At 38.7% G+C, this 72,089-nt stretch overlaps 3 protein-coding genes and 1 long non-coding RNA gene across 4 annotated transcripts in view; 3 read left to right on the top strand and 1 right to left on the bottom strand.

The window, feature by feature from the left end:
- The window catches only part of LOC135113332 (uncharacterized), an 83,158-nt gene extending 76,797 nt beyond the window's left edge, over positions 1-6,361 (bottom strand). Inside the window, exon 1 of the long non-coding RNA XR_010274898.1 lies at positions 4,252-6,361. This is a non-coding gene — a long non-coding RNA (uncharacterized LOC135113332). The remainder of the gene's footprint in view (positions 1-4,251) is intronic.
- Positions 6,362-12,055: 5,694 nt separating this feature from the next.
- Positions 12,056-23,268, top strand: LOC135096662 (malonyl-CoA decarboxylase, mitochondrial-like). The gene is made up of 11 exons (XM_063998396.1): positions 12,056-12,268; positions 12,927-13,173; positions 14,335-14,469; positions 14,892-15,047; positions 15,624-15,779; positions 16,162-16,360; positions 17,678-17,769; positions 18,006-18,150; positions 18,668-18,889; positions 20,878-20,983; positions 21,683-23,268. The coding sequence occupies exons 1-11, from the start codon at positions 12,135-12,137 to the stop codon at positions 21,885-21,887; spliced, it is 1,797 nt and encodes a 598-aa protein (XP_063854466.1). The 5' UTR covers positions 12,056-12,134; the 3' UTR covers positions 21,888-23,268.
- A 223-nt stretch (positions 23,269-23,491) lies between these two features.
- Positions 23,492-40,807, top strand: LOC135096621 (eukaryotic translation initiation factor 3 subunit A-like). Its single transcript, XM_063998287.1, has 19 exons — positions 23,492-23,667; positions 28,556-28,752; positions 29,600-29,773; positions 30,288-30,413; positions 30,801-30,941; positions 31,287-31,539; positions 31,833-32,013; positions 32,116-32,261; positions 32,594-32,769; positions 34,141-34,326; positions 34,889-35,050; positions 35,473-35,658; positions 36,419-36,595; positions 36,919-37,157; positions 37,326-37,510; positions 37,625-37,864; positions 38,334-38,712; positions 39,150-39,548; positions 39,751-40,807. Exons 1-19 carry the CDS (start codon positions 23,619-23,621, stop codon positions 39,929-39,931), a joined length of 3,777 nt encoding a protein of 1,258 aa, XP_063854357.1. The 5' UTR covers positions 23,492-23,618; the 3' UTR covers positions 39,932-40,807.
- Positions 40,808-53,092: 12,285 nt separating this feature from the next.
- LOC135096568 (ras-related protein Rab-7a) lies at positions 53,093-69,326 on the top strand. The gene is made up of 6 exons (XM_063998176.1): positions 53,093-53,273; positions 57,096-57,276; positions 60,454-60,672; positions 64,517-64,561; positions 64,917-65,104; positions 66,616-69,326. The coding sequence occupies exons 2-5, from the start codon at positions 57,097-57,099 to the stop codon at positions 65,088-65,090; spliced, it is 618 nt and encodes a 205-aa protein (XP_063854246.1). The 5' UTR covers positions 53,093-53,273; position 57,096; the 3' UTR covers positions 65,091-65,104; positions 66,616-69,326.
- The last annotated feature ends 2,763 nt before the right edge of the window (positions 69,327-72,089 follow it).

Below are 72,089 nucleotides of genomic sequence, written 5' to 3'. Positions count from 1 at the left end.
CTAACTACTCATTATTCAACCGCCTTCATCAACGCACCATCCTCACTCTCAACATCCGGTGCCTCAATGCATATAAATTTGGCTGTCTGTTTGCCAATCTGTTTGTTTGCCTGGAGTCAGTCAGTCAGTTTCTCTCTCTCTCTCTCTCTCTCTCTCTCTCTCTCTCTCTCTCTCTCTCTCTCTCTCTCTCTCTGGGGACTTCATTTCATCTATTTTCATTATTTCCTATCAAATTTCCCTCGGGTTTTACTTCTTTAAACCAGGTAAAGTAATAATTTCCATCTGTTGTCTATACGGCTTATACCGGAAGGAGTGGGGGGTGGGGAGAAAGCCTTCTGCTTTGCTGTCCTTTTCTTCTAATATTAGCTGTCTAGTAATCTAGATCAGGTCACCTTAAGGACCGTTAAGGTTGTTGTGGCCTGTGTATGTATATAACCCTATGTAACTCTCTCTCTCTCTCTCTCTCTCTCTCTCTCTCTCTCTCTCTCTCTCTCTCTCTCCCTCTCTCTTCGCGGAAATTCCTCCAGAGTGAGTTTAGACCTTGTGACGACCTCTAACTAGTACAGAATCAAAGGAAATAATTGGTTCCACAAAAAAATAATCCGTGCGTGTTACATAAGAGAGAAAAATGCAAGAACACAGAGGGAGGAATATAGAGACGAGGGAGGTGTGCCGTGCTGTCAGTCTGGTCGTTAGTTAGGAAACATTCCCTGAGTGGCACATTTTGCGGTAAAGAAGCAGCTGCGCATTCTTAAAATAGCTAGCTCTAAACCCGCACTAACAACGTAAAGGGGGAAAAAAGTCTAAAGAAAAGACAATATACAAAATAAATAAATGGGAATTGCACTCTCGTATGTAAACACTCCGTGGTGCGCCGCTGGTATGGAAAGGCAACTCTAGCATACCTTAAGAAAAGCAAAACAAGAACAAAAAAAGAGCAGCGCATTTTGCAAACAGTACAGGGAACATTCTTAGGAGGGCATCACAAACTATAATCCCACCCTCTCTCTCTCTCTCTCTCTCTCTCTCTCTCTCTCTCTCTCTCTCTCTCTCTCTCTCTCTCTCTCTCTCTCTCTCTCTCTCTCTCTTCATACTTTTTTTTGGTATGAGAACGCGTTGCTCGCAAGTCAAATACATCATATACCGAGTGTACCCCAGTGTGCAGTAATTATGATCCTAATCTTAAGTTTTTAACCAATCCATCGTCCCCTTGTCTTGATCCATGGCCTGTTATTTACTGTTATTTATCAAGCCATGTCTTCCTCTTCTCACTGGTGACATCTCGCGAGTCTATCCAAGCACATTAAACCTCGGCCCTCCTCTAAAGAAGCCTCGTCTATCTTACCATCAAGAGTGAGATTTAATGAATACCAGATGAATCACGCCTCGTAAAATGCTAAAGCAACAATTATTAGCTGGTTAGTCACTTGGGAGCAGCGCCTCGATTCTCGTTCAAGTGGCAACTCATTCACACTGACATCGTACGGTACTGGCTTGATTGTCGAACGTGGAGTTGTGATTTGAGTTTTGTTAATGGCTAGTCTCTCTCTCTCTCTCTCTCTCTCTCTCTCTCTCTCTCTCTCTCTGGTGGGTATTACGATACATTCATTATTTTTCGTTTTTGTTTTTAGTTTCAACGAAAAGAAAACTCATAAAACCATCTTCATCATCTCGTTTACACACACACACACACACACACACACACACACACACACCAGCCACGTGAACGAGTTAAGGAGAGATAACGATATGAAAAAAAAAAAAAAAAACATATTTACACGCGTCCAAACTTGAGCTTGTATGAATATTAGGCATGTGCTTACGTAACTCAAGGCCTGCGCACACACACACACACACACACACACACACACACACACACACACACAAGAGTAACATAACTTTACTCAATAATACAACTACGTACATACTTATAACTTTCACCTATCCAAACTTCCTAGCCTTTTCTTATCAACATTTGAACTAACTTATGATATCCCATTCCGTCTATTACACACATCCTTACCACCTAATCCTTCCACATTCACAGTATATTTATCCTACTATCCGTCCTTCCCTCCTACATTTTCTCCTCTTCAACATCCTTCTCTTGTCCTACTTTCCCTCGTCTCTGACTTCATCATCTCTTCCTCCACACTTTCATCCTTATCTAGCCTTCCCGTCCCCGCCTCGCCCCGTCGCCCCGTCTTGCACTGCACCGCCCCGCCCCGTATCCGCCCTTCCAGTTATGTCTCTGTCCCACTGCCTCTCCCTCGACCAGTCAAATATTTGTATTCGCTGTTAATGTTGATAATAGATTGATAGCTGCTTGCTCTTTGGCCTTTCCTGTTGAGAGAGAGAGAGAGAGAGAGAGAGAGAGAGAGAGAATGTTACACTACACCACACCCTGATTTGTAAACGAAAAGTTTTATTAACATTCTCCCATTATTCGAGGCTTCATATATTTAGTCGAAGCTTTGAAACTGCAAAAGACCACTTGACCAATACAAGACGGTTCCTCCATCTGACACCCACACATGGGGAGTCTTTCACAGGTCGAGCCAAAGCTTCGGTCAAGGATTCATTCGTCACAGGTTCACTCAAGGCCACGACACAGACACCAACACTACTGCCTAACAACTCGTATTTTCAGCTTAATTTACTCTTATTTTTGTCCTTTTACGAATATCTTTAACTTCAACAATGAATCTTTGTCTCTGTGTTATCTTTATGTCGTCTATATTTAAATCAAGGTTCCCCAGTCGCGTTTCAGTTCACTGTTCACTCTTGAATTCAGCAACTAGTGACATCCCGCAGAGCACAATTTTATCGTTGTTATCTCGCTTGTACTCGATGCCCCGTTACTTTATCAAATGAAATCCGCACAGCACATGGCTCGTTTTTTTTTTTTGTGTGTGTGTGTGTGTGTGTGTGTGTGTGTGTGTTATAACAGACAATTCCCTCACCTGCATTTACTTAACTCCTGTAAGACTTAGCACGTGCAACACAAAACAATCTTGTAACACAGCAATTATATACACGTGCAAAACTTAGCTTACAACATGACACAGTATTGCAACACCACACACACACACACACACACGTGCAAAACCTAACTTGCAACACAACAACATTTTGCAATACAACAAATACACAAGCATGCAAAACTTGTACTGCATCATAACACAGTCTCGTAATACACAGTATCCACTCACACACGTGCAAAACTTGACTTGCAACACAACACAGCATAGCACCATCATGCAATGCAACAGTCACATATTTGCAATACTTAGCTTGCGACACAGCACAATCTTGCAACACAACACACACACACACACACACACACACACACACGTAAAAGCCAACTTGTAACAGAATACAATCTCAGTCTCTCCAGGATTCCAAAATGAAGGAAGGGCAACGTTGCAATCTTGTTCTTTTCGCTGTTCATTTATTTCTACGATCAATTAAGGGCAACGCTGTATTCTTGATTCAACGGCTCACTTATTTCCAGGCCAATTAAACTTATCATATTGTATAACTTGATTACACCTAAATACTTCATTCCTCTATACATATAATACGCTTGAGATCTATTCGAGGCTAAGAGTATGATAATATGGCTTTCTTTTGTGTGTGTGTGTGTATGTGCGCACCTGTTTACATGGCGCAGACGGATTATGAGCAGCAAAACTACCAATGATGCAATGTAAACAGAACCGTTATGAAATAAACTAAGAGAAATGGAAATGAGTTAATGTACTACTCGTATTTAAAGCATCTTCGGTAAAAGCATTTTGAGCTACAACGGTAACAAGATCACCAGTGAGACGCAAACACAAGTGGGCACGCTGCTTCACCCAAGGTCATCACGGTTCTCTGATGACCCAGACTCTATTCCCGAGAGTTTTCCCAAGGACGCCTCCACGTAGGCACCCTTCCCACCCAGAACAATTCATAAACTTCACATCAGCAGCATACAAGAAACGACACAATCTATTTGACACTTTCAGCACCGCAGCGTCAGTTTCATCTTATTTTGCATATCATTTTAGGGCTTGTATTTTTATATAGTCTAGGACGATATTTTTTTTCCTTTTTGTGAGAAGTTTGCAAATCATCTCTAGTTATCTATCCAATACAGTCATATTCATGTTTGCTCTATTTTCACCAACAATGGTTAATTTCAGGAAGTTCTGAAGTTTGGTGTAGTATACTGAACAGACTAAGGTTGATAATGGAGATACTTACCTTCCTTCCTGGTGGGTCTCTGTGGCAGTGGTGGTGGTGGTGATGGTGGTGGTAAGAGACAGGCAGTCAGTCAACATACCGCACTCCCTTCCGCTGTATTCAAATGTATTCCTTCAATCCCTAGTCTTCTGATCGCTAAGAATCTACAAATTGCCATATTCCGTAATTAACCTATCAGAAGATCAGAGAACCTAGGACTGAGAGGAAAATGCAAAATACAGTGGGAGCGAGTGCAGGTTACTTGACTTCATGACTAATAGCAACAGGACCAAGGAAGCTTTAAACAAAATCACTCTAGCTTCCTTGGTCAGGTCTTGGGCTGCGGGGTCACGTGAACTGCGGGGAATCGGCTCATCATGCCCTGTCATAGAGGCGTGTCCCACCGGAGATATAAGCCCATATGTGATTCCTAAGCTTGTTCGTCAGTGGCTGTCGAAAAGAAAAAAAAAAAAGAAAAAATTTAAGTACGTACCAAAACCGCCAGTTAACTAATCATAGGTGTGTTCATTGACTAACCAATAAGACCTCACCCTGAAATCTGATGGCCGTAAATGGTGAGGGAGTAATAGCGTAACGTGCAGAGGAAAGGGAACCACAACCGCAAGAACAGTATATGAAAAAAAAAGAAAAAAAAATGGTGAAGTAACAGAAAATGACATCATGCGAAAAAGGATAAACAAATAATAACCATAATAACAATGAAGGAACATAAATGGAGGTTGAATAATAGAATAACAACACGCTCAACACATCAACCTGAGCATAATCGCAAGAATAATAAAGGAAAGAAAACAGAGACAGGCTGAGTATGTGGGGAGGAAGGACTTGATTATAATGAAATGAATATGTATGTATGAACGTAAGTATATATGTATCTATGTATGTATGTATAACTATGGTAAGCAGCAAAGGCCCGCAGACCGTCTCCCTATAAACTATACTCCATCTAGATCTCGAGCCTACCTTATTTGAAACTTCCAATAAAGAGAACAATCGCTGTGGGCCAGGGAAGGGAGGAATGGGGTGTGCACGGCCTGCCTTGCCCTGCCCTGCCCCGCGTAGTGTTACCTGAGACAAAGCTACACACACCTGATCCTGACGCGCCGTAACCTTTCACCGAACTTGATCAGGAGGAGGCGCAGGAAGAGGAGAACGAAGAGGAGGACAACGACGACGATGCCAAAAACGAAGACAAGGATAACAGGAACGAGGACGAGGAAAACATATCTACATAAAGAACGAACGAACAGCAGAAGATGAACGAGCAGGGAAGTATCATCAATATTATGACTCGCATACTAAGCTGTACATTTCAATAATAGTTCATAAATCTAGTTTGAACATGAAACTTTGATCAAGTGCTGTGGTTTGTTTATGGCGTGTGGCCTGTGGCGGTGAAGCTCCCAGTTTGATCCATCTGTGAAATCACGGCCAATGGCAGGCCTCACTATCTTCAAATCTCATAAAACTAGTGTTTACTCAGCCTCATCCATCGCCTTTAGCCCTCATTCTCTAGGAGTCTAGGGACAACTGGAGAAAGTTCTTGTACACGCTGCTCTCTTGTCTTCCAAACCATTCTCCTCTCTGCCTTATCTTCCCCTTGCCCAGCAATCGCATACATCCTTCAAGTGCTAAAACTGCGCTATTAACCTTCGTGCATCGTGCTGTTGTTGCTGTTGGGATTTGATGGAGGCCGTCAACAGTCCTCTGCTTTATTGTTGTCGAACACGGGGTGCCATAAGATACATTTCTTGCAACATGTCAAATATGCTGTTGTAGGACATGATATGGAGAGAACAAAAATGCCAGTCTGATAAGCACCAGAGGAGTGGTAGGGCGAAAGTAAGAGGAGCTTTTCGATAAATTTTCAGAATTACGCTCGCATCATTCGAGTGGGCAAAACTATCATAGCCTTCATTCTTATGTACGTCATTACCGTCGCTGTTTATTCACTCTTACCTAACTCAACTTAACCTGACTACCACACACCTGTTCTGTATTTTAGAGGACTGCACGAAGTTGAAAAAAAATAGATCTTTGTAAATTTATACAAAGTGCCGATCCAACACGGTTCACATAAAGCGTTTGTCTCTCACAGCACTCACTACAGTCCAATCCACAACTACTTTAAAGGCACAGATTTTACTAGCTATGCCCACAATTGTAGAATAAAGGAAATGAAAGTGGTACGCCAATCACTACTGAATACATGGCAGCTCTTCCTTCTGTTCTGTATTGCGATATCTGGGCGCGAGATGGCACCACTGATTAATATTCATTTTCATGGCATGCTCTCTCTCTCTCTCTCTCTCTCTCTCTCTCTCTCTCTCTCTCTCTCTTGGCTCAGTGTTGTGTATCGTCCATTTTAAGAGCAATATAAAACTAACTTGTATTAATAAAATAATGATAACATATTTATAATCATACTCCAGATACATCATATTTTTGCATTATATTGACGTATTAAAGTTATCGATATTTATGCTACACTTCATACTGCCTTTGCGCCGTCACTGTATGAGAAGCAAGGGATAGAGAGATTGACACTCTATGCTCCTTGATGGGAAGTGACAGTAGGGTGGGATGCGTCCGTCTTCACACATACGCAGGTCTCTCTCTCTCTCTCTCTCTCTCTCTCTCTCTCTCTCTCTCTCTCTCTCTCTCTCTCTCTCTCTCTCTCTCTCTCTCTCCCAAGGCTCCAGTCGTTTCTTTCAGTGAAGAGTTACCACGTTCCTTAAGGGTACACACACACACATACACACACACACACGTATACACAACAAACACTTCCCCTGCTCGCGGCGGCATCACTTATCTCATTCCACCAAGTGCGCCGCGGTGGCAACTGTCGACTTGGCTTTGACATGTTGATGAAGTGATGAGCCTGTACCATTGTGCTGATGACTTAATGGCGCATGTCTCGGCCCCTTCCTAGCCCCATCAAAACACCCTTCAAACCCCTCACGGCTGGTTGGTTAACTGGCTGCTGGCGGCGTGGCTCATTGCAGGGGAGAAGGAAGAGAGAGGGATAGGAGAGGAAGGGGAGGTTGGCTGAATTAAAGTGGGGTGCTGGATTGAAGTTGTGCGTAGGGAGTAAGATTATTCGAGCTGCGTTGTGGTGTGAGTGTGTGGTGTGTTGTGGTGTGGTGTGGTGTGATGCAGCGTGGTGTGATGTAGTGCGGTGTGACAGGGTGTAGAGTGAAGTAGTGTGGTGCGGTGTGGTGTTGTGTGGTGTGGTGTAGCGTGGTGTGGTGCGGGTGAATGGTGTATATATATGTACTGTCTGGAGTCGTGAATTATCATGGATCTTCAATCATTAATACATTGCACCATTTACAGTAATTCCTTCCTACGAGAACCATCATCTCTCTCTCTCTCTCTCTCTCTCTCTCTCTCTCTCTCTCTGAAGACGAGTTTAATGAGTGTTATTAGAGTGGTGGTGGTGATGGGAGAGGGGGGGGGTGTAGCATTCAGGCAGGCAGGTCCCTCATACACGGAATCACACTCCTTAGACCGTCACAGCGTAATCTACTATGCCATTATGCAGCTATGTCCCTTGCCCTGTGATCTTCCCTTGGCCTGGCTATCGCTCCTGAGTCAAAGAGAAGCGAAAGAGCAATACACCCATTCCACCTCCCCCTCCTCCTCATCATCATCCTCATCCTTACCACCGCCACCACCTCTCCTCCACTACTAATAACACTCATTAACATCGTCTTCATCGACCAAAAGTAGACATTTCCCGCTGATAAGCTTCCACAGACTATTAAGGCGGAGAAAGGGATGCTTCACAGTCCTGGTGGTGTGTGCTCTCCCGCCAAGGTCGTCTCATCTCCTTCACGAGCCCTCTGACCCTGTTGCATAACCCTTCCCTCGTTCATCACTCCCGAGCAGTCGTTTACCTTCGCCTGCATTAACTGTGACTTCGAGGAAAACAGTACGTTGAAGGTCGTGTTACACATTCTTCACAACTCGTAACAGGAGGAGGAAGATAAAACTTGACAGTAACCAAACAAACTGAAACCTCTATCGTGTTTTGAATCTTGAGCAGGAATGTTGGACTTCTGATATCTACTTCTTCTTTTCTTCTTTTTTTTTCCCCCGCCATGCGCGCTGAGGCGAAAGTGGTTGTTGCTTGGTCAGTTGAAAACGCCCCACTCAGAGCTCATCACGCGCCCAATTTACCTTTTTTTTTTTTTTTTTATGGCAGAAACCGCAAACTCCTTTAGTGAATGAGTCTCGTTGTATGTGATTAAATCCTACAGCCATTCATGTGGCCCAGCACTGAGGAACGTGAGGCTCAGTGACACCCCAGTCAGGCGCATGAACTTCCCGGAAAGGAAGTCGCTCGTGAGGTGACTACACGACCACCATGACTACTTCTCGTATGTGGGTCATGCGCCGCCATCCTCTTATACGGGCATATCACTACTGTCCTGATGACCCCTCCGGCCTGACTTCCTTTTTCGCACGCTATGAGACAGACTTTCCCCGTGTGCCATGTGAAGTGTGACTCAAGCTGAATCCCGAATCACCGTTTTTATGCGTATTATCCAAGGCCATGGTGACCCGACACATACACGCCTTGTTTCTTATCCGTAACCCATCTTGGTGATGTCACTGGTACTGTCTTTAAATGAGCCGCAAAGAATGTAATGAAGATGACACATTACCTCCAATAACCCCAGAAGATGTGCGGATGCTTCCAAGAGATTGTGTGAAATTCGGAGAGCTCTTCATATTTCTCGTTGCCAACATTTGTTTAAAATAAGAGAAAAGATACATCCTGCACTCTCGTTCTCAGCAAGAGAACATACAGTCACTCGTCTCTGTTTCTTTATTTGCACCTTCTGGCGGCTAAACCACATTGGGATGCCACGCATAGCTGAGCTGAGGACACTCCTACTGATGACCCTCAATCTCAATGGCCAGGAACGGTAAGAAGGTGATGGGGCCAAGCAGTGGCGCTGTGCTACAAGGGAATCTTGACTAACACAACATCTCTCTAAACATTCGTTTGTTGTTTGATTCATACCTCCATACGTTATCCAAAACTTCGGGATTAATTAACAGATATTGAGAGAAGACATGTATGAATAAGTGAAAAGTCAATAGATTTATCCCTCAATTGACAAGCGATAGTTGTCTGTGAGGATGATAAAAACCCGCAGTCTAGAATCATTTTGCAAATTTCTGCTCAGAATTAATGTTCCCTGTTCCATAATTTCGCAGAGACTTCTCTACAAGATCCTGTGATGAGTATGTGAAACCCAATGCCAAATATACGACATTGGTCCAGTTCTTCCATGTCAGTCACACTCTTAGTTGTGGCGATTAGATTGAAGGATAGATTTAAGATGGATTTGTGTTCGGGTCACCATTCTGCCTGTAACACAGACCACCAAAGAAAGCCAGAGAGTGGACTCATTTGTGTGAACAAGAGTCGGAAATGTCACCACGGGCATGTGGGCCATTCTTATCATGATCGCATTATGGTGGTATGTACTTTTTATTTTTTTTAAGAGGTTTTGCATAGGTGGCACCTCCTGGTATTCATTGGCAGCACTGGTGACTGCCTCGACGACTTGATCCGATACCATCTGTTCGCTGCCTCTGGCTGTGGCTTGCTGGCGCCTTCTTGCGTGTACCGTACAGTACCCAGCCAGCAAGGCCACGGCCACCGCCGCGAAACTCTGCGGTGAATAACATCCGTTCATCACTTTGGTTTTAGGTAGTTTATCGTAACTTTGATTCTAAATAAACCTTAACTTTGAACATACATGATATGTAAGTTTCGTTACTGTACGTGACACGGATTCATTATAGAGGATAACTATGAAGTTAATTAGTTTTTTTTTTTTCTGCTGTGTAAGATGGGCACAGGCCAAGGGCAACTACAAAAAAGGCCCACTTGAGTGCCAGTCCCCCAAGAAAAGTCAATAACAATTATCGAATATTGGACAATAAATGTCTTGAAACCTCCCCATTCAAAGAGTTCAAATCAATGGAAGGAGGAAATACAGAAGCAAGCAGGGAATTCCAGAGATGAATAACTGACAATACTGGTTAACTCTTACATTAGAGAGATAGACAAAATAGGGGTGAGAGAGAGTAGATTGTCTTGTGCAACGAGGCCGCGGGAGGAGGGGACCATGCAGTTAGCAAGATCAGATAGCGTGAAAATAGCGGTAGAAGATAGTAAAATGGGTAATATTGCGACGATAAGAGAGAAGCTGAAGACAGTCACTTATTGGTATGAATATTGTGTCATTCACGCACGGTCGTCTGTTGATCACTTAGCCAGTCGTTTCCCCACGGAAAGAGCTCAGAGCTCTTAATGACCAATCTTTTGGGTAGGACTCAGTAAGATCACTCACACACCACACACCAGGGCAGCGAGGTCAGCTAACATCCCGTACCTACTTGCTACAGGGGGAACAGGAGTTACATATACTCATCAAGAGGCTCGCCCATTTACCTCGCCGCGCCTGCGACTCGAACCCGGACCTTCTCGGTTGAGCCGAAGGTGCTGATCACTACACTAAGCGGTGTGTGATTCACTTACGGTCGTCTGCTGGTCACTCAGCCAGCCGTTACCCTACGGAAAGAGCTAAGAGCTCATAGTGACCAATCTTTGGGTAGGACTGAGACCACTTACACATCACACACCGGGACAGCGAGGTCACAGCCTCTCAGGTTACATCCTGTACCTACTCGCTCCTAGGTAAACAGGGGCTACACATTAAGAAGCTCGCCCATTTGCCTCACCGCGCCCGGGATTCGAACCCGCCGGGCCTTCTTGGATGTGAGCCTAGCGTGCTGCGCGCGCGCGCGCGTCTGTATATGTGTGTGTGTGTGTGTGTGTGCGTGTGTGTGTGTAATCAGATTGTAATAAGAGTATGACAGAACTTTGTCAAATATAATAATATTATTATAGAAATTACTAATGTGTTTTGTATTGTACGTACGCACGTTAGGATAAAAATAGCAACATGTAGAGTTTCGGGTCTTTTGAATGTCGTAGAGACATTGACAGAGCTACATGTTTGTTTTTGTAAATTAGTTTATTTACAAGTGGTGGGCGAAACTGAAGAGCAACATGCATTTTGTGTGTCCTACAAAATACGTTCGCTGTGACAAAAAAAAAATTGAGTAACATTTATCAGTAGTGTTCTTACCTTCTTTATTGCCACCGAATATATGAAATAGATCATCCGTCTTTTTCTTTCACGTGACAAATAATATACCTTGCCACATGTCCACTTCCTATCACGTGTCAGGCCAATAATATGTAAATATGCAGACGACGCGTCTATTGGCCGCTGGCGCCATCTGTTGGAGAACTAAAGAATTTGTTTTCACTTTTTCTTCTCCTTCTTCTTCTTCTTCTTTCGACAGTGGTTGCATCACCATTACCACATATTGCCTCTCTAGCATATATATGTGTTGGGTGTCGCCATTTGACGAAAGCTCCAAACACTGACACTGCTGATCACATGAATCTCTTCAGGATATTATGTGTTGTTTTCAATAATTCATAAATTTTCTTTACATTTTTATTCATGTTCTATTGGTGATAATGTTTATGACATTAAAGTTTGCACCACATGTTCTACACAAAACTAAAAGAGAATTGGAATACGTAAAACTTCGGCTATTTTTAAAAGCCAACTCATATTTTATAGTCCTTACAGTAGCATTATACTTCTACCAGTATATTAGGAGCATCTACAAAAATTATAGATCTACAAAAAAACATAGAATATTTATATTGTTATTACTGGCTACAAATATTCGTAATTGTACGTTGTGTCGAAAAAGTATTAGCGAGCAAGTAATGGAGGAGGGGACACTACACAATTTGTAACACCCCGTGGGCTAGCATGTATAGATGTAAATATAAAACACAAAAAGCCCTTTTGCCACTCGTTCAGCTGATCGAGTGTGGTGCGAGGGAGCTACAGGCAACAAGCAAGGCAGGGATGACATCCACTCCCCCTGGGACACCTGGCCACAGGTGGGATATGAATGGGTCCAGGGCAGCGCCGTGTCCCTGTCTACTTATGCTTAGGCGTCTGTAGAAAGTACGAAAAAAGTTAAAATTTCAGTCTGCAGCTTATCTTAATCATGCAGCATTAGACATTGCGTTCAAGAATTAGAGACAATAGTCTAATATACCACCGTTTTGTTTCACTAATTAACATCATAGGTGAGTGTTAGTAATATTTCAAGACAGGATTTCTTCCAGATAATGGATAATATTAACATTAGCATTTCATCTGAGGGCTAAGTTAGGTTAAGATTGCTTCAATTCATTGATTTCGCAGCATATTATTTCACTGAGTAGATTATGATTTGAATAGACATCATATTTTACTGAAAGAAATTTGTATGCTAAGGTTATTTCAATAGTCCCCTAATTATTTACTTTTGATTACCACTATTGTAAGAAAATAGAAGAGTTAACATAACTCCACTGGAACAATGGTAATCACTTAAGCTGTACTGACAGAATGTTGTGTGCATCACTCACCTAACACTAAGAATGAATGTCTAGTGTCTAGAGAGTGGGCTGACAGTTGCTGCCTCAGAGCATAAAAAGAAATGGTGTTTCTGTAATTTTCAGTTATGAAACACAAAGTAGAATCTTTGACAGAGTTCCTATTCTTTTGCAGGTCAGGCAGCAATAGGAAAGTGACTTCACCCATTCCTATTGTGAGGAGTACAGGTGCACTTTCCCCTCTTTCTTTGGGCTCCTTCAGCTTCTCAAGCAGCAGGCCCTTCACCCCATCACCCATGCCTTCACCACCATCCTCCCCACCAGCTCCAAGCTCTCCCTCAGGCCTCATTCAGGCTGCCAAAGATGCATTGATGGATGCAGTATCAAAGAGAGACTCTAAGACAAGCTACCTTGCTATTGATGTGAGTCTTTGTTTTACAATTAAAGTGTTTCTCTACATGTTTGTTACTTTTGTTTCATAGAAATTGAAATAACATTTAGTTTTTTTTTCAAAGTATATATATATATATATATATATATATATATATATATATATATATATATATATATATATATATATATATATATATATATATATATATATATATATATATATATATATATATATAACTATTCTTTTCCTTTATCATGTACATTATTTCACTGGTGTCAATCATCACTTAAATCATAATCATCCTAATTATTCTCTGTTTTCACCGTAAGACAAAGGCCTTTTCAAGCTCCACTCATCCATCAGCTGCCCTCTTTTCAGCAACACTTCTTATCTCACCTTTCCATCAAGCTCTCTCTCTCTCTCTCTTTCTCTTTCTCTCTCTCTCTCTCTCTCTCTCTCTCTCTCTCTCTCTCTCTCTCTCTCTCTCTCTCTCTCTCTCTCTCTCTCTCTCTCTCTCTCTCTCTCTCTCTCTCTCTCTCTCTCTCTCTCTCTCTCTCTCTCTCTCTCTCTCTCTCTCTCTCTCTCTCTCTCTCTCTCTCTGCCCTGACTACTTTAACTATCCATAGGTTACAACACTGCTGTGCTAGTTGTCTCTACTATTTGTTCAACACAGAAAATTACCGGCATTTTTTCTTTCTCTCTCTCTCTTCATTTGTGGCAAAGATGCCAGCCTTCAGTATGTTTCCTAATCCATGATGCACTTTTATCTTTCCCTATTATGCTAAACATTCTCTTCATTTCCCCAGACAGAGAACTAGCTGAAGAGATAAGAAGTTTTGCTGAAATGTCTTGGAATTGACAGACAGCAAAGATTAATGGAGGATGTTTAGGGAAAACTTTTTCCTGGTGTTCATTGATTAAGTAATTGAATTAAGGCAGTGCAACAAGGTCACACAGCATTTGCTCAGGTTAATAGAGAGTGCTGTCTCTCATGCCAAGAAACTGCCATGATTCAGGATCAAACACAGCTTTTCAGCCACAAGCTGAGTAGTGCACCGCAGAGCCACTCGTCATCTTTGGAATCACAGAGGCTCATGATGATGATGATGATGATGATGATGATGAATGGCTATATAAGAAACTTTAAGACAAATCAGCTACTAATGCAGAACATTTTTTTGCTTTTCAGGAGGACATGCGAGATATGTGTTATTATTACACTCATCTTGGTACTGATGAACGTTCTGAATTTTTGATGTACATGGCCACAGCATTGTCCACAGACCATCATGTGGTGGAGGAGCTCATTCAACAGAAACCAAAGTTGAGTGGACAGCAATGCCTCATGTGAGGAAGCTAAAGAACATAACATACAGGAATGACTTGAGTTTTAAATTTATTTGAGTCATATATCAACCTGTTTGACAGCCAATTTCTTCCCACCTCCTTTTTGTATCTATTTCTATCATATGAGCTCATAGTTTTTGCAATTAATGCAGTAAACTTATTTATATTAATTTTTCCTGCCCATTAATAATCCAAAAGAAATGAGAGATATTCTGTAGGAGAGTCCATGATGGCTTGGTCAACATAGTGTTGTGATATGTGGTATGGAATTTGATGTAAGAGTGAACAATGCCAGTGATCTGTAAAAATTTGCATGTTAATTTCTTATTAGCAATGGTAAGATATATGCTCTAAATCCAGTCAGACTGCATATTAAATTAATTTTCCTTGGTTTTACAGGTTGGGGATAATGATGGGGCCAATGGAGCCCAGCTGCTGCGGTGGGAAGACCGTCTGCGCCAGTCCCTGCAGCCACCCCACCACTGGGTCTTTTCTCAGATATCCCGCCTCTCAGGGGGTGTCAAGTTCTTGGTGGATATGCGTCAAGATTTACTCGTAAGTTGTTTGGTCTCTGCATAATGTTTGTATCCCTAATTTTTCCACCTAGGATTTGATAAAATCCTGATTTATCAAAGTAAATGGGATAGAGGAAACTTTTATGCTGAGATCTACCCACTAGTCAGTCAGTCAGTCAGTCAGTCATTTCCCAGATACTATACATACCTCTGAAGTTTTTGTTTCAGGTCTTAAAATGAATAAATCTCAAAGGTTTATTAATAGTAAGTTGAGAGGAAGAATTGTAGAGGGATTTTTTTCAGAGCTTACACAAGATCATTCTATTAATTTTCTTGCAAGCTATTTAATTAGTCCTTAATTAGATTAATTTTGTATTAGTCATTACTCCTTCAATATAATTCACAACAGTTTCCAAGAAGCACACTTCCATGGCTTTTCATTACAGTTCAAACAAGAAAGTAGAATTCTGTAGAATCCTTAGGCCTACTCCTCTAATACATGAAAAAAAAAAAACAACAATGAGCAAAAAATTAGAATATTAGAGCTTCCTGTCATAGGACTAACCCCATCACTCAGTAAGATACAGTTGCCTTGAAGATTGTTTTTATTTTTCAGGCAACTTTGTACACCAAGGCTTCAGACCCAACAGCCTCTGTTGTCCTGAAAACTCTAGACACAGTTCTGCGAGAGTTGTTGTCCCTGTGGTTTACTGTTGGTCTTTTAGAAGTTCAGCGTATTACATGGGAGTCACCTTGTAATATACTGCAGAAGGTCAGTTACCATACTTTCCTTTTCTCTCTATTCTCACACATTACAGTAGTTTTTCATCATTTTGCCCATTTCTATCATCAAACAATTTTCATGTGAAGACTATAACTGGGTGCTTCAAAGAAATGCTGAGAGATTATCATGAAGACAAGGGTTGAACTCCTGATTAGGAGAACAAAGCAGACTACCTTAGATGTTGAGACTTTAGCAATCATCAGGTTCCAAGATAATTTCTAGGATCTTTCAGATGCTATTTTAAGAGAAAAGTATATCATAAGAGTTACTAAGATGAACAAACATATCAGAGAATGTTATTACTAAAGCAAAACCCTCAACAGACAGTAGCAGCCATACCAAGAAGACATTCATTAAACTTCTCCCATAGATCTCAGAATATGAAGCCGTTCATCCAGTCCGCAACTGGACAGATCTCAAACGAAGAGTTGGCCTCTACCGCCGTTGCTTTACCTTCACCCACTCCTGCATGCCCAAGGAGCCCCTAGTTGTGCTGCACATCTTTCTTACCAATGAAATCTCAAATTCAATGGCCAAGATCCTCCAGAGTTCAAGAGCATCATCAACTGGTGAGCTTCAGTATGGTGTTCTAGAATAAATTGTTAGCTGCGTGTGAAGGTGGATATGCAGGACAGAATTTAGCTCCTTAACAAGAATTAGTAATAGGAGGAATTTCAAAGTGTCAGCTTCCCTTCATATTCACATGATGCAACATATTCACAGTGCAGCACAACATATTTACATGATACACCATATTCTTCAAAGAGTGAGAGGATTTTCCTTTGCAAATGAAAGATAGATGACTTCAGATTATAGGTACTTTATAATAGTAATTTTGACTATTAAGGATGGGGAAACTTAGATGGGAAAGTCTGGTAAAGAGAGCATGGTGTTTGATACATAACTTTGCTGTGAAAGATGATGTGATTGGTGGACATGAGATAAAGCATACCAATAAAGTGATGAAAACAAATAGTTTATATTGCTTTAGGAAAGATATCTTGAAGTGGATGTTTGAGAGTTCATAGCTAAATTCTGCATGAAGCTTTTAAGGTAAAAACTAGAAATCTGAGAACTTCCAACAGACAAATTGTTCATAACTTTACCTATTGGTGAACTGTGAACTGGAAGTTGTGAGCATGAGATGAATACCCTGTATAAAATGGAAGGACAGGGTATTGAAATATTTCAGGAAGAGGAGAAATTATAATGTAAGAATAGAGTATATGAACTGGAGCAAATAGAAATTTCTCAATGGTTAGGGAGTTCCAGGAAATACACATTAGAATAAATTTGAATAGATTAATTTATAATAAAAAAACATTGTTTATGTAATGAAAAATGCATTGTAACATATCAGAGCTATGAGATCAAAAGAGAAATGCAAGGTTATTATTCAACACAAAGTATCCCTATACTTTCACATTAGAATTCTTAATATTCTCCTGAAATACTACTTCATTTATAACAAGCAAGAGCTTAATTGAACTTTGTTAAGACATGAAATAGAGATACAGGAAATGTAAATTATCTCTGTATCTATATGGAAAGAATACTTGTACTATGAAGATGAAACTTGTTTTGATGCATTGACTATATAAAAGATGCACAGGTAAACCATTATTTATTTATTTTATTTATTTATTTATTTATTTTTATTTTTTTATTTTTTTATGAACACAATCTGCTGACATGCATGCATCTTTGTGTATGAGTGTATAACAAGCTTTTTTTTAAAGCTAACTTTCAATCAACCAATGTTTTCTGCTCTGCAAATACTTGCAACTTGGCTATTATGTATGTGGTTTGTTTACTTTTAATTCTGTAATGATTCTTTAAAGGATTGTATGAATAACAATAACTTTTCATCCCCTAATTTTCAATAGAAAAGGATAACAAGAAGAAGGATCATGAGGACCCAGCTTACATCAACACTGCAATATTCTATTCCATAACATCAACTCAGAAAGGACTCCAGGTAAAAATCAATGTGATGTGTGTGCCAGGTAGTGTTAGCACAGCACAGTAAGGCAATGTCCTCTTTACCCATCTTATTTTTAGTTGTTATCCTTCAGGAAAAAAAAAAAAAAGATAAAATGAAACTGTTGCAGCGTGTTTCATTTCTTATACTCAACTCAACTTACGAGTACATTTACACAATTGGGTTTTTATAATGTAACTTGTGATATAATAATGACTCCAATTCACTTTCAGGGCATTGAACTTGGAAATTACCTGATCAAGCGTGTCGTCCATGAACTCAAAGCAGAATTTCCAAACATGACTCAGTTTTCCAGCCTGTCACCAATACCTGGCTATGTCAAGTGGCTGAATGGCATGATGGCTCAGGCTCAGAGAGGTAGACTACTTTTTTTTTTACTATTATTATTTGCAAAGCAGTACAAGGTAGACTTTTTTTTATAATCATCTTCATATCTCTTTGATCTTTTAGCACCCAATGGAATGCAAACCCTCTTTCCAATACATTCCTTACTTTTTTGTGATTTTTATTAAACTTTATTCCCTAATTTTCTGGCAAAATTTTCTTTCTGTAGAATTGCTGTTGTTTGGTTTAGCACAAAGTTATTTCTCATAAACATGCCACAGTGGGTGCATTGCTACTGCAGATTACTTATTACATAATGGAGAAAACCATCTGGAGTACAATTCTGATATTTCCAAGTGTTGCTTGCCTTTTACATTATCAATCCTCAAATATTCTCATTGTAAAATGAGAATGGTTGCAGATTATGATGTCAGCCTTATTAGATTCATCTTCCCAGTGAAAGCATTCGTTTGGTCATAAAATGTCATTACAAAATCATTTACCAATTCTAAAAAAAATCTGAGACAGGGCTGGTATGTGTCACTTCCAGGAGAAGTTACCATATTTATGAAATCTGAAGAAGAGGAACTAATGCAGTGTTTGGAAGTGAAAACACCCTCATCTATTTATGATCGGCTAAAGAAGCTGTTTACAACTAGTGGCTGGGTGGAGGAGACAGAGTTGGTGAATGCACTGGAGGCCCCCTTGATGCGGCTCTGTGCATACTACCTTGTAGTAGAAAAAAGACGAGGCTATGCTCTTGATGGCGTAGGTAAGTTCTTGCATGTTTTGTCAAGTAATTCTCTTCATAGTTTTAATATTATAAAGGGATTCTAACCCAGAACCACCCTGTTGTGAGTCAAGCACTATAACAGATCTTTTTATAGATCAGTTTAAGGTTAAGCTTTTAGAGGCTTGGATAGATGTATGTACGACCAAAAAATCTACTAGACATACATGGATTTCATGACTTTAAGGATATATATACTAATTCTGTAATTCACTTTATGAAATTTCATCCTAAGTTTAATTTAATTTTTTTTTTTTTTCTTCTTCCTCCTGTGACTAAGTGAAAATCCCTATGGTAAGGGAGAAGATGCAGTCTCCCCTATCCCATGCATTTAACAAAAAAAAGTGACTGAAAGTTGCAGTGCAAGAGGACTGGGAACTCCATCTTTTGTATTCTTTTTCCTGCAGTGAGGCCTCCATTGAGGGTGTGCTCTGCTTGGTATATAGATAGGCCTAAGCAAATTCAGAGATTGGTGAGATGTTTATAAAGTCATGTATTATCATATGAAATAAAATTTGTTGGGTCACTGCCACATTGTTGGATACTTAATAGTGTAGCAGGCATTAAGCTGAGTCTGAAGACAATCACTGTTTTTCTCATAAGTCTATTAACAAAGGTGTTACTCAGGGTTCTGTCCTGTCATTCACTCTCTTTCCATTATTCATCAATGATCTTCTAAGCCAGGGGTTCTCAATGCAGTTGGGGCACCCCCCTCTTCCTTACATCACTCACCCAACTTCCTCCCCAACTATGCCACCATAGTTAGATAGATAGAATCAGATAAATAGATGGATAGATAGAGGGAGAGCATAACAGCTGCATCTCCTTTGTACTAATAGTCAGTGAGTCTGTGATTTTCTGTGTTTTCCCCTCTCCCATCCTGTGCTTCCCCCCCTCTCCCCAATTTAGAACCACTGTTCTAAGCCAAACATGTTGTCTTATCCACTCCTATGCTGACGACACCACTCTGCTTGTTCCCATATCTTTTCTTAGATATCCAGCCTTTAAGGAATTAAACGACTCACTCAGAAAATGTACAGCAATATCTGATCCTTCTGAAATTTGTGATTGGGGCAGAGCAAACATAGTATTGTTCAGTGCCCCAAAAAATCCAGTTCCTTCATCAGTCATCTTGACACAACTTTCAAACACCTGGTTAGCCCGTTTTTTTCAGTGACACTCAACTGTCCCCTCTTCTACACTGAATATAATCAGTCTTTCCATTACTACTAATAATCTAAACTGGAAACTTCACATCTCATCCAAAATTAAAACAGCTTCCATGAAGTTAACTAACTGTTCTGAGTTGTCTCTGCCAGTTTGTCTCATCTTTCCAGCTGCTAACTTTGTACAGGGGCCTTATCCATCCATGTACAAAGTATGCTTCACATATATGGGGAAGGGTCCACTCACACTACTCTTCTGGACAAAATGGAATCAAAATCATTTTGTCTTATCAATTCCTCTCTTCTAACTGACTGTCATCAGCTTCTATCTCATTGCACAATGTTGTATCTCTTGCTGTTCTCTATTGCTATTTTCACACTAACTACTCTTCTGATCTTGCTAACTACATGCTTCCCCTCCTGTTATCTCCCTACACAAGACTACTTTTCTAACCCTTATTCTGTCCCTCTCTTTAATGCAAGTGTTAACTAATACTACTCTCAAAATTTCATCTCTTTTCTGGTAAATTCAGGTAACCTCCCTGCCTACTTCTGTATTTTCCCCTTCCGATAACTTTAACTCTTTCAAGGGAGATTTTCAAGACTCTTATCTTCCAACTTTGGATAATCCATTTGGCTGTTCTTTTTTGTGACTGGTATCTCACTTGGCCTTTTTTACTTTCTTTCTTTTTACTTGCTTTTTTTTTTTTTTTTTCACTTCTTACATAAAAGAATAATTTTTAAATGATACATGTACCATTTTACTGTTGTTATGATCACTTTTTTTTTTATGTCCTTTTTTAGCAAACTTTCACCTCAAGAATGGAGCAGTGTTGTGGCGCATCAACTGGCAGGCAGACCAGTCACACCGGGGCTTGGCCAATTCCTGCGGCATCATGGTTAACTATAGGTATGTACTGGAAACAGTCATTTGATGAAAAATAAATAAATAATACTCTATCACAAGTCCATTGGTACAATGGACTTGTAGTAGCATGTGCATAGTATGTCACTAAACTTAAGTTTTGTCAATCTTTAAAATGTGTGTAGGAAAGGTTAGACACACTTGATACATGACATACAACTCAAATATTGATGAAATGGCATCTTGCAGCTCAGCTTTTCATTAAACTTATAATAAAAACAGAGCTAGAGCAGTCAAGAGGTAGCAAGTACACCATTTGGGAAATATGGAAATCTGAATTTGTTTTTGTTATTATTGTTGATACTTTTGCTGTGAAATATACACCTTCAGAAACTAAGAATTTTGTTTACAAGTCCATTGATCCAAAGGTTAACAGTGTATCACTTAACATCACTGTCCAGTCTTATGACAAAAATACAGTAATTTACTACTGTCATATAAATATCTTGTGCAGCACCAAAGCAATGCTCTCTCTCTCTCTCTCTCTCTCTCTCTCTCTCTCTCTCTCTCTCTCTCTCTCTCTCTCTCTCTCTCTCTCTCTGAAATAATTTGATATGATTAATCATCAATTTCCCTATTCAAAATCAATGTATTCCTTCAATCACAACTGTCTCTCATCAATTATAAAAAAAATAATAACTACATTCATTTAAAAGTCAAACTTACTTTTTTCTTACTTTCCAGGTACTTTCTTGATGAATGTGAGAGCAATAGCCGCACCTATTTGGAGAGCCAGGAGATCATTTTATCAGACTCAGTGAAGTTTCTAGTCAACACAGCTCTTTCAAAGGTTGTGAAGAAGGGTTCAGAGTCCTCATCTGTTCCTCTGCCACACCCTCGGAGTCCCACGCCTCCTCTCATCACAGTCACCCCAGACTCTAAAATATAAGATTATACTGTATCAGAAATATTCTTATTTTATGAACTCAGAGGGCTTAAGCCTTGTATCAATTCAGTACTATGTTAGTAATTTGTGGAGAATAAAGCACAAGCCAAGCAGAGCAATTTTTTCAATAGAGAAAAGTAAATGTTCATGGAAAGGAAACTATTTAATCTTTTGAACTCTAGAATATGAAATTTGCAAGGGAAAGTGTTGTCTGCATACTGTTGTTACATACCAGCAAAGTTAAAAATAGAAAAATTATGTCTGTCTTTGCACTTTGCTTACCATACCCAACATATCAAATATTTTTGCCATAATCTAGTCAGTATCAAGCAGCATTGTAAAGTTGATCCAGGCTTAAGAATTTAATTTGTCTGTACATGTGCATGCCCAGTTTTTCATCTACTGTTCTTATCTTTCCCTCTGTACCCAAAGCACAAATTTTGATCACTGTAAAATATTGTCAGTAGATGCACTTAGAATTCTTAACTTAAATAAACCTAAGGCAGATTAATAGTAATAAACAGATTAAGCAGAGAAATTATATTGTGCAATACAGAGCAATCAGGTAAATTATTCTGCAAATATGAATCTTAAACAATGATAGAAGAATTTTATTCATAGATTGTGTAGCCTGTTAACAAGCTGAAGATGTAACTGATAAAACAGTAACTGTTACGTCATATCTTGAAGCACCATGATGAAGATTAATAATTGGCATATGCACTTATATTTCTGAAGTTATTACATAATGTCCAATTAATGTGAAGGAGTGTTATATAACCATTATTAATCTTTTGTCTTAAGTGTTTGAAAATATCAAGAATAATGGCAATAACAGTGTGAGTTAAGAATGATGTGTAATCTGATGACAGGAATCATGAAGGTGCATTTTCTGTACGTATATATATATATATATATATATATATATATATATATATATATATATATATATATATATATATATATATATATATATATATATATATATATATATATAACCATTTGTAACTGAAGATTTATGTACATACATTGTTTTGTTATACATTTTCATAGATATATTAACGAAATCTATGATCAATATATGATGTAATAAAGTGTGTGAAGCAAATGTTCTCTTGAAGATTACATCACAAGTCGAAATTGTGCATATGAAACATTGAACTGGTGTTTACCTACCAATGCTTTCATACTTTTACAGAATCAAGTTAAGCTTGTAACAGTAGAGTCATATCTAGTGGTCTCAAACTATAAGATGCGATACGCACCATAACTTCTTGGCTTCCCGCCATTCGTCCAGGAAGCAAGGATCAAGACTATTTCAATGGAAATTATATAATTATTGCAAGTAACTTTTATCAATAAAATTATGGGAAATATAATCAAAGACATCTTCTTAAGGGCATCCTTAGGTTCCTCCGAGCTAATTTGATTTCACAAACTGAAGAACAAGAAGGAAAAATCAGTCACGCAAAAGAAGACATATAAAGTTAATTGTACATAAAATGGTCTAATGACATTTATAGATAATATAAAAAACATAGATATAGAACAATGCTTTAAGTAAATATATGTAACTTTCATCTTTTACATTGATGACAACTCATGACGTCACTTCCTTTCCCGGGGACGTGAGAGGCACCGTGTGGCCGGCGCAGGCAGAGGCCACATATTTCACGCCCACTGCCTTCTCTGGTTAACTTTACTTTGTACGGGTGATGCAGTAGAAGAGCCAAGATGTCGCGATCGTACCAAAGGCCGGAGAATGCCCTTAAGCGGGCCAGCGGTGAGTGGAGAGCAGTGTTGGGTGGAAGGAGCCATGTTTACGTCTGGCCAGCTGGGGACACGAGGAGGTGGTGGTCATGGCTGGGATTATTTGGGCTGATGCTGGCCGTACACCACCCAGATGACCCTTTGTGAACGTAAAATAGTTTGCACACAATTTTTGTTTGTGTTAATTACCTTCCTTCGGATAGTGGTAGAGGGAAGAATGGGGTCAATATGCAGGCGCTCTCAACAAAAGCAAATTTGATGCGTCTTACATTCACATGCCGTAGCTGAGGAATTGGTTATGTTTTGGCAATAATTTCAATAAGGTGCAACCTCTAACAATCGCATAAATAATTTTTCAGGGATAGGCACACCCCTCACGTCAGACTAACACGAGCATCGCAATTCAACCACCTTATCCATTCTAATGCATGAGGGCATGGTGGTGTTATGCGAAATCTTTGAGGTGCGAGAGCACTAACGAGTTGGCTTTCAGCGTATGTACATCCCAAGATGCAAGCTATTTTGTACATAGAACATGCTTAATTTGGTTTGGTTAGAAACACCATCTTGCAGCCCGTGTGTTCCGTGGGCCTATATAGTCCTAATATAACAATTTAGCCTATGAGATTATTCAGTGACAATTTTAAGGCTTCTGTTGATATGAATAAAAAAGGTTTTAATGATCAAGATATAGTCACTACATAAGGTCGTGGAAAAAAAAAAGAAAAAAAACCTTGAAGCTCAATAATCTCACTGGCCATATGTATTGGTGCTGATGCAATGATGGGCATGCACAGAAGGCCAGCTCACCAGTATTCTTGCTGCTCAAGGATTTCGTACGACAGTGGCAGTCATATAGTCCATGTTGCCTTTATAGCAGACTTCTGATGTCTGGGAATGAAATATAAAATATAAGTAAATTCCACCTTCATTGCTATCACCACCAAAACTGGGTATTGTATACGGGTCGCTATTAACGTCACTGATGTATGCTTTTTGCTTTACCACAACGTACCATATCACAACTGTAAGCTGAGGTTCCTGTGCAAATACAAGATTGTTAAGTGGGGAAGATGAAGTACACCACAATTCCTATATACTTAAGTCTTTGAATCTCCATATAATGGTATTTTTTTTACGACTATTGCACCAGCTCTTTTTGCCAAAAATCTACCCCATCTCTTTCAACAAGTTTAGAGACATGTGGGAATGTGGTTTTGGGTGGGGGCCTTCCCCATGGGCATAACTTAACCTAACCAGGGATCTGCATCCCCTGGGATCCCCTCCCCATGACACTAATGTGACCTATCCAGGTACACCAACCTAACCTTGTACATTTTTCTGTTGATATATAGCAAGGCTGAAAGAAATGTCATGAAGCAGGAACTACATTATGTAGCATATTAAAAGTGTTAGCAAGAACCTCAATATGTGCTGGAAATGGAAGGCGCCTTGACTTTTATTCAATTATTGTGGGCTTCATAAAAGCAGAGTACTCACCAGAAACCTACCCTGTGCTAAATACATTAAGTGTACTGTGTTGTGCTAAAATATACAGATCAGCTTGGAGCACTGATTGTAAACATCAACCACCATAAGTCTCGAAATTGTCATGCAACAATTTCCAAACTGCCACATTGCAGAATCTCTCTCTCTCTCTCTCTCTCTCTCTCTCTCTCTCTCTCTCTCTCTCTCTCTCTCTCTCTCTCTCTCTCTCTCTCTCTCTCTCTCTCTCTCTCTCTCTCTCTCCCAGAATTAAACGTAATCAAACATTTAATGTAATATTAACTAGAGGACGGGGCTGTGTCCCTTTTGGGGGTCTCGCAAAGTTGCATGGAGATTGATAACTTATTTAATGAAAAACTGACAGGACAACATCTGAAACCAATTACCTGCTCTAAAAAGTAGTAGTGGAGCTGCAGTGGACACTTGTTAGTTGACTGAACCAGTTACATAACATTAGTGGTCAGAGGCAGTATAAAGACAGTGAAGTATCTTTGCCTCTATCCACAAATCCATATCATCAGTTGAACATTTATGGAAGTAGTGATGGAATTCCACAGGTCTTTAGTGAATTTATCTTAGAGACAGCTGGACTACCTTGGATAACTCGGCTGTAAATGAGTCCAGTTATGGGGAGCACACAACTGCCTGCCCAGTGTGGCAGTCTTATTTAGGACTAAAATGGTTTATGTCCCCATGATTATCCCACTTAAATTTTATTGTTTGGGCACCTCAGAGACCTGTAGTGGTCACTGGAGAAACCCATTCCACCCTTGTGATGGAGATCCAGAAAGTGGTTACCTATATTGTGAGGTGGTGGGTGGTATGAGAACTGTTGGGCTTCCTGTGGTCGTTAATATTGCCCTATACTCTGTTTGAGAGTCTTAGAGACATATGCTCCTCCTGCAAGGTGGAGACATGTCAGGCTCTGGGTTCATCTCTATTGGGTGAGGGATTCCCAGTCCATGGTGGAAGGTTTGTCTTGAATTTGGAGACTCATAGACATTGTCTTTCACATGCTGATAATCCCCTACTTGATTCCCCACCTATGGGAAATCTCTCTCTCTCTCTCTCTCTCTCTCTCTCTCTCTCTCTCTCTCTCTCTCTCTCTCTCTCTCTCTCTCTCTCTCTCTCTCTCTCTCTCTCTCTCTCTCTCTCTCTCTCTCTCTCTCTCTCTCTCTCATGCACACACACACACACGTGTACAGCATCGACAACAATTTAACAAAAAAAAACAGACAACCCTGGCCTGGCCTGGCCTGCCCTGCCTTGCCCAGCATTGCCTTTCCTTGCTGCACTGTTTTATGCTTGAATTCATTGTGTATATTCTGACATTGCATAATTTGTTCTTTCAGTCAGACTTTACAGTGAAATTAGTAATGCACCTGGAAATAATAGGCAAAACTTATTTTAAGCAATGCAATTTATAGAGAAATTGACATGGCAACAATGCACCTGCCATCCCACCACCAGGCCTGAGGGTGTTGGTCTGTCTGGTGGCAGCATAATCCTTGGGATTATGCTGCTTCCAATCCTCTGCAGTCAAGACTTTTATGTTTGACCTGAAATGGGTCACAGGTGCTGCTAAGTAACTCATTTCATTCTCCTGCTCACACTGAATTTTACAGGACTTCTTCAAGAAATGTACTTCATTTACTTTTGTGCTCCAGTCTTAAAACATTTATTCTAGATAATGAATTGATCACATTCATACTGCTGAAGAATATGTATGATTTGTTATTAAAGAAACAATGGGGCACTGTAGAATGCATACATTCACTGAATTCCCTCACCCAATGAGAGGTAAGAATAGCAATGCCCCACCATGGAGTTTATGTCTCTAGACTCACTGTGGAGCTCATGTCTCTGAACTCACCATGGACCTTATGTCTCTAAATTCACCATGGAGCTCATGTCTCTAGACTCACCATGGAGCTTATGTCTCTAAACTCACCATGGAGCTTATGTCTCTAAATTCACCATGGAGCTTATGTCTCTAAATTCACCATGGAGCTCATGTCTCTAGACTCACCATGGAGCTTATGTCTCTAAACTCACCATGGAGCTTATGTCTCTAAATTCACCATGGAGCTCATGTCTCTAAACTCACCATGGAGCTTATGTCTCTTAAACTCACCATGGAGCTTATGTCTCTAAATTCACCATGGAGCTCATGTCTCTAGACTCACCATGGAGCTTATGTCTCTAAACTCACCATGGAGCTTATGTCTCTAAATTCACCATGGAGCTCATGTCTCTAGACTCACCATGGAGCTTATGTCTCTAAACTCACCATGGAGCTTATGTCTCTAAATTCACCATGGAGCTCATGTCTCTAAACTCACCATTTAGCTCATGTCTCTAAACTTACCATGTAGCTCATATCTCAAAACTTACCATGTAGCTCATGTCTATAAACTTACCATGTAGCTCATGTTTAAACTCACCATGTAGCTCATGTCTCTAGACTCACCATGTAGCTCATGTCTCTAAACTCACCATGCAGCTCATGTCTCTAGACTCACCATGTAGCTCATGTCTCTAAACTCACCATGCAGCTCATGTCTCTAGACTCACCATGCAGCTCATGTCTCTAGACTCACCATGCAGCTCATGTCTCTAGACTCACCATGCAGCTCATGTCTCTAAACTTCTCAAACAAAGTAAAGTATGTTTCCTGGCTGTCCCTTGTGAGGTGGTCACCTGCTGCCCTATAAAACCCTTTCACAGCCATCCCCCTGAGGGATTTCTTAAGAACAGCCATTTAGTTGCATTTTATATTGATAGACTAATCTCTTAATAGCATTATTGACTGCTTTGACTGCAATCAGAATTTGCATAACAAAGCAACTACCTCTCTTTTTCAAATGGTAGGGATGGCCAGCATGTGGGTAGGATCACGGGCACACAGGCAAGCTGAAAACCAGGTTGTGTGAATTTCTCATGTTACGCCTTTGTCCTTTTATAGTTCCTTGCCCCAAGTGTGATAATGGAACAGATATTTAATGAGAAAAAGGCCCCTAACATTTGGAGTAGGAGTTTAAAGGGAAAAAAAATTAAGAACAAAAGATCTTTCAATTCTGAAAAAGAAAGTAGTGAAATTAAATTCTTACGAAAGGTCAATATAATGCCTTGTATTTTAGAACTGTAGTCAAGTAGAAGTTATCATGTTTATGATGGAAGCTTTGAACTAAGTATTCTAGTGATTTCATTGTCCCAAACATACTAAAGCCAGCTTGAAAATTAATTAATATGACCACACAATTAAAAATTGCATTGTAAATATACATTAGTATGAAATCACTCTCTTTTTCTGCTTTACACTTGAAATATTTAAACTACTTGTCTATGGTAATCACTTCCATGTTTACTATAACATTCTTATATACATGTTACAGAGTTCATTGATGTTGGGAAACCCAACAGGGCCCTCGAGGTCCTTTATGAGGTCATCAAGCGTGGCAAAATGCGCAATACCTACTCGGAGAAGTTGCTGGAGCCTATTATGTTCAAGTATTTGGAGCTGTGTGTTGACCTCAAGAAGTCCCACCTGGCCAAGGAGGGATTGTACCAGTATAGGAACATTTTCCAGAGTGTGAGTATTATTTGCCAGTTTTCAAACAAGCGCTTATGATGGATAGATGGATAGAAAAGCTCACAGGTAATGGTAATGTTCTTTAGGTAGAACATGACATTAAATAAGGGAAGCTGCACACACTGACAGCACCACATCGCACTGGCAGCACCACACTGCCGCACTGTTCAATCACACTAGATTTGAAGACAAAACACACACACACACACACAGTTCTTGGCCATGTGGCAGCACTACATCACCACACCACTGTGTCACGCTGGATGTGAGATCAAAACATTCACACTCACACAGTTCTAGACTTTGCAACAATGGCACATCTCTGCATAATGTGACATTGGCCAAAGAGAGGCACTGTGGGAAGCTTGAGTTGCACTGGCAGCTACCATGCATGTGTGGGTATTTAACCAATGTGTGTCTGGTTTAATATCCAGACACGGTTATGTCCAGTTTTTGAACATAGGTATATTGAAGTGATTATTATAAGTTGAATATTATTAACAACAGTTCTTGTGTTCAGTTGACTACTGCTCAACTTGGATCACTCTAGACCCCTTTATCAGTGTACCACCAGCTGTTGCATTCTATGCCTAACATCTCATTTGATGATATGGCAGCATTAGATACTATATGTTTTCTCTCTCTCTCTCTCTCTCTCTCTCTCTCTCTCTCTCTCTCTCTCTCTCTCTCTCTCTCTCTCTCTCTCTCTCTCTCTCTCTCTCTCTCTCTCTCTCTCTCTCAAATGCATTGGCAAATTTGGTAATTACCATGTTCCTGGTGAGTACAAAGTTGATATATGATTTATGATATGTAATTGATACTTACATGAAACCTGTTACTTTCACAGGTGAATGTATCCTCCTTGGAAACTGTGGTGCGGCATTACCTGTCCCTGGCTGATGAGCGGACAGAAGCAGCACGCAAGGAGAGCCATCAGGCTGTGGTGGACATCGATGACTTGGACAATCTGGCTACCCCAGAGGAGATCCTCCTCTCTGCAGTCTCTGGAGAAGATGCCCAGGTAAGTCTTGATAAGGAATTAGTTGAGTGAACAAAGTACCTCAGCAAGTTGAATTTGACCTCCACCACTCCCTCTTTTTTTTCTCCTTTTTAGGCAAGCCAAATTTTATCTACTATGTACGCATGTTACTATTATCATCTTTTTTGTTCTTATTGCAAGCACTTCTTAAACTTGTTTGTACTGCTTAGGTCTATGAACCATGACTTCCATGGGTGTTTCACTTGCATATATCTATTTCATTGATGTTTTGCTTTGCCATATGTATACCAAAATTATCACTTACATTTTTCACTTCATAACATGGCTGGTATTTTTCTCAGTACTTTTCTACTCCAGTAATTTTGTGCTCCATTACTGATGTAGACATTTTCAGTTATGTCGCAAATAGTAAGCAGTAGTATGTTTTGTGACTTGCTTTGATGAGCCTCTCATAATGGGTTTTATTTTATTTGAGTTTACACATGGCAGCTCAATCACCCTAGCATTACTTTACCCCTCCTTTTTATTCCACCAGGACCGAAGTGATCGAACCATCCTGACTCCCTGGGTCAAGTTCCTGTGGGAGAGTTACCGCCAGTGCCTGGAGCTGCTGAGAACCAACTCCCGCGTGGAACGTTTGTATCATGACATTGCCAAGCAGGTGAGTAAATGAGTCTCGTCAAATTGTTTTCTTTATTTGTAGCTAGTTTTTAAGTTTTCTGATTGTGAAAATGGGAGAGAGCACCTATTATATAAATTTATTTATTTATTTATTTATTTATTTATTTTCTAGATGATAGAAATAGAAGAGATTATGTTTTATACTCATCTATTTATATACCAGGCCAACAAACCCACATGAGGTAACCCAAAACAAGACACCACACATTCACACACACATCATTTACACTCTTAGCCCTGTTGGCCTGCAATAGGAATGGAAAGTCTCATGGTCCACCATGCAATATCCCAGGAGTTCAAGTACAGCACATCTGGCCTCATGCATTTCATATAGATAATTCTGATTTTGTGTAATTTTTACTTTCAGGCTTTCAAGTTTTGTGAGAAATACAGCCGCAAGACAGAATTCCGCAAGCTGTGTGATAACCTGCGGACTCACTTATCACACATCCAGAAACAGCAGGGTTCTGCCACTGCAGTCAATCTCAACAATCCAGAGACCCAGCAGGTAATACAAGATTCAAGAGAGTCAAATAGTTTAATTTACAATGGTTCAAAGGTCTAGGAAACCATAGTTCAGCTTGTTTTTATGATTATTATAGCCATATCTTGATAACTATATTCAGAATGTATTATGTGTCATGCATAAGTCCATTCTTGTGATTTCAGTCAACACACTTTCAGCTTTGGTCTCATAAATCTACGATAATTTGTATTCTTTGTGTCATGCCAAGCATCATTTTCTCTATTTCCTGTTGGGCACTGAGGTTATACCAAAAATTTATCCTGTGTAATGCCTCTGATGTCAATATATGTATTTTGTAAATATACTAAACACAGCCTTAATTTCAAGATGAACCTGGAAACCCGGTTGGAGCAGCTGAATTATGCTATCAAGATGGAACTGTGGCAAGAGGCCTACAAGGCTATAGAGGATATTTCAGACCTCATGAACAAGTCCAAGAAGATGCCCAAACCCCATGTCATGGCCTCTTACTACCAGAAACTATCACTGGTCTTCTGGAAGGCTGGCAACATGCTCTTCCATGCAGCTGCACTCTTCAAGCTCTTCCAGCTGCTCAGAGATCAGAAGAAGAATATTACAGGTACTTGGGCTTGAAGTTTGGGAACAATGTGTCTCATTTTAGATAGATTTTTTTTCATTGCCACATTTGAATGGTTTTTTACTCAGTGAACGATGAGTTGACGGATTATTTTGTATTTATTTGGCTCCATCTCTTTCTGCAGGAAAAAAAGAAAACCAAACCAGTGACAAATGACTTATTTTGTATATAGTAACAGTATATCTCTCAGTTTCAGTAGTACTATATGATTTCCTGTGTTTAAACCACTTATTGTTTTATATGTATTTTTATACATGATTTATGTGATTCAACAGCGGAGGAGGTGGGAAAGCGTGCATCCATTGTGCTCATTGCAACACTTGCCATTCCTCTGCCATCTGCTCACCCTGAGTTTGATAGGTTTATTGAAACCGAAAAGTCAGCTCTGGAGAAGATTGATAAACTGGCCACACTCCTTTCTCTGCCTAAGCCACCAACACGAGTCTCTCTTATTCGGTAAGGTTATGTTTTAACAGAATTTTAACTTTTTTTTTAGTACTTTGTGACTGACATGACAAAAAAGGGATGTGCATTTAATTTAACTCATGTCTTCTCCAGCGACTTGATCCGGTTCAACGTTGTGTCAGCAGTACCTCAGGAGTTGCAAAACCTGTACAGGCTGATGGAAGTGGAATTTGATCCCCTCAATTTGTGTGTGAGAATGCAGAACAACATAGAATGGATACAGGAGCATCCAGAGCTTGGTCAGTCTGCTTTTTTAAAGTTGCAAATTATGAGGCTGTAATTTAATGATGTATTTGTTGAATATTATCCCTTTTTGATGTAGTTGTATGTAGATTGAGTTTATACTTTTACTTATGGCTAGAGAACAGATGTCTTCTTAATTCTTAAATGACATGAGAAGTACAGTAGTTGGATTAAGGACAAAGTAACAGAGTGCTAATTTCATGACAGTGTTGTCACCTCTGTAATGTGCTTCTCCGTCTCCTTGTAGGAAAATTTGTTATAGATAGTGATTGTGTTTCTGCACCATATGTCTTCATTGAGGTTGAGGAAATGCATTTGCCATTCACAGGGTTGACCCAGTATGTGCCAGCACTGCAGGAGATGACCATTACACGCCTGGTGAAGCAGGTGGCACAGCTGTACCAGTCCATCACCTTCAAACGCTTACTTGAACTCAGTGTCTTTGTCACCGGCTTCCACCTAGAGCGTATTCTCGTTGACCTAGTGCGCCATAATGACCTACAGGTAACAATACATGAAAAATTAATGTTACAATTGTGAGAAGTTATGCATAACCAATTTTTTCTGATGCTTTGCTTTTCTGACATTTATTTTAGTTTACTTAAAGAAAGGGTATGAGATCAAAGTCAGTTACTATTTGCTGATGGTACAGCTCTGGTGGCTGACTCATAGGGGAAGTTGAATAGACTGGTGGAGGAGGAAGCTGAAAGTGAATGTTGGTAAAAATAAAATAGTATAATGCTCAAGAGGGATAGGCAGTGAAAGGATGGATGTAAGATCGAATGGAAAATGGCTAGTATTTAGAGTCGATAGTTATAGTGGATGGAAGAGGAGGCAGATGAAGGGCAGGGTTAAGAAAGCAGGAAAAGTACTTGGTGGACTGAGATCTTTGAACATAGGACACTGGGTATGTGTAGAGAGAGATTTATGAAGGAATAATGGTGCCCACTGTGCTGTATGGTGCTGAAACATGGAACATAGGAGTAGTAGAGAAGAAATGGTTAAATGTAATAGAAACAAAGTGTTTGAGGAGTATGTGCAGAGTAATATGGAGGAACAGAATAAGAAATGAGGTAAGAGGAAATGGTGTATTGACAGGCAGATAGATGTGTATTAAGATGGTATAGGCATGTGGAGAGAATGGAGGACAAAACTAGTAAAGAGAATAATAAGATGTGTGTGGTGGAAGGCTAAGTGGAAGGCATGCATGGAGTGAATGAACTGTGTGAAGAGAGGGAAGACTGCAGTAAGCAAGAGTGATTGTGTGTGAAAGAGATAAATAGAGAGCTATAGTGGTGAGTGCATGAAAATAATGCAGCCTCATCAACCACAGGGAAGGGGGTATGGGCACACTTGTTTGGGCCCATTGGTTTGTAGATTTTACTTATTTGTTTTGTTTTTATATATTTTTGTTTAATTTATTTATCTTTTTTTCCTGTGAAGTGGCAGATATCTGCTGCTTATATAGTGGAATGCATGCTAACACCACATGTCAGCAAAATAATGAGCCTCAATTTGATGATTGGTGTACAGGACAGACGTGATGGTGGGTCGGGTGAGTGTTGGGTGTTTGTAAGTGAATGTAGGGGTAGGGAGGGGAGAGATTTTCATGATTGTTGCAATATGTGGTGATACTGCACCATGATAGTAGTCTTTGATGGTCACACGGTGACTAAAACCTGTGCAGCAGCTAAAGTGAGCTCACACCTACCCACCATCCAGTGGGTTGTGAGGATTATTATTAATATATTTGTTTTATAGAAAATAAATCAATGAAAATTTGTTCTAGAGCAGTAAAATAATGAAGCTAGTAATTAATTGCTGCCATACAGGCTAAGATTGACCTTTTTACTAACCATCATGTTAATTCCACAGATCCGTGTTGACCACAGAAGTGAATGTGTTCACTTTGGTGCAGACCTGAGCGAATCACAGCGTGAGGATCTTCCTGAGGGACCTATGTTACAGTCCCTGCCCTCAGAGACCATCCGTTGTCAGCTAGTCCAGATGGGCTCAGCACTACAGGCCTGCCTTGACCTCATAGTTCCTGAAAATAGAAAGGTAGGCATTTGATTTTAATTGCTTTTTGTTTTACTTTTTCTGACAGTTTTGTGTACAGATATAAATCTTAAACAATAAGAAGAGTTTGCAATATTTATGGCCAACAGTGTGAAAAAATATGACAATGTGGTTTGAACAGCAAAAGAATGGTGTGGGCAAAATGTTAGTCTGTAATGGAAAAGTTCATCTTTGTGTGTGTGTGTGTGTGTGTGTGTGTCAGTAATCATGAGAACAATGAAAGGGAAATAAAATGAAGATCAGTGATATAGGAAGAAAAATGTGTAGATGTTGGTAAATGAATGAGGATTACCGTTCTTCTAGGTGATGTAATTCTGATTGCAGCAAGGAGTGATATTGTCCTGCAATTTTTTTTTTTTTTTTTTTTTTTTTTTTTTCTTCTCTCTCTCACCTTCATTGTGGAGAATGAAAATGAAAGTAAAGACATTAAAATGATAGAAGAATTAAATTTGGATTATTGGCAATACTACAGTAATTTGTTTTACTTGCTTATAATGTTTCTTGAAGTCATTTGTCACTGGTTTGGTTTTCTTTTTTCCTGCAGAAAGAGATGGAGCCAATGAGAGCACAGACCATCCAGTTCTACCAGCAGACAAAGCAGCGCGAGCACATCAAGATCCTCCAGCGGCAGCACATCATTGAGGAACGGAAAGAAATGTTAGAAAACCAAAACTTGGAACGTGAGGAGTCCATCAGGAGGGCTCAGGTAAAGGATACTTTTACTTCATCACAAGAGAAAGACTGACTTGACCACATTCTTTTTTTGCTTCTTAATTTTGATGTTAAACATATTTTCCAATAACTGCCCTGTAGTATAATGATTTGTGTTCAGCTCAGCTTAGAGGTTTGAAAGTTATAGTTCTCAGTTGCCTTGAGTTGTTTATGTAATAGAGAATTGAGTTGTGACTATGCACACAAGTGTTAGTGAAAAGGCAGAAGTCTTACTCTCTTGTGTTGACCTTAAGCCTTGAGGTGTGACAGGCCAACAGTCCTAACCTCTCGTAAGGATAAGAAATGTTCTTCACACATAAATAGAAATATAATATAAAACAAACTGGGTTTGAAGCTTAAAGCAGTCTTTTTAGATTCAAGAAATTAAATGTAATTATACTGTGGGTTTTTTGGTAGGAGGAGCAGCTGAAAAAGCAAAAGGAGGAGGAACAGCAGCGCCTAGAACGAGAAGCCAGTCGCCGAGAGAAAGCCCGACAAGAGGAACAGCTCAAGCAGATTCAAACCAAACAAATCAAAGACCGGCTTTCACAGATTGCACAAACCTCCTATGGGCAGAAAATGATGGAAAAGTTTGATGAAGAAGTAAGTGTTGTTCAGACCTTTATTGAATATATTTCAGGAGGCAGTTATAATAAAACTACCCTAAAGTCCTTTAATTTAATTTCTTGTTACATTCAAGACTTTCACCAAAATGACAAGTGAAGTGGCCCTCTCCAATTATGTTATGAAACATTCCCATAATTGATTTTAGGTATGAATAATAATAATGCATGTGCAGTAGAAAGTAACATGATTGTGTCTTGGAGTAGGGATACAGCAAGGTATGATATCCCCTTGGTTGTTAAATTTTCATATGCCTGGTTGCATGCTTTACAACTGGGTTGGAAGAATACTACTAGTTTTCCTTGCAGATCAAAATGGGTGACCGAAAGGGATAGGGTAAAGGGAGTGGAAAGTCCTCCTCTGTATCATTACTTTTACCATGAGACAAGATGTGTTGTTTTGACCATCCTATTTTAAGGGGATCCTAACTTGATTATTGATAAATATGTAGTCAAGGGTAGTGATAGCTGCAAATATTATTGCTCTGGTTTCTGATTCTGAGGAGGGAATGAGACAATTAATAGAGGAGTTTGGAGGGAGGTATAATGCAAGGAAATTGAGATTGAATGAATAACAACAGTAATGTAATTAAGTGCCAAGGAGACAGGCTGTTTCACATATTATGTAGTATGATGTTTCTGTGGTTGATGATGTGGCTGTAAAGTGTACAATGAAATAACAGAACTTGCAGAATGAAGTGCCTATTATCTTCAAAATAATATAATTTTAAATTATACAGGAGCTGCTGAATCTTGGAGCAGAGGAGATTCTCCAGAGGCAGGTGGAGGAGCTTGAAAAGGAACGCAAGGAACTCCAGCAGCGACTCAAGGCACAGGAGAAGAAGGTTGACTACTTTGAGAGGGCCAAGAGACTGGTTGAGATACCCCTCTTGAAGAAGATGTTGGAAGAAGAAAAGGTACTTGATGTGTCTATGCTATTGTTGTTTGAGAGAGCACTTAAAATTCAGAGTAAACTGATAAGTTGTACATGATTAATTCTTTCTCAATAAACCATACAGAACCTAAATATGGAACCTACAGCAGTTTTAGTTTTCAGGTTACATCAAATCAAGACCCTATCCTAATTAGAGGAAATGGACTCAAATTGTAATTTTAAAAATTATGAAGTTTGAATTAAGCTTAATTTTTTTAACAAAGGCATAAAAATTTGGTCTGTGTTGTAGTTTTTACATATTAATATATCTTAGCACATCTTCATTTTTTATTATTTGTGCTCCAGGAAAAGGACAAAGATTTTTGGCAATCACAAGAAGAGGAGCGTGTAAAGAAGCTGGTTGAGGAGCACCAGATAAGTTTGGAGCACAGCAGGCGCCTGAAACTCATGCATGCAGACCGAACTGACTTCCTCAATCAGTTGAAGTCATCTCGTCGCTCTGAAATTGAAAAGAAGCTCAATGATTTCAATGCACGTTTGGAGGTGGAGCGTAAGAAGCGACTGGCTGAGAGGAAAGACCAAAGGTACCTAATCTGTCGTTGATAACAGTACTTCTAAACCATTTTCAATCAAAATTTAAATACCATATGCAGCACACATTCATTAAGTTCATCCTTAGAATTTGTGAATTAAATAGATGAAATTTAAAAAATTGGGAAATTAAACCAATGTTCACTTCTTTGCTGTTCCAGGCGGCGTGAACGTCGTGAGACTTACTTCCGTATCAAGGCTGAGGAAGAGCAGCAGAGAAGAGATGAGGAGCTCAAGAAAGCCAGGGAGGAAAAAGAAAGACTGGAGAGAGAGCAGAGGGAAAAGGAGGAACAAGAATACATGGAGAGGAAAGCACAGTTGGACAGGCAGGCAGAGGCACAGAGAGGTGTGTTTAGTATCCAATACTTAGTATTTAAACCTGCATGCAGCTCTTTAATGTGACATATTACTTTCTTCATACATCCTTTAAAACTTCTAAGCCTCCACGGTTAATTTACAGAACGCATGAGAGCCGTAGAGGAGAAGCAGAAGCTGGATGCCACACGCTGGGCCAATGTACCTGCGAATGAGGAACTGAGTTGGCGGTCACGCCCTCGGGATGAGCCGAAGGAGGAAACAGTTCCTGCTCCTAAAGAAGAAGAAGAAGAAGAAGAGGAAGAGGAGGAAGCTGGCGATGAAGGTGACCGAAGCACCAGTCGTGTTGCCAGTGAGCGTTCAGATGTCTGGAGGCCTGGTGGAGGTGAGCATTGAATGAAAAAACTTTGGGTTATGCAAAAATTTTTTCTCAAAAAAACATAGTCTGCTTTCTTCAGTATTTTTAATGGGATATACAGGCAGTTAAGAAGTGTTACACGTAATATGAAGTATTACACTTCAGGCATTTATCCTTTTTTTATTATTATTATTATTATTATTATTATTATTATTATTATTATTATTATTATTATTATTATTATTATTTTCTCTCTCTCTCTCTCTCTCTCTCTCTCTCTCTCTCTCTCTCTCTCTCTCTCTCTCTCTCTCTCTCTCTCTCTCTCTCTCTCTCTCTCTCTCTCTCTCTCTCTCTTTACATTTTAAAGCACTTTATGGGAAAGAAAGCTGTTATTAAGGTGTTGCCTTAAAGAAGTAAATGACCAATTTTTCATAAATTTACTCACTCACACACATTTACAGGAAATTAAAAACTGACTTTTGCTAACCATTCGCAGGGTCATGGCGAGAGAAGGAACGTGAGAAGCTAGATGCCTGGCGAAGGAAGGGAGAAGACGATGTGGAAGAAGAGCCTGTCCGGGAACCCCGTGACCGTGGCAACAGAGACATTAGGAGGGATGAACCAATGCCACCACCCCGGGACCGTGGCAATAGGGACATCAGGCGCGATGAGCCTCCAAGGGATTTCCGACGAGACAGGGACGATCGCATGGGCTTTGGTGGCCGGGACAGGGATGACCGCTTTGGAAGAGATCGGGATGATCGCTTTGGGAGAGATAGAGAGGATCGCTATGGAAGAGACCGTGAGGATCGTGATCGGGACAGTCGTTTTGGTAGCAGGGATGAACGTGGCAACTTTGGAACCAGAGATGACAGGTATGTTATTTCTTATCAACTGTTCAGTTTAGAGCAATATTTGAACAGGATGTTAGATACATTATTGCTTATTAAATGGTTCATAGATTTACAATTATTTAGCATCACTATTGCTGTGGATAAAGTGATCAGTTTAAGATTTAGAATTAATCAAGTGAAAAAAGTTTGAATAGGAATAACCTTTATGTTTGTATGTTGTTTACCTGGAGTGAACACAAAGTGAAGACTAATGCAAACAACTTAGTATGGCATACAACTGGTTTTAGAAACAGTGAGAGAATGACCACAGAACGTTTGATTGTGGAAACTATGGCAATCACTTAAGAGTTAAAGGAAAATTTTGTTATGGATGCTAGTGTGATGATTACCTGTCTTCTTATCCCTGCTTTCCAGTAATTGATATGTTTCTCTACATTTTAATGCCCTCTTTCTTGCAGGGATAGGGATGGTGACTGGCGCCGAGGACCTTCAAGATCTGACAGAGACTTTGGTGGACGTGGTGATCGTGATCGTGACTTTGGTCGAGGAGGGGACAGAGACTTTGGCCGAGGAGACAGAGACCGTGATCGTGACCTTGGTCGAGGAGGGGACAGAGACCGTGACTTTGGCCGAGGAGACCGTGACAGGGACTTTGGCCGAGGAGACAGAGACAGGGACTTTGGTCGAGGAGACAGGGATAGAGACTTTGGTGGGCGGCGTGACATGGGACGAGATGACCGTGACCGCGACCGTGGCTTTGGAGGTCGCCGTATGGACATGGATGATCGCCGTGGTCCAGCACGTTCTGATGAAGGCGGCTCCTGGCGGTCTGCTGGGCCACCACCAGCAAGAGAAAGGTAAGTGCCTGGTCATGTGCTCCTTTCATCAGTATTTTCCTTTATCCATCATCCTTCAAATTTCCAAAGCAAACATTCTTCAGCATCAGTGACTATTTCATATATTATTATGTATTTAATAGAAGATAATGTAAGTCCAGGCACACTTTCATGATGGACTGTGGTATAATCCTTTTCCTAACTGCCTTAACTCCCTATATAGGCCTCGTCCAGATGATCGGGAGAGGCGCCCTCCTCCCCCGGATGAGCGTCGTGATGACAGGCCACGCCAAAATGCCTGGCGTGCCCGGGAGGAACCCAGGAAAGAGGATCCTCCAGAGGAAAGGTCTCGGCATCCTCGGGAGGTGACAGATGAGGATGGCTGGACCACTGTCAGGCGCTGAGCTCACAGTTTACAGTGTTAATTTCAGCTGTAATGGTGATGGGTTCCTCCTGCATTAGGATGGTCTCTGAGCTGTTTTTTTATATTGCCATTGGATGGGAGAAATTGTTATATTCTGATCATTTAATATTAAACTGAAGAGTAAAACCGAAATACTGCGGTGCTACCATTACATAGAAGAATGGATGAGTATCTGACAGGATTATTAGGGATAAGTATTTGCTGCTGAATATTTGTGAACCTGCATAAAGACTAGCCTTCATCATATTTTTATCATATACATTGTATACTTATGATATATTTTCTTTTCTTTTTCCTTCTATGCAACTTTCAAACAATAGACTTATTTTTTGCCTGGTAACTACTGCATTTTTTTTTTTTTTTTTTTTTTTTTTTTTTTTTTTTTTTTTTAGATCATGGGTGTCCTGCAGTTCATATTTCTCCTTAAGTGTGAATCCCATCTCCCTTTAATAATTAAGATGAATTCTTATAAACTTTATGTTGCAGTAGTTGCTAATTCCAGTGGATGTGACAAACTAAAGAGAATACAGGCTTTCCTCAGATCTTTAAGTCTATATTAAGTATCTATATATTTAACTGCATAAACTTGTATAAGCTTTTGTAATGACATTTTTGGGACAGTTGGGGTAATATGTAGATTTCCATCCATGTGTATAAGTAGGACAAATGTGTATCATTGGTTTTCCTTTACTCCACAGTGAGTTTATAAGCAGTATGCTGGACTCGATTTGTGTGAAGGTTCTTGATTTGATGGTTACTGTTGGTTTTCTGCCATAAGTAAATGATAACCTTGCTTTGTACAGCTTGAAAATGTTGTAGCGGTCATTATATTGGTAATAAATGGTAGTGGTCCCAACTTGTCCTTTTTCACTTCCTGTTTGAGGAATGCATACATTTTCCTGAGGTATGTAGACAAATTAATGACACCTGTTCCTAAAATCCCGCTAAGAGAATATCCACAGCAAGAGATTCCATTTGCTTCTGTCCTCTTATATTTCTGTCTTATATGTGCCATTATTTTATCCTCCAATTTTAAAGGGATCGTCCTTCACAATCTATTTTTACTAATTGATTATTTTACACCTAGCATCGTGGTCACAAGAGTCGCAATTTCCCTCATGCCTTTCACCTCGCTCTAGGGACAATTAGATCTTGGAACTTTTTAATCTCTTATTCTAAACATATTTTACCATACTTTACAAGCAGGTATCCTGCTGAGGTCGTCTTCCAAAGTATGTAGTTGACATCTCAAAGTGTGGTATAAAAACCGGAGAGAAAGATAATTGAATTATTGCTTGGAGAATAACGCGAAAATATTGATGCATCCTGTATAAGAAAATACCAACATGGGTATTTGGAGAGAGAGAGAGACAGACAATGTGATAATGAGTAATAGATATCGAAACGGGAAATCAATGACCGTTTTGTTTAAAATTTATTTTAAACTTTGTCGTTTTAATCTCACGGAAGGAATATTTGGCATTCTTTTGTATCCTTAAGTCATTCTCCTCTGTACTGACTAACAGACCTATTGTATATACCTTCTCTAATATGGAGACCAACAGCATAGCCAGAATGAGGTCTGACCAGTGCCATATATGGCTTTAATTATGAGCGGAGCAAAGTTATGTTCAGGTGAGCAAGCAGCCCTGCCCGAGTGTACGCTATCAAGAGCAGAACAACGTGGTCGATCCCTAGGAAATTCAATCATAATGATAATACAGCTCTTCCAGTTTTGTGTGATTTACATTTCATCACTTTTATTGGATGTAGTGAATGGATGACACGCAAAAAAAAAAAAAAAAAAAAAAAAAAAGTGGCTGTCTCACGTATGGTTTCTCACTATTAAAATAGATTCTGTTGAAACATGGCTATTCCTCAAAACTTTTCTCGAATCAACGTTCTGTACGTTACTCATATCAAATTATAATACATTTAACTCTACGTCTAATAGCATGTGCCCCGTATGTGTTCATAAAGATAAATGGTAATGCAGTCTTATTTCTTACCTCTATACCATTGGTTTACAGACTTTTTTTTTTTTTTAATGGTACTTCCAATTTATGTAACCCTTTATGTGGCACTCCACCTCATATCAATTAAGTTTTGAATTACTTTAATTAATGAACAAGAAAAATATCCATACTCAGGTCAAAATCAACATAGGTACCTGTATTACATGTCCAAATACACAAACACAGAATTCATACCAACTAGTAGACTAGCTTAGAGGATCTAGAGGGAAAACTGCTAAACTAGCAACACTGAAAATAAATTCAACACATCAGCTGATGAAAATATAAGAATGAGTATCACAGTGATAATTAGTTATAAACAGACTTCTGCACACGCTATTTTACAAATGTACGCTAAAATGATCTAGCCAAGATAAAACTCATGATAATCATGTGGCACCCTTCGGAACTGTCAGTGGCACCCCAGCAGGGTAGGGTGCCTTGGCACACAGTTTGAGAAGCACTGCAGTCTATACATTGTTTTCTCTGATGGAGATTTGAGGTATCTGTGATTCTTATTTATTTACTTATTTATCTATTTCTCTTGTTTTATTTTACTTTACTTTATCTGTTTATTTATTTGTTTTATTTTATATTATATTATTGATTTTATTTTATCTTTTCTGTCCTCTAATATTATCAGAGCATTTTTTTATTGCGTATCTATTATGTGAATTTCCTCAACCCACGCTAAATACTTAATTTGGATTTTTTATACAAATTGAACTACCCTTGCCATTTTCCTGTCCGTCTGTTCGTCTTATCTAAGTCTGCCTATCCAAGTCTGTCTAGTGGAAGTTATTTAGATTTTCTATTGTGTTATCACGATCCTGGTGGTTTAACAATAACATGTATTCTCCACCATCAGTTAGAGAAAATACATGAGAATTCGAATTATCATCTCTCTGATCTTTGAAAATTGTCTAGACGAGAGAATAAAGCATTGCAGGATACGGGCCTGCTGGGCGAGTGGTGGAGAGATACGGGACCCGTGAGCCACAGCAGTGTCATGAAGGGGATGGGACTCTAGACGGGGAAACTGCATTATGTTGGACCATTGGGAAGTTTTTTTTTTTTTTTTTCATCTCTTATTACTTAAAGGTTGTTATAATCTTTCGCGAGGAGAAAAAGTTAATTCCAAGGACAGGAAGTGGAGGGAGTAAAAGTAACTTAGCAACTTTTAACTGGGTATTGATGTCAGCTGTGGTATGCTGGCGGTTGGTATGGGGCAGGTACATACATCCTTTGTCGATGAGTGGGATACAGGATGGCTGTATGAACCTTACTTCAGGAACAAGTACTGCAATTGTTGTGAGAGAGAGGACGGTACGTGGAAGATATACACATAGAGCTGCTAACTTGGGTTGGGAATTTAATGACCTTGGCTATCCTGGGGGGAGCGCAATTTTATTATGGATGTGTGATAAGGAGTGGGATGTTGTCAACTTGTCATCATCGTTCTTCAGTATCATGTAGCACCATGTCCTTACTTCACACACACACACACACACACACTTGATTGTGCGTGTAAAATACTATTACTGGATATGATGTCATGGGAAATAACCGTGTGGTCTGTTTAGAGGAAGTCCGGTGGTTGTGTTGTGGTGTAAGATGTAGACTTGCTAAAGCGTTTTTTTTTTTCTTTTCTTTCTTTTTTTTCTTTTTTTTTTTTGCGGATGAGTCGTAGAACAGGAAATGCTGTATAAGAACTTTTTTTTCTTTTTTTTAACGAGGGACTTCTGATAAATGAAGAATCAACACACATTCATGTCATGCAGCTCAGTAACGCGCATTATTTGAAAACTAATATAGTATAAAATAATTACTCCTAGCCAGATTATGTGTTAATTACTGGTATGCGTTGATGCTGTGAACTTGCTTCCTACCAAAGAATTTATAAGATTATGAAGAATCCTTGCCTTTGATCCAGCTGTGACCTTGAATGTCTCCCTTTGTATCTCGCAACATAAAAAGGTAGTCACAGCATGCCATCTAAAGACAGCTATCTTCTTTCTAACACTAAACAACATGCATCTGATATATTTACACCCTTCATTTAGACTTAAAAATAAAAGATGACTACCAGTAAGAAAATAAATAAATGAAATAAAATAAAATAAATAAAAATAAAATAAAAAAAAGTCTCGGAGTCTAGGGATAGGACCAGAAATTTATCCAGGTCGAACCGTTCTTCTGGTATCGACCCTTTGTACCTTGACACTCCCTTTCACCGTCTTTCCATTAACTTCTGCAACATCCGCGGCCTTAGACCCAGTTTTCAATCTATGGTATTCCACTTCACTCCAATAAACCTCATCCTCTTTTCCTCAACGAGACACAGGAGTCTGAGGGCACTAACAGCAACCCCTTCTCTGTTCCCTCCTACATTCTCCATCTTCACTTACAGTCTTTTAGTGGATGTTGTGTCTACATGAACAACGACTTATTTTGCCTTCATGCCCACATGTGCACTCTCAAGTCTACTGAATTTTCTGCCATCTAACATAGACTTCAGTCACTCTTAGATTAAATTTATCTGTGTTCTATACCTCTCCCCTAACTCTTTTGACTGAAAAATTCTTTGACTGTTTAACTTCCAAAGTGGATCACATCCTGACCGAAGATCCTCATTCTCGGAGACTTCAATTTTCACCCCCAACTTTCACTTCCCTTTTATTGACTAAGCTGGTGAACAAGCTTTTAACTTTATCCTCCACGACGTGGAACGTGCAGCGCCCTATCGTTTCCCTGGACGTCTTGGAGATACACCAAACATTCTTGTTTTTCCCAATAACTAATCCTTCTACACATTCTGTCATTCGCCTGCCCGTTGGGCTCCTCTTACATCAGTACATTGGCCTATAGGCTCCAATTCCTCAGGATCCTCTAGAGAAGACACGCCTCTAGCATTTTGCCTCCGTAGTTTGGGGGAGACCTGATAAAGTATTATTTGAATCTCCACAGAATGGCCGCTGCTTCCATGTCAAGGCCCCATCTCTTTGTGTTGAACGAATAACGAAGATGACTGTGTATGGCATGGAGGTGTACATTCCTCACTCTTCACGTTCCGAACATTTGTTTAACTCAGGCTGCGCTGCCTGGAATCATGCCAAAACTGTTCTTCTACGAACCAAAACTCTCTCTTATCGATTGAAAACATCAAAACCATTTCAGATCTAACTCACCCTGTTGACTTATGGCACCTAGCCAAAAAATATCTCCAATAACTCTTCTTCATCTTTCCCTCCTCTATCCAACCTGCTGGTACCATACATCTCTAAAATTGAACTCAAATGCTCAAATGTTCAAACCTGTGCTAAAAATCCAACACAGGATAATTAATTAGGGTTTGTTTTTCTCTCTCCTCTACCTTTTGACTATTTTGCGATTTCTACTGTGCTAAAACCCTTCCTAACGATATTTTTTTAAGCTACACGTTGGCCTTCCCTCGCAAGGTTTATGGATATGCTTAGGATGATTATTTTAACAATTTTTGAGGATGAGTGCATATTCATAACTGTTCATTTTATTTTGCTGCATATTCTTAACTTGCGGGATAATCGTAACGTATTAATAAATCTCATGATAATCAGAAGGATCTTAGACAATCAGGTTTATGCGGCTGACTAGGGTGTGGATGGCTGGACCTTGACTTGCTGATCAGTGAACACAAGAAGGCTGGAGAGATAGATTTGTGTACATGGTTTTGTCAGTACATTGTTTTCCTTCCTGCTGGAGGTTTGCCTACTTTCGTAAGAAGGGTGACCGCTATAAACCTTCAAATTACCGAGTTCTCGTCTTTCTAAACTTCTCATTTTGTTTTTTTATTTTATTTATCCTTAAAAGCAAGATTCATAGACATCTATCACTTCACAACCTTATATCTAATCACAAGTATATGCGTCGTGGCCGTTCTGTTGGTAATCATCTGGTTTTTCCCTTTGAATTTTGGTCATCTTTGTTTAAGTACTATGGCGAACTTTTCGCTGTTGCTTTAGACATACGAAAAGCGTTTGATTGAGTCTGGCACAAACCTTTAATTTCCAAACTACTCTCCAGTAGCTTCTGTTCTTTCTGTAATTTCATTTCAAGTCTCTCTAACTGTTCTATTGCTATTGTGGTAGATGATCCCTGGTCCTCTCCTAAACCTAACAGCGGTGTTCGTCAGGGCTCTTAGTCAAAGTTATTGTCCTACCCGTCCTTAACTGAGGCAGAGAAAACGTAGTAATACTTAGTGCCTCAAAAAAAAAACTGATTTCTTCATCTGCCCACTCGACAACCTTCCAGATCCCCTCTTTTTAATGACACTCACCTGTCCCCCTCTTTTACACTGAGCATTCTCGGTCTGTCCTTTACTGAAAATCTAATCCTTAATCTACACATCTCATCTCTCACTAAAAGTCAGGTGTTCCGATTCATCTCGGCTATATTTTTCCCCCTCCCCTCGCCTCAGCTGTTAACTCTGTACAGGGGCCTTATCCGCCTTTGAACGGACTACGCTTCAAACATATTTGGGGATTTTCACTCATACGGTTCTCTTACACAAGATGGAATCAAAAGCTATTCGTCTCTTTAACTCTCCTCTGATTGTCTTCAACCCTCCCCCCTCCTCCTCCCTCTCTCTCTCTCTCTCTCTCTCTCTCTCTCTCTCTCTCTCTCTCTCTCTCTCTCTCTCTCTCTCTCTCTCTCTCTCTCTTTCTCTCTCTCTCTTCGCTGTATGCTGCATCTCTTTCTATCTTCTATCGCTATTTCCATGGTAACTTTTGCTGATAAACTCTGGAACTCCCTGCCTGCTTTTGTATTTCCTCCTGCTTATAACTTAAACTCTTTCAAGAGGGAGACTTCAAAACAATCCTCTAGGGAAGAGAGCCTTCTGCTTTTCTGTCCTTTTCTTCTACTATCACCTTAGTAGTCTTAGGTCAGGTCACCTCGTGAGGACCGCAAGGTCTGTTGTGGCCTGTTTTTCTATGTAACTCCATGTAACTCTATACAATTTTGGACCTGTTTTCAGTCTCCTTCGAAGTCTCACTTTTAGTGTGTGTGTGTTTTTTTTTTTTTCTTGATATCCCTGGCCAGGGCCCTTCTCACGTAAAAAATAATAATAAAAAAAAAATAAATGTAAATGGTCTAGCGCTCCGGAAGAAAGAACTTTAAGGTAGAAACAGGAAACAGACTTTGTGACATTTTGAACAGTCACATATAGCTACAGTAGTGAGGTGAAGACTTTGTTTGAAAAGGATATGACGTCATTATTCGAGGAATCTTATTTGACATGTCGTAGCCAAGCCAAGGCTGTGTTGTCGCCAAGGCACCCAGACCTAAAGCATTGCCCCAGAGGTCACTGGTCACCGCCGTGACCCCTCGTGAGGCTTACGGCACCCCTGGTCACACGAACAGGACAGTGCCTGCCCTGATGCCGAGGTACCCGTGCGCCGAGTAAAGGTGACTAAGGCCGTGTAGTTAATGGACTTAGCCTATTCGCAATCAGTCTTGTGATCAAGTTACCTTACAGTCGCTGACCTCACAAAACACAAAACAGTGACCCAATGTTAACTTCAGTAATGCACGGCTAGAAGGAAAGAGAAAAACCATATATGTTCGCGTGTAAATGTGGTTAACCATAGACTTCCTACGAGACATGTTTCTTACGCACCTACAGTAAAGTATAAGTATCCTGGTGATCGTGTGGAGTGAAGGAAGAGATGAGTGTACTAACTAGTTAGATTTTGAAACTTAAGGATAACTCCTTATGTAGTAGTAGATAGCAATGTACATGGGTCGACGTTGCCGTCGTCAAAATGGAATATAAGGCGAAGTAGCGAACGATTCTCTCAGACCTAACTAGACTCCAAGAGTGGAGTGTTACAAGTTCCCGAAAGGTGCTCTTACTCGACAGTACCATGAAGCTCCCAGTCGTTCTCTGCCTCGTCTTGGTCGTAAGCAATACTTAGAAGATTTTTCCGTAGTGCCTTGTGTGTCTCGATTTAATATGTTGTTTCGGTATACTGTGGTCCCCATATATTTTGTTATTTTCTATGTGTTGATATAATGCTGAATCTTGATGAGTGATTTTAATATCTTTTGTGGCACTTCGCATGTAGTGCTAATATTTTAATGTTATATTTGTTTATTTTTTTATGAGATTATGTTATGTGTGTCCTTACATGTTAAGGTGTTATAAGTTACTGAATGACCTGAGTTGGTCGATAAAATCCTGCTAAAGTAAAGTGAATAGTGACGTCAAAATTTATTGAAAGGTCACTCGATGTTTTAATATGTGGTGGAATTCTGGTCTTTCATTGCCTGCGTGTATCGTTGGAATGTGGTGATTACTGGTTAATAAGTAGAGTTAACGTTTCTGAACTGCGTTTGTGGCTTACCCCACTGTGAGAACCCCGGCCTTAACTCTCGGTTACCTGGATTTAAATCTTGCAGTGTTTGGTATGTAAATAATTAGTGCAGTTCCTGCGTAGCCTCTGCCTTCCCTTAAAGGTAAGGAGGAGGGTTACGACAGACATATTCTTTCCTTTCAAACGTCACCTAACGCTCCCCTCCTCCCCATCCCTTTAAATTAATGAGTATTGAGTACAAAACATATACATGGCTACAGGCCAGAGAGAGGACGCAATGTGAGCGTCTCTTTTCCCTACCGCCCTCCCCTACCACGCCTAGGCGTGACCATGTCAGCATATCCAAAGGGTAACTTATACGTTTTCACTCAAGGCTCCTTTGGGTATATATGTCACTTCTTTCCATGTAGTGGAACTGGATGCTACAGTGCCAAGAGGAAGTTGATGCAGGTCACTATCCGTGTTAAACTCCAATAACAGAGATGGGAATAACAAGTGAATACAGGTATGGTTTATGTAAGGAGTCTCGTGTAGGCCTAATGGCTTCTTGCAGCTCCGCTTATTTTCTTATATTCTAAATTTTAACTGAACCTAGGTATTTGGGACAAACTATACAAGAGAGAGAGAGAGAGAGAGAGAGAGAGAGAGAGAGAGAGAGAGAGAGAGAGAGAGAGAGTTGTCAAAACACAGACGGTATACACAACTTCATACGATTGAGTTATGAATACCGATGAGTCTATATCATCATAAATATCATAATCAAATCTTGGCAATTATATAAATCAAGTTGCAACATTAATGCAAGTCGTTGTCACTGCAGAAATACTGATAGAGGATTAGCAAGGTATCAGTTCTTCATCAGCTGTTGTTAGTCACTTCAGGAAAACATCTGATTTTCTGTTTATTTTTGCAAAAATATTTTCCTTATACCATATTGTCAAGTGTTACGTTTGTCTCATTTCTGTGTTATATATATATATATATATATATATATATATATATATATATATATATATATATATATATATATATATATATATATATATATATATATATATATATATATATATATATATATATATATATATATATATATATATATATATATATATATATATATATATATATATATATATATATATATATATATATATATATATATATATATATATATATATATACTAACTTTGATTTTTTAGTAATTAGTTAGTTAATTGATTACTTATTTGATTAATTAATTACGTACCTAAAGCTGCACGACTTTTTTTTCTTTTCCTCTTTTTATGTTGTTTAGTTATGCTGTTTTACTGATTTTTTTTTTTTGCTTTTTTTTTACAGTGAATAGAGTCTCTCTCTCTCTCTCTCTCTCTCTCTCTCTCTCTCTCTCTCTCTCTCTCTCTCTCTCTCTCTCTCTCTCTGGCAGAATCCACCATTAATTGTTAGCGCCATAATTGTCTTCAGGATGCATATAGATAATTCTCTGAACATTCTCATTCTTTTTTTCAGTGACCTATCCTATAAATGCAATTTTCTCCCTATTGTGTGTGTGTGTGTGTGTGTGTGTGTGTGTGTGTGTGTGTGTGTGTGTGTGTGTGTGTGTGTGTGTGTGTGTGTGTGTGTGTGTGTGTGAAACTAGGTTCTTGTTGTCCCACATTACACTTTCACATGACTTAGTGTAACCTTGGACGTTTGGCTTCTGAGCTCTTCTCTTCCTGCTCCTCCTACTTCTATTCCTTCTCCTCCTCTTCCTCCTCCTCTTACTACTACTACTACTACTACTGCTACTACTACTACTACTACTACTACTACTTCTACTCTACTTCTTTTCCTCATCCTTCTTCTCGCCCTCGCTCATTAATCAGATTTTGGACACAGTCTGACATATAAATGGATAATCTTCATTTTCTAAACATAATTTCTGTTACAGTCCTTGGTAATTAATATGTATAAAAACGTTAGAGTATATTTTCTCCCTTCTGGACATCCTACCATGTAATTTCCCTTACGAGTTGTGCAAGAAACATTGCAGTATTTTCCGTTTAATTTACAGGGAATACATTTATAGGTTGTTTTTAGGAGAGCGGCCTACAGAGTGAAGTCCCGCAGCTGTAATTTATTAAGTGCCACCAGTCGAATTAGTGCAGGATGCTTGGTATCGGAGAAGAAAACTACGTTTTCCCTCTCTCTCTCTCTCTCTCTCTCTCTCTGCCTTTCTTCATATGCATTAAATTTTTTTTTTTACACTTAGGAGACTACATACCGCAAATAAGACCTATTTCCTTACATACGATGATCCACTGCTGAGATATTATTTTATTTATTATTTTATTTTATTTTATAAGGATCGATTCTATTTACGTGTCTTCTTGAACGTCCAAAGTGCGTATGTTAGTGTAAGCGGGAGGGGACGGGTGGAGGATAGAGGATGCTATGAGTGCATACCGTGTGATATAATGAGGTCTTGCTGCTCTATATGCCTTTGTGCAAGTGTTATGTGGTTAACTATGGCAGTTTTTTTTTTTTACAGTGTGTGTGTGTGTGTGTGTGTGTGTGTGTGTGTGTGTGTGTGTGTGTGTGTGTGTTATTTTGTGAATATATTTGCTTTAATGTTTTCTTTGATGATCTAGTGCGCAAAGAGGAAACATGAACTTCAGTCTCTTTGACGGTGAGTAAATCAAATCAATGATAATATGCATAAATAAATAAACAAATTAAATAATTGACAAATAAATAAATCATAAACAAAAGTTGTCAGGAGTAAAGCGTATGTAGCGTGTGCGGTGCAGGGATCACATTACGGGCTAAGCTTACGTAAAGCACAATCGGAGTGTTTGACTATCGTTAATACAAGTTACAAGATTATCATAGAAATTATTTCCTTTTACTTTATGGAGGAGAAAAGAAAATCCATACTAAAAATATATATATTAATCGTGATGAAAAATAAAGCCACGTGACAATATGAGGGCGCATGATTTCGGGTTTTGGTGGCGCCAAGGATAGACTATTACTGTCTGTCATCCTTGCTTGAGGCCATGGCCCCATCGGCTCCCATCCCATATTAAATATGCGTGATTCTTTCTGTCCAATGAAGGATACTTCTTATAATATTTTAATGTACGCAGTCCACTAACATGAATGTAAATCCTCCATAAAAAAAATATAAATAAATAAATAAATAAAATAAATAAATAAAAAATACGCTGCGACTGAATGTCTTTAGAGACGTGGAGTGCGTTAGATTACCAGAAGGTGCACAAGGACGAGTGGAATTCTAGCCGTCCAGCCAGACTCTGGGAAACCACCCAGCACAACCTAGAGAAGGAGGCTAAACAAATACATCTGCAGACACCGAGGCGGGGGGAAGGGGATGTTGACTGGAGGACTGCCTTATACGGGCAAAAAAAAAAAAAAAAAAAAAATACTTGCTGTGGTTATAGTTTTTGCATTTTTTTACAGTTTGTGCCATAACGTTATTAATACAGTGGTGGTGTTAGTGGGGGTACTAACAGTGTTGTTGTTGTTGTTGTTATGTACGGAGATGATGGTCGATGATAAAAATTATATGTCACAATCTATACATATACTGTACTAAGTAGCTGTATTTATCAGATAATTTACACACGTTCTGTCTGGACTATAATCGCTGTGTCTGTTTAACTGAACGAGTCCATATGGAAAATCCACGTCCAAAGATGACCCTTATTATGCTACATACAGTAATCAAACAGGTCTCAAAAAGGAAATGTTAAGATGGGGCTGATTAAAAGCAAACAGTAACAACCCATACTTATGTACACACGTATTGATAATCAGGCACAAGGCTCAGCTGCTCATATTGGATTATAGACTTCATTGGGTGATCCTAGGCAGCAAGGCGTGAGTGTCGATCAGTGGTGACCAGTAACTAATAGTAGGTCGTGGCATTGGAACCAACACTGTCAGTCGTTGTCTGTTTGTCGGACACTGTCAATAATGAAATACTATGCTGGTACTTTTACGAGTTATTGTGCATTTGTGGTTATTTTGATTAATGTAATTTGATACATGTACTATGTCTCAGTGAAAGTAACGATGAATGTTGTGGCAATTGATGTGAGAGGATCACAACGAAGGCGTACGCTCAGATGCAGCAAAGTACCTCATAATGTATTCATAATCAGGGACGCGAGTTATGTAACATGAGACAGGTAGGGATAAGTATGAAACATCATGGGAAGTGCAGTCAACTAAGTGAGATGGTGATTTATGCCATGAAATGTTTAGTACAGGCTAAATAGGACATCATTAAAAAGAATTAAGTCAAGGGCGCTGGCGTACCATACGACCCGAACAAGTGGACAACAACAGTACCTTTGTTCCAATAATGCATACTATTTCTCTCATTCGTGATAAATACAAAAAAACGCTCATTAAAAGTAGCTAAACATTACGTCAGAACTATAGTGGGGAAAGGACAAGGTTAATGCACCCAAACAGGAAAAAAAAAAAAAAAATGTTACAGGTGCCTTGATGTATTATTTTTTCTAATAATTCAGAATCGTAAATGCACGCAACCACTCATGAAAAGTACAGAACATCAAACCAGGACAGATATATAAGCGAAACATAGGTAAGAGTAGCCAAAACAAGCCTACATGGATATATTTTCTACAGGAGGTGGTGGCCACGGGATTTTGTAAGGAGGAGGGGCATAATTACTCCCACAAGTAATCTCAAATACAGGCAACCAAACGTGGGGAAAAAAGTACCCAGACATGAAGAGAAGAATTTAAGAAATGGAGATTGAGATGAGTTCATTCTAAATAAGTGAGGAGGAGACAGTCACGGGGCTTTGTGAAGAGGGAGGAGGGAGGGCAGTGTTTACCCCCGTGATCTGCGCAGCGCCAGACGCCATATTGACTTCGCCGCGGTGGGACCTCCTGCTACTTTCAGCGTGATTTCCTTCCTCCAAGTGAGTATTGACGACCCTTTCGTGACATAAAGATGCACAGGAGCGCGTTGTGTGGAGTGTGGCGTGCGTGGCATGGTGTGGTGGCGGGTACTGCTGGGAGTGGCTTGTGTGGGTACTTTGTTGTGGTGGGTTCGTCATCAGCTGTTCTGAGGTGGAAGGTTCCTGTGGCGCATTTCACCCCCACCCTCTAACACCAAACCAGAACATGGTATTTGTTAGGTATTCACGTCAGCCTTAAGCCAAAAAAAATTCTCCAATTTAGTGCAATGCGGATTTTACCTTTACCTTTTGTATTCCAATTTGGTAAGAGCAGTTTGTTATTTCAGGATTCTATGCTTTTTTTTTTTTTTTTTTTTCAAAAGGTTGAGATTGCTTTAGGCAACAACCTCCCCGCAGTGTTTGTTTCCTCCCGTATTGAGTTAGAATTGTGTACCATGAATGTCCTAGTTAATGTTAGGAGTGCGAATATTCACCCTTCCTTGTTCTTTAACCTTGGCGACCGATAGATCTGTCTACCCTGCTTAGTCACGCAGCTCTAACAAAGTGACAGGTCGCAGGTGTACTGTACACTCATACTGGGGCGGGGGAAGCATGCAGTATCACGAGATTTTCATACGTTTTTATTCGATTTATTTATCCACTTTTTGTAGTACCACAACATTAGATGAAAACTATCAAGTAAGCCTTTTTTTTTTCCCTTACACTTAAATTTTTCATGGAACAATCATTCCTTTGATTTGTGAACAAGTGTTATAATTTCCTTCAGGACAATGTTCTTACAGAATGAGTGGATGGGTCTTAGTAAACTAGAGCTTAGATCATCCATTTGTTGTGGGTTTGCCCCATCCCATAACAGGGCACCCTGAGTGATGAAAAAAAGTATTCCATACAGTGTGTACTGCCTCGTGATCTGAAAACTTAAGAAACTGATCTGATGGGTAGCCATGAGAAGAAGAAGACAAGACACTGTACATGATCCTGACTCATTACCCATCAGGCCAAGATGCTCACTAGGCCCGAGTGGATATTGGTTGACTTATTATAATGAAGATAGAAAAAAAAGGCCATGGCTGGTGTTTAAGGACGTTGTGATTGTCATTTACCAGTAAGAACAGTCAGTGAGTCGTAACAGCCTGGTATGTAATACTTCTGTGTTTAGCGTATTAGCAGTTGTGGTGGCAGGATGTTCAGTGGCAGTGGTTGCTCATTCTGCAGTTATCAAGGTGTGGTTTGCTCTGCCTTTGTGTTTCACCACGATTGGCATGTATGCCTAGAAAAAAAAAAAATGTATATGGATGGTTGTATATGCACGAAAAAGAAAGTAATTAAATTTTGAAGCACAAGAGAGAAGGTTGTGGACCAAGTCATAATTAAACAAGGCATGAGACATTCATATCCAGTTACTGATAATTCCTTGCTATGGCAGCATTGTTAAGGACTAGTAACTGGAACAGCTTGAATTCATTTTTGCATAGTTGATTACGTTTTTGAGTGTAGAAAAGTTGAAGAAAGTGTGTGTGTGTGTGTGTGTGTGTGTGTGTGTGTTCATTGTGCACATTTATGCACACATTTATGCTTTGACAAAGGCATTATTGTAGATTGTAATTATAGCTGTTTTATATGATCAACGATCTAAAGAGTGGTATAGTTTTGTTTCTGCTTATTGTGAGTATACCTATTGAATGTACTTAATACCATCCATATCTTTCTGATAAGGTTAGGTGTATCTGTAGCTGGGTAAAAGTTGATGATAAGACCATGTTTGAATGTGGGTGTCTCATCATGTATCTAACTTACTGTATGCAAAGCATCTCATGGCTGTACAGAGCATGCTGAATGTTAGTAACTTTCACAGGTTGAAAATATAAACTTAACTCTTGATGTGAACTCACAATCCACCTTATGATTACTGCCCTTATCTCATCAGTAGAGAGAGAGAGAGAGAGAGAGAGAGAGAGAGAGAGAGAGAGAGAGAGAGAGAGAGAGAGAGAGAGAGAGAGAGAGAGAGAGAGAGAAATGAGGTTCCCACTTGTCCTATAAAATTGCTTTTTAATACTTACATTATCGGTTATCTCAAGTGTGCCATGGATCACCATTCTTTGATCTTTTAATGGTGCTGTGTTAGAAATTTGTATATTTATTATGATAGTGATTTGTATAGTTTTTATGTGACATATTTTGTACACATCAGATGATTCATGAGAAGTGATTTTGATTATTTATCTTTTCTATATTTTCACTTGCTTAGCATTTTTTTCTTACTGTATTGTAATCTTGGTTTGATTATTGCTTTTAAATTTTTTTTATATATATTTTTTTCTAGTTTATTTAATGGTAGTAAATATATCACTCAGGCACCTGCCTAACTTTGGTCAGCATATATATATATATATATATATATATATATATATATATATATATATATATATATATATATATATATATATATATATATATATATATATATATATATATATATATATATATATATATATATATATATATATATATATATATATATATATATATATATATATATATATATATATATATATATATATATATATATATATATATATATATTTTACATGCATGCCCACCTTGCTTTCATCTCTCTCTCTCTCTCTCTCTCTCTCTCTCTCTCTCTCTCTCTCTCTCTCTCTCTCTCTCTCTCTCTCTCTCTCTCTCTCTCTCTCTCTCTCTCTCTCTCTCTCTCTCTCTCTCTCTCTCTCTCTCTCTCTCTCTCTCTCTCTCTCTCTCTCTCTCTCTCTCTCTCTCTCTCTCTCTCTCTCTCTACACATTCACCCAGAGTGTTGACCCTCACCTGCCTCACACTCACTACAAGTGCATCTGCACTCACCCCATACCCACAGATATTTTTGCATCCATACCTTCCACACACCTACAACATTTTTAATTTGTATACTTGCACTCAACTAAATTATAATACAATCTGGTTAGATTTGATGTGTTTTACTTTCAAGTTGCAGAAACTATGACAAAGTTAATCTATGTCAGGCTAGATTAACAGACATGTGAAAAAGACCAGTAGAATTCTCACTTTTCACCATCACCATTCAGTGCTGCATAGGGAAAGTATAACTACCTCTAGAGTAGGGCTGGACTCAAAGCAGACAGAGAGGGATCAAGGGTAGGAATGAATGAGGTGACTTGCACTTTCAGCAGTCTGTGTGGAGGTCTTTTACCTTACCAGAATTAAGTGCAAACATAGGCTTGTTTTTCTTTTTTCCCTTTCTCTCCCTGGTAAGCATTAACCTCCATGCTAGTATAGTACATACAACCCTCAGTGAAAGTTTAGGACAAGGTAGCACACCCGGTTCATCGTTGATTATTATATCCATAATTCTTCATGTGTATCAAGGTGATTAAATTGTCATTGCAACTAAAGTGTATTAACCTCTGCATGAAGTACTCTACTAGTAAGTGTGGATTCATGTGAAAGTTTTTATTCACTGATTTATAGTGGTCAGTGTTTGCAACTGTTACTATAGCAGGGATTTCTGTTGAGTGGCTACAGTCATTGAAGGAGCAAAAATTGAGCAATGTGTTACTTGGGATTAGCTTTAATATATATGTGGAGGTGGAGTCTTTTTTTTTTTTTTTTTTTTTTTTTCTTTTCCTCTCAAGGTGATGTGTTTCACTGGCATCAGTTGTAGCCTCCTGAGTCCTATTCAAGTGACTGGCTTATTCAGTCATTACATAACTTTTTTGAGTGGTCTTGCTTTATTTTTATTTATATATTTAGTTGTTAGGAAGCTTGATTTATTGATACATATATTGTAATATAGTTCATTTCTCCAGAATGGCATCCAGAAAGAAGATTCTACTGAAAGTTATTATTCTCGGAGACTCTGGGGTCGGGAAAACGTCTCTTATGAACCAGTTCGTCAATAAGAAGTTCAGCAACCAATATAAGGCTACCATTGGTGCTGATTTCCTCACCAAAGAAGTGATGGTGGATGACAGATTGGTCACAATGCAGGTTGGTGAAGCTTTTTGCCTAGTCATTGTAACCCAAGGTGAACAAGCTTAATTATTTTTGTCTTTTATGTCTTGGTGGTGGTAGAAATATGCATGATATGGTGTTGCTTGTTGTTATGGTAATATTCATTGCGAGGTTATTTTTTTGCAGCCTAGTTGTAAAAAATATATCATGAATATAAGAAAATTTGTTAAGCTGTGAAGTAGGAGTATGTGGCTTTTATTTTATATTGAGTGGAAGGTAGTTTATAGCAAAAGTATGTCCATAAGAAAGGATTATAAGCTTAACCATTGCTCTGAGTTGTGTAAAAGAATGTGATGATGGTTAGTGGGTAAAGTTGGGACGATGACAGAATCTCAAGAGGCCACGTCCCCTCCCTACTGTACTCATACATCTGGCAGCGGTATCTGTGACATGATCGATAATTAACCAATATATTTGAGTACACTAATTACTAGTTTTCACTTCATAGCAAATAACAAGTTTACCGGAACTCATATTTAAGTTTCTCATGTGTAATTCATTACACTGATACTGTTATCAAAGTTCAGAAACTTTACGTTTCAGGCAGATCTTCAGTTATGTATGAAACAATGCTTTATGGTATTGGCGGCAAGCACTCAGGCCAGGCACGCACCTGGGCCCTGTCGCACCAGAATTGTATCAGCTGCATGAGAGGAAGTTTATGATGTCCCCCCACTCCACTGTCCAGCCATAACCCTACCCCTGGTAGGCCAGCTGGTACTGTAAGGCTCGTCAGTCAGGCAAGAAATATTGTCCTCAATGTATTCAAGTACTTCGATAAGGACAAGAAAGAGCCAGTAGAAGATGTGGTGAAGAAAACCTCTGAGGCAATGAAAGTTTCACAGGCTGTCATCAACAAAATCAGACTCCAGGGCAAGAGGAGTGAAGGAGGAGTTATACAATCACCACTCCATTGGAATCGGTTGTCACCTGTACTTGGGGGTATTGATGACTTCGACAAGGAAGCAATAAGAAGAGAAATTCTGGCCTTTTATGAGAGAGGAGAGCTGCCCTACAGTTCACTTACTGCTACAGAAACTTAAGGAACCATCAGTAAACTTCAAAGGAGGAAAATCAAGCTTACGCACATTGCTGAAGAATTTGGGATTCCGATATAAGAAACACTGTAGCAGCAGAGCTATATTGATGGAGAGATCAGATGTCGTAGCTGCCAGAAACAAATTCCTAAGGGAACTGAATATGAACAGGCATAGTGAAAACCCAAGGCCAGAGATTTACCTGGATGAAACCTGGGTAAACCAAAATATCAGCATTGAACAGTACTGGACAAACAAGGAGGCCACAATTTGACTGCACACAAAAAACCGGTAGAGGTGGCATGTTCATCATTCTCCATGCAGGAAGTACTGAAGGCTTTGTTCCTGGCGGACTCTTAATGTTCAAGTCCAAGTATGGAAATACAAGAGATTATCATGACTCATTGAACAGCCATACATTCAGAAAATGGTTTTTGGAGCAACTTATGCCTAATATCCCTCCACGATCATTAATTATGGACAACACTTCCTACCACAACATGCAGCTGAACAAAGCACCTTCAGGAAATTCAAGAAAAGGGGATATCATCAAGTGGCTTTGGGACAACAAAATTCCCCATGATGCTTCACACACCAGAGCTGAACTTTATCAGCTTGTTCAGCTTCATAAGAAAGACAAGCTGCGCTATGAAATAGACGAGCTTGCTGCTGCTGCAGGACATAAAGTACTCCGACTTCCACCTTATTATTGCCAGTTTTAATCCAATAGAACTTATATGGGCTCAAATCAAACAAGAAATAAGAAAAACTCAAATAACCAGCAGTTCATGAAGAATGTTGAAGACTTTACTCAAAAAGCTATCAATAATGTGAGTCAAGATGACTGGAAAAAATGTGTAGAACATGCGAGAAAGATTCAAGAAGATTACATTAAGAAAGACATTGCTTTTGAACACATGTTTGAGTCATTTTCAATTGAACTGAGCATCTTAGACAATAGCAGTGATGAAAATTATGATAGTGAGGCTGAATAATTGAAAATATAAAAAGAAATGAATGCAAATGAATAAAATACAATACAAATACAAAAGAATAATATATATATATATATTATATATATATATATAATATATATATATATATATATATATTATATATATATATATATATATATATATATATATATATATATATATATATATATATATATATATACACACACACACACACACAGAAGCCTCACATCATGTTCTATATAAGGAAGATTTGTATGTTTGTAAATTTAGTTTGAAGATGTGGATACATGACAGTACTTACAGTAACCTTTTTTCATTTTTTTCCTGTGGTTATTCTTGCATATATATGTGTGTGTGTGTGTGTGTGTGTGTGTGTGTGTGTGTGTGTGTGTGTGTGTGTGTGTGTGTGTGAGGGGTGTCAAATGATCCACCTCCACGTGGTCCAGTCTGGAAACGTCATTATAGACGGCTAAAGGGATCACAAAATAATTGCAACACCTTCTTAAACACCGCGCCAAGAAAATAGAGCAAGGAGGGGAAGGGAAGGTGGTGGTGGTGGTGGCGATTGTCTGGGGAGAGAGAGAGGATGTGGGGAGGAGATGGTGCTGGTGGTGGCGATGACGGAGAGACAGAGCAGGAAAACTCAACTTATTTATTCACAACCTCGTATTTATTGAACCAGAACACCTAAAAGCTCACAGTTTGCTTAATGGTGGAGAGAAAGCTTTACCAATGATATTGAGTCAAGTTATACAAAAATAAATGCAAAACTACAGGTTTTAAAGCATTCTTTTATTGTTATACATTTATGTTATCAGTGCGGCAGTCAGATGTCAAGTGGTGGTGTTGAGACTGTGGTACGAGAACGTGTTCTTTATCTACGGCGCTGACGGGAAAGGGGACGTGGCCTCTTGAGATTCTGTCATCGTCCTGACTTTAGTGGAAAAATAGAGTTAGTGGGTAGTGGAAAAATAAAAGTTAGTGAGCCTTAGAAAGAAACACATGAAAGTGAATGAATAGGGGGGAAAAAGACATGAAGCACTCAGATGAAAAAACTTAGGAGCTTCTTAGCTTTGTCAGTAGCAAAGTGATTAAGAACTATTCAAGAATCATTCATTAGGAATTCGTTGCAATTGCAGATATGGGACACTGCTGGCCAAGAGAGATTCCAGTCACTTGGGGTTGCCTTCTATCGAGGGGCAGACTGCTGTGTGCTCTGCTATGATGTCACTTCTCCCAACTCATTCAAGTCTTTAGACTCCTGGCGGGATGAATTTCTAATCCAAGCATCACCTCGTGACCCAGACCACTTCCCATTTGTCGTTCTCGGAAATAAAATTGACTTGGAAAATAGAGCGGTAAGTCTCTCTCTCTCTCTCTCTCTCTCTCTCTCTCTCTCTCTCTCTCTCTCTCTCTCTCTCTCTCTCTCTCTCTCTCTCTCTCTCTCTCTCTCTCTCTCTCTCTCTCTCTCTCTCCTAGACATGGAAAATGGTGAGGTTATATAAATAAATAAATGTATGTTTTATATATATATATATATATATATATATATATATATATATATATATATATATATATATATATATATATATATATATATAATGGCAAATTTAGCATTTATTACCTTCTTTAAGATATTTTCTTTATATCTTGTGACTGTCCTTTTCACTTTTGTAATTTGGTTTTATGACTTTGCTGAAGTTAGTCATTTTCATTAGATTACGATATCGGGTTTCTTAACCCTTCATCGGTAACATGTTGTGCCCAAAGTGGGAATGGCTGGAGTCTCTGTGTGGCCCAGTGTTTATTCAGTGGCCTTTGGAGGTCACCCAAGCTCACAAGCATTGCTGATTGGCTGGCAATGCGCTGCTGCTGGAGTCGTTATGCAGCGGCTGTGATTGGTCATTTCTTTTTGTGCTTGGCAGAGCTTGAAGATCGTCGGCCTCTACATTGAGTTCTGAGCTGAATTCTTTTGATGTACAAGGCTTCTAGTATTGCAAGGTGCCTTGCATCTGTACACATGTCCACAATTTCAGTATTCTCTTCTAGGCATTGTCTTGTGATCTTGATACCATGTTGCTACTGTAAATGTTTCTTTGGTGCTCCAGATATTAGGTAGCAGGTAAGGTGTCATTGTCGTCGTGCCAGTTTAGGATGAAGGGAGGGCTTCACAGTGGTGCTTGGTATTTGGCTGATGGACACTTCCTATTGGTGGAGCACCATCTTGCTGGGAAGCTGCCCAGCGCTGCCCTATTGGTGGAGTGCCATTGTTTCAATCTCTAAACTACACTTCTTTGTGTGCAGGATTTGTAGGTCTCTCACTTGAGAATTTATTGATGGTGATGATTCTTCTATGTAGAGTGCTTCTAATATCTTTAATCTTCTTTGGTCCTGCTCTCTGTCTATGATGGTGGTGCCATCTTCTCTGATTTGGTGGGTGATGCTTGCTTGATGTTTGGTGCGGTAGTGTTTTTTGCTCTGGTTTGCAGGTGGCAGATTTGCAGTGTAGTTGTCATCATCCCAATGTAGGATTGAGGTCCATAGTCCTCAGCAGTGCATATATACTTGTAGATGATGCTAGCTACCTGTAGACATATTAGGTTTTGCATTTTTGTTTTTTATGATGAGTTGAGGTGTTTTGTGGGTCTTGTAATATATGGTGAGTTTGATGGTTTGCTCTGCATTTGTGGGTTTGATGTTCTCTTGATTATGCTCTTGATGGCATAATCAAGAGAGAGAGAGAGAGAGATCCATCTTAGAATGGGATTTACTGTATGTATACGCTTGATGTCAACACTAGCTAGATGTGACTGATATTGTCAAAGCAGCACGAAACTCGGATTGTAAGAATTTAGGACTAACTGCAAAACTCGGGAGGATACTGTATATATTTGTTGTGTTATCTCAAATTTAGTAGGTAGTGCAAATGTGCTCATTTTTTTTTTTTTTTTTTTTTTTTTTTCAAAACACTGGAATTTTTTATATTATTTTCTGGTTCCCTGGAACCAATTAATTTTTTTCCATGTGTTCTTCAGTTGCCACATTTGTCATAACGAACACTACCTTGGAACGAATCATGTTCGTTTTCGTGTATCCTACTGTGTGTATATATATATATATGTATATATATATATATATATATATATATATATATATATATATATATATATATATATATATATATATATATATATATATATATATATATATATATATATATATATATATATATATATATACATATATTAACATTGTATCAGATATAAAATTTTAGAGCTCTGTAGAGGGTGAGCCAGATGTCTATTTCTCAGATATGTAATAGTTATAAAACTGTGGAGGTTAAGATATCGATGTTTGCAGATGTAATTGTGGATTACTTTTACCTCAGTATCTGTGGTTGTGGATAATGTTTACATTTCACAGTAATACAAAATGCATCGTATCTGCAACACAAAGCTCCAGAGAGGGGAGAAAGCAAGAAAACAGTAAAATAAATAGAAAAAGATGAAGTAAAAGAGTAAAAAATGTATAATAGTATATTTTAAGCATGTAGAACCATATGTAACTAGGAAAGGGGAGTACAGGGGCAAGGAGATAAGGGAATAGGAGTGGGAAATTGGTGAATGAAGGAAAAACAAAAAAGAGTAGGGAACAGGGAAAGGGAATACTCACTCCCCTCTACTTAAGCTGTTCCTCTGATTCTTTACTTTCTTCTCATCCTTCCTGCTCATATTTATTCTCTCTTACTTTCTTCCTGAGTCCCTCCCTTTGATTCTTCATTCTCTTCTCACCCTTCCTGCATATATTTATTCTCTTATTTTGCTTTCTGTACTCCCATCCTTCTCCTTTATTCTTCTTCCACTTTCTTGCCACATGTACTTACTCCCTTGCTTTGTTACAAACTTCTTTCTCTCTCCCTCTGCTTCACAGTACATCCCTTCCTCACTCTGTTCCTTTCTTCTCCTTTCTTCTTTTGTCTTGTCTCAAATTTCCCTCCCCTTCTCTGTCCAAAATAATAGAACAAGGGAGTGATACCTCACTCTCTGCCCTTCACATATTCCATAGCATTCACTGCATCCTTCCTCACTCATATAATTCCATTCTCATTCTATTTAACAATTCTCAGGCTTGTTCTTACCCTCACTCTCGCACATTATCTTTCACTAACTTTCACACTCACTCATGCCTTCACTCACACTGACTTCCATTCTGTCTTACTCTAATTAACATTCAATCCTATCCCCCACTCTCACTCACATTCTCATTTAATCTTTCACTTGTTTTCGTAAGCTAACTCTTGTTTGTTTTCTCCTCACTGACTCTCACATGCTTATTCTCGCATATTCCTTCCCATCTCCATCCATTCTCATCAGAATCTCTCAACTCAATCATTCTTATTTTCCTTTCAGCTCATTCATGCTTACTCTCACTCTCACTCACTGAAACTTAGCCTACTTCAGCTCAAGTTCATGACTCCCCACAGACTCTCTCTCTCTCTCTCTCTCTCTCTCTCTCTCTCTCTCTCTCTCTCTCTCTCTCTCTCTCTCTCTCTCTCTCTCTCTCTCTCTCTCTCTCTCTCTCTCTCTCTCTCTCTCTCTCTCTCTCTCTCTCTCTCTCTCTCTCTCGTGTCCTTCACACTGTCGGTCTCCTTCATTTGTTCTTAAACACAAATTTGCAACCTTCAGATTTCTTAGATGTGGAGGTGGAGGCATATGCACAGCTTTTGTTTAATAAAAATGCAGTAGCAGATATCGAAGCAGATCTTTTTGTTGTTTAAAAGCATGGGATGTGGATAGTATTTTCACTGAGGAAGCTAATGGAGATAGCTGTGGATATCCATTATATCATTGATATATTTGTTTGTATATTTCTTTGTATTTGTATTAATATCTGATTTATCTCATGTTTGTGTTTTCATGTAGGTTCTTTGTAAATAAATGCACCAGTTGCATTGCCCTTGTATTTTATTTTAAGGCAGGCAAAGTAAGTGGAAATATAGGATTTTTTTTATGCTGGTTTCATGTATTGTTAGCATTCAGAATTCTCTTGGATCTTAATAAGGATGCTTGGTTGTTTCACTACCAAACTTTTACTTTTGCTAAGTATTTGTTATCTGCTTATTTATTTTTATTTAATTTATTTTTACACTGGGAGTTAACCATATTTGTAGAGAGTTTTTATTAATAATCTGTTTCCTTTCAGGTATCTACAAAACGAGCACAGCAGTGGTGTCACAGTAAAAATGAGGTATGTGTGATAATATTTGAAATTGGTTTATTGTTGCTGGCTTAAGGCATTCCTCATTCAATAAAAAGTGAACTTAATATGTTGAGAATTGATCAGGTATTGTTATGTCATGCAGAGATTAATGCCGTGTTTATCAAGTTTCACTACCTGTTTCAGCTGGGCTTATAGATTTCTGTGGTCATGACCAGTATTAAAAATATGGTTTGTGATGTGCTGTAGAGTGTTGTTTTAATGCTGTAAGTTAGTTATTACATGAGTTACTTTACAGTGTTTCTGTGCTATCAGAAAAAAATTGCCCATATATGAGACAAGCCATCCATAGTGACTGATTGATTTATTTTTATTATTAATACAGGTTCCCTACTTTGAGACTAGTGCAAAAGAGGCCATCAACGTGGAGTTGGCCTTCCAAACCATTGCCCGGAATGCCTTGGCCCAGGAAAATGAGGTGGAGTTGTACAATGAATTCCCAGACCAGATCAAGCTGACTAATGATAACAAGGAAAAGCATGAGGCCTGTTCTTGCTAATGATCACTGTAATGGTAAGACTGAGTTCCAACTTCATAGTAGAAAGAGGGAAGACAGTTATAGAAATAGTGGATTTAGGAGCACATTTCCTAAATATGTGTATCAGCTAGCCCTCCAGACTGAAGCAGTAATTTGACAGTATCTTTGTTCCATACCCACCCTTCTGCAGCAGTGGAATATTGATGAATTCAGCATGTTCAGTTAAAACTTTGTGTTAGTTGCACAAATATGCAGAACATCTTACAATTGGCAGAGCAGTCAGTCATCAACCAACAGCCAGATTCCATGTTTTCTTATGGGAGACACAAAGTAGGATATCATGCCCAGAGTTGGTCATGATACAGTCTCAAAGAGTAGCAGCTGGCTGAGGCATGAGAGAGTAGCTTGTTGTCAAAGATTTATGCAGTGTTTATATTAGCAACGACTCTCTCTCTCTCTCTCTCTCTCTCTCTCTCTCTCTCTCTCTCTCTCTCTCTCTCTCTCTCTCTCTCTCTCTCTCTCTCTCTCTCTCTCTCTCTCTCTCTCTCTCTCTCTCTCTCTCTCTCTCTCTCTCTCATCAGATTCAACTTTAGATTGATGAATATCTCTCACTCATGCTAAGTCTATATCTTCCAATTTTATTTATTTATTTAATTAATTTATTTATTATTTTTTTAATAGGTACCGAAAGCTTAACACTATTTACTGATGTTAATACTTAATAGTCGATGTTTTGACATCATTTTGTCAGTATTGTAGTCTGGCTATTTATGGTAGTCTAGTTTAGTCTAGTCCTTTGGGTATGGTACAAAAATAATGTCACTCTTACATTCAACTAGAATTAATTCTACATTTTATTTTGAAATGTGTTGATGCTACTTATAAATGTAAAAGTAAGAAAGCATCTGATATACTTAAAAAAATAGGATTGGAAGAGACAGTCCAAACTTTTTCATGTTCAGCAGCATTTGTATTGGGTTAGTATTTAGAGATAGTTGTGCTTTTTGATAAATATGTAATTTTTTTTCAGTCCATGAGGGCATTATTTAGAGTATGATTTGAGGAAAGTATCTTCTTATCATAATTTTTCCAATGCATTGATCCCTCCGAGAGTGGCCATGGACAAATGGAGGCATAGCCTGATTAGGATCTTTACAGAACTAGCCAAAAAGGCTTGACTAGGGCCTAATGTGAGGTTTTGTTCAGACTGCCTGAGTACATTTTTAATGCTCAGGGATTAATGGATTCTGAAACTAAAATTGGTACTGTCTTAAGTGTGTGAAGGCAGGAATTTCAGAATATGACTGTGAAATAATATTTATATTATTTATTACAAGTAGCCTCTAAATCAGGTCAAAAGTATTTCAGTGGCTAGTTCATGTTTTATAGAATATTTTCTGTGATATTGAGAAATATTTTTTTAATAAATATTCTTAATTTTTTTCAGTTCCCATAAATCAATGATATGTTAAAGATCTTTTCTACAGTATTTTTAAATTATAATGAGTTTTCAACAGATATTATAGAAAAATTTATCATCTTGCAGATTTTCTTAGTTGATAAGACAGAGTCATTCTGTCCTACTTGTGATATTGGAGAAGCGAGCGTGGGAGAAGAGTTGCGGTCCAAGGCCAGGCCCAAGAGCAATGTTTGAGTGGTCAGTCTTGTACATCTCTACTGTTTTTTTTTTTTTTTTTTTTTTAATTATTATACAACTATATATTTGTAGTTCACCACCAAAAAAATTACAAAGAAAATTTCTAATCATATCATGAGTAGCTTGAATAGATTTAGGGATGGACTTTACAAATTTATACATACTACATGTTCTTAAGGCATAAATTTTTAAAGAAAATTTATTATTGATCCCTCAAATGATGGGTTAGGTGGGTAGATCAAGCTCTTGCAGAAACATAGCCTGGCTGGCAACCTTGGTAGACCCAATGTGTGTATAGCCTTGGGGTGTTAACACTTCTTGGTTTAAGAATGTGCAGATCAAATAATTATTGGTATTCATGCTTCTTAGCATGTTATTAATCTCAAGGAAAAGTTCATTTTTGTTAGTAACAGACATATTATAAATTTACTCAATGCTCAGTGCTGTATACTTAGGCCACCAAAATCTTTATAATTTTTGTAACAGGATGTAAATTTACTTGGCTTGTATTGTCTTTAGAAGCTGAAACTATTTTCTTCATGATGACATTACTCTCTTTTGTAACCTTTGCAAAACTATTCAAAGAACTCTATAAGTGCCTGAAGAAGTTTGGTCAAATAAAATATGCAATTTCAATTAGTTTCTTGCTGAAAAAAAGAAAAAAATAGAAATCAGGCACTCTACTCTAGTATCTTCATGAAATATCAACTTTACATTATACTTGACATGCATTGGAAATATCCTATTTGATTGATATTGAACACTAATAAGAAGATATAAAGGTAACTTACGTATATATATATATATATATATATATATATATATATATATATATATATATATATATATATATATATATATATATATATATATATATATATATATATATATATATATATATATATATATATATATATATATATATATATATATTGTGTATGTAACTCGCATACATCTAGACTAAAGGATGACCAACAAAGTTTCAGTTAGCTCCAGAAATTGAAAATCTTCTCATTCTAAACAAAAAGTGTTTTACAAACATGTCTTTTCTGCATTGGTTATCAGGGGGGGGCATTTACTTTTAACTAAGGAGTGCATGAGTATATTGTGAATGTTGGCAAAAGTAAGGTTATGACATGATGACTTGTGTTTTCATGTTGATGTGCTAATTTTGTTTACACATTATGTGAATGGGCATCATACAACCTAGTGGTTGAATGTATTACATATTATGAATCATAATTTTACAATTTCTTTATAATTTGTATATGGGAATTGAAGCTATCTTCAGTTGTTTGTGTGTGTCACTGGCAAATGTGCTCACTTGTGAAATTTAAATGCCCCTAAAGCTTTTACAAGTGTGCTAAAAAGTACATGTGTATAGAACATTTTTTTAATATTTAATTTCTAGAACTAACTTGAGCACCTCATATATATATATATATATATATATATATATATATATATATATATATATATATATATATATATATATATATATATATATATATATATATATATATATATATAAAATCACTACTGTTCTTAGAGTAAAATTTAACAAAAACTTCAGTGCATAATGCAGCAGCTAGACTGGACTACTACATAGTTGTAAGACACGAGTGAATATTGTGGACATGGCATGAAATGCTATAGACAAACCACTCAGGAGTTTTCATGGTTCTAAACATGGTAACAAGCAGGCTGTTATCCCTGCCATCAATCTGTATAGACTATCTGGAGGTGGTCTTTTCTGTCACTGTATTATTGCTAATGAGACTTCACCAAGGAGCTTGTGATGTGAACAAAGTTGTGCAGAGTGGTATTTTGATTAAGCTGCAGTTCACTTGAAAACCTTAATTGTTCCTATAGTCTAAACCACTGATGAGATTGTTAGGGACATGTCTGCCTCAGCGCATTACAATATCCTTCACACCAAAGCTCGAGTTCTCTTATTTTATACTGTGATTGCTAGATCAGTTCAAAGTTGATTATATTCATGATTTTTTAACATATATTAATTACTTGTACATATGTGTAAAGTACACCCAAGCATAGTAGACAGTTTAATCCATGTTGCAATTTTTAAGTTTCCTAGTATAGATATTTCTTCCTAGATCATTTTTTCCCCCCTAATGAATTGTTTATTAATATTAAGGCTAAGTTTTGAAGAATAGCTGTCATTCATTTGGCCTCTAGGGACAAGGCAGGTCCTGTGGCCATTGGTTTGGGGGTCTGCCACATTGTTAGTGTAAGGGGGGAAAATTGGTGTTGACAGTGTCCATTATTTGAACACTTTTAGCATAAAATTGGGTATAGATTGGACTGTGTTACATCTAACAAAGGGAGGGTGAGAGTTTGCATGCATTAATTCATGAAGTGTATGTGTAACCTCTCTTTGTAGTAATGGTGACCAGATGAGTGGCTAAAGCATCAGGTGACCAGTGAACATCAAATTGTTGCCATTTACTATAATTTTATATCACCTTTTTGTAATTTACATTAAAATTTTTGTTAGTATGTTAAGTTTGCTATATATTCACTTTATAATGTGGCTAGATCTGTATTATGTATTAAATACAAATATTATGTATGTTTGATTGTTGTGAGATGAATCCTTCCTTTCTTGTAGTTAGAAACCAAAAGCAGAGTTGAGACATATCACAAGTAGTTCTTGGTCTGTTCTTGGCCCATTGCTTTTTTCAGTATTCAGAAATTATCTCTGAGAACATATATAAATTGCAGTATTGTTTATTTATTTACTAAAGTATTCAAGGAAATCAGGAACTCGGATGATGGCAATGAATTCAAGAGGACCTATATGGAATATGCGCTTCAAAAGAAATATGGTTCTTGGAATTTCACCCAGATAAAGTGAAGCAGATGCACACTGGCAAGAAAGCTCCAGTTACACCATATATTATGGAATATGAATTTCACAATACCTAGAAGCAGTGTAGAGAGAGATCTGGAGGTTACCTTGATGAAAATCTGACCCACCATTATACAGATTGTGAAGATAGTTTGACACACAGAACCTCCGCAGTTATTTGTGCTGAGACCTTTAAGCTACAATATACAGCCCTATAATATATTATAATATCTCATCTTTGCACATCCCTCAGTCATCTCCACCTCATCTCACACCTGCAGCATCCCTGGAATCATGTCATTGCCTCCAGTTGACAGGTGACCTCAGTATTATGGGAATGATGATTTATCTAACTCTATCCTTCATTGTACTTCACGCTGCCACCACCACCAAGCTTTAGGACCTAGAAATCCTAACTATACTGTCTCTCGCATGTCTCCTTCAGTTGTAGAGTAGGAAAATGGAAGAATAATTGATAATTTCAGGGTAAGGGCCAAAGTAAGAACATGAAAAAATAAGAAGCTGCAGGAATTCATCAGCACACAACGAGGCAGTCCCTGTATGAAACATGCCTACCTATATCTACCTTTCATCCCGTTCCATAGATTTGTCTGGTCTTTTCAGGCTTCCTAAATATTCAGCACTAACGGTTGGTTAGTCCTTGTGTTAAATATTTTCTCAATCATATTAAACTGCTTATAATTGCATGATGTATTCTGATCTGTACCTTCCATTTATATCTTATTCGTATTTTTAGGCAATTAATTTCAAAATAAGGGCCAAGGTAGCTAGTCTACCGTATAGATTAAATATTTTCCTTAATTACCTCGTCATATTAAATTGCTTGTAATTGGCTGATGTCTGTATCCTCCATTTATATCTTGTTCACATTCTTAAGCACTGTGTTCTCTCATCAGGACTGTTTACAAGGTGATAATCATGTTCTCGTGGGTGTTCTCATTAATGACTCAGAATCCTCTCCAAAGCATCACTGAGTCGTGAGAGTACCATTGTCACCTCAATAACTTTCACTGGAGGCTATAAAACGATCATTCACGAAAACACGAAAATCACTAATAAATTTTACTAATTTCTCCTAAAACATCCCTAAACCATGAAAACACCATTGGGAAAAAAAAAAAACAGTAGATTCGCCTTAACTATCACTAAACCTTGAAAAGGCCTTTGGAAAAACCCAAATCACCTCACTAAAAGTTTCTAAATTCCACAAGGGTCTGTTAAAAGTAATGAAAGTCTTCTTTCTTTTTATTGCCCAAGGCCAATTTTCTGTTATTTGAAAAGAAAAGAGAGAAAAAAAAAAGAGAAGCGTTCAAGAAAGCAAGGTTCCGAAGCTTCAGCAGATGTGAACTCGCGCCTGACTCTCAACAAAATACCCCACTTAACTCTGTTCGCCGCTTAGGTAAGATTAGTGTTGCTTTGTTATTGCGTTATTGTATTCCTAGTGGTGGCTCCATTTTGTGTTGTGGGTGATTATTGTATTTGAAGAAATGCGAGGGAAGGTGAAGGTGATCAACTGACTAGTTTCGAAAGTAATTAGTGAATCCAGCGTAACTTAGTACTCGGAGTGCAGGCTGTGCGGGTCCACGTTAGTCATGTGCACAGTCAACAGGCACATAACCATCTCCCTGTCTCCCTCAGACAGTCATTCTTTTCCTTAATTATTCCAAAATCATTTTTTGTATACGACTGCGTGTTTTGTTTAGAATGGTTTTCGATTTCATGCAACAACGACGCTGTATATCTTCCGGTACACCTGGCAACGCTTACAAGTCCCACTCCGCTCTTCATATGCATGAAAGACCATAACACAGAGCCACCACCAGGTGTAATCTTTTAACAAGTAATGTAATAGCTTGTTTATTGGTATTATGGAAGTTCTAGATGGCGAGTCGCTGAATGTTAATACTGGTCTTTGTGTATCTTTTTTTTTTTCTTTGGTATTCAGGCGTATTTTCTGTTTCCGTTATTTAGGATTCAGTACAGTGTAAATATTTGTACAGCTGTCAAGTAACGATATAGTTTACTGGTTGTTTCGTATGACTAAAATTTTCATTCTTTACTTTATTGCTGTTTTTTGGGTTAGGTCATCCCAACCACGTGCCATGGTTCATTGCTCCGCCCTGCTGCTTCATAAGGCTCTCCGTGTGACACACCCAACCCGGCGCTCTACACTGGTGTCCTGAAAACACACGGTCCTTAGCTACCCAGTGATGGATGTGTGCTGGCAGGCTGCTCTTCACCTTGCCATCGGGTGTACCTGCCTGCCTTGAGAAACTTACCTTCTAGCTCATGTCTCTGTGCCTGGGACTTTCCGGAGAGATGTCTGGCATTGCTAAATGGATTTTAAGTTGCTGGATCTGTGTTTTAAGCGTTTTAGCTGTCGGGGAGACTTTAGATTGATTACTTGTTTAGATTTTACATTTTGCTTTAACCTTTTATGCAGTTTATTAGAACCAAGGAAACTTAACGG

Source organism: Scylla paramamosain, chromosome 1 (assembly GCF_035594125.1).
Source record: "Scylla paramamosain isolate STU-SP2022 chromosome 1, ASM3559412v1, whole genome shotgun sequence".
NCBI classification, from domain to species: domain Eukaryota; kingdom Metazoa; phylum Arthropoda; class Malacostraca; order Decapoda; family Portunidae; genus Scylla; species Scylla paramamosain.
The sequence above is the reverse complement of the archived record's forward strand: the minus strand, read 5'-3'. Positions and strand labels throughout refer to the sequence as shown.

Excerpts from the sequence above, each read along its gene's own strand:
- LOC135096662 (XM_063998396.1), top strand. The coding sequence starts at position 12,135 with ATGTATAGATGTAAATATAAAACACAAAAAGCCCTTTTGCCACTCGTT. Across the intron at positions 13,174-14,334 it reads CAAGCTACCTTGCTATTGAT|GAGGACATGCGAGATATGTG; the intron begins GTGAGTCTTTGT and ends TTTGCTTTTCAG. Across the intron at positions 17,770-18,005 it reads CAACTCAGAAAGGACTCCAG|GGCATTGAACTTGGAAATTA; the intron begins GTAAAAATCAAT and ends ATTCACTTTCAG.
- LOC135096621 (XM_063998287.1), top strand. The coding sequence starts at position 23,619 with ATGTCGCGATCGTACCAAAGGCCGGAGAATGCCCTTAAGCGGGCCAGC. Across the intron at positions 32,770-34,140 it reads TGCGCCATAATGACCTACAG|ATCCGTGTTGACCACAGAAG; the intron begins GTAACAATACAT and ends TTAATTCCACAG. Across the intron at positions 35,051-35,472 it reads AGTCCATCAGGAGGGCTCAG|GAGGAGCAGCTGAAAAAGCA; the intron begins GTAAAGGATACT and ends GTTTTTTGGTAG.
- LOC135096568 (XM_063998176.1), top strand. The coding sequence starts at position 57,097 with ATGGCATCCAGAAAGAAGATTCTACTGAAAGTTATTATTCTCGGAGAC. Across the intron at positions 57,277-60,453 it reads ACAGATTGGTCACAATGCAG|ATATGGGACACTGCTGGCCA; the intron begins GTTGGTGAAGCT and ends TTGCAATTGCAG. Across the intron at positions 60,673-64,516 it reads TTGACTTGGAAAATAGAGCG|GTATCTACAAAACGAGCACA; the intron begins GTAAGTCTCTCT and ends GTTTCCTTTCAG.